The 72,089-nt window shown below is 41.9% G+C and overlaps 1 protein-coding gene across 1 annotated transcript; it reads right to left on the reverse strand.

Annotated features, from left to right (window-relative positions):
* Positions 1 to 9,439: 9,439 nt before the first annotated feature.
* LOC144827640 (C-C chemokine receptor type 8-like) lies at positions 9,440 to 52,705 on the reverse strand. Its single transcript, XM_078685886.1, has 2 exons — positions 52,600 to 52,705; positions 9,440 to 12,711 (listed from the first exon to the last, which is right to left on the reverse strand). The coding sequence occupies exons 1-2, from the start codon at positions 52,651 to 52,653 to the stop codon at positions 11,629 to 11,631; spliced, it is 1,137 nt and encodes a 378-aa protein (XP_078542012.1). The 5' UTR covers positions 52,654 to 52,705; the 3' UTR covers positions 9,440 to 11,628.
* Positions 52,706 to 72,089: the final 19,384 nt, after the last annotated feature.

A 72,089-nucleotide genomic window follows, 5' to 3' on the forward strand; every position in this document is an offset into this window, starting at 1 on the left:
CTTTTTACAGCAAAATGATGATGAGCAGACCCAAGGATCCTGGTGCCCAATTAAAGTGCCTTTATTGTGCCCAGCAAATCCGCCATAATGCGTTTCACTTCTTAACGAAGCTTGATCACATGACCAAGCCAGTAGATAGTTATAGTTAGGACCTAGTTTCCATAGGAAAAGCGTTTTTTGTTTTCCCAATAACTTTGACTCCGGTTGACGAATCTTCTCGAAATTTTCAAAACTTGTGACCCACTCCAGTCAGCTCCTATCCTGAAAGTGATTTGCCAAGCGGGCGCCAAGAAAAAAGGGGGGTCCCAAACGTGTGTTCTCCATGTTATTTCCATAGGAAACTTTAGACATGGCTACAGGCCGAACTGCTGAACGGAATTCCACCAAATTTGGCTAGAAGGTAGCCCTTGTTTCAGAAAGAACTCTTTTTGTTAAATGGTGTAAATCCGTTCAGTAGTTCCTGAGAAATTTAAAAAAACGAGATCGGAAAATCAATTTCCCTTAGGAAACTTTAGACACAGCTACAGCTCGAACTGCTGAACGGAAATTTTCCAAATTTGGCAAAAAGGTAGTGCTTGGTTCAAAAAGAACTCTTTCTGTTAAATGGTGTAAATCCGTTTGGTAGTTCCTGAGAAAATCGAAAAATAAAAGTTTCAATATCTATGGCTGTGGTGGATCCACGGGCCCTCCCGACCACAAGCTTCATTCTAATTGGCTGTCAACACTCCAAACCAGGAAGTGTTGGCAGCCATCTTGTGACTCGGTAGAATCGAGTCAGAAAAAAACAGGGAAACAAAGGTGAGAAAGAAGAAAACGGGGCAGGGTAGAAACATCCTGATCCCCTAGGTCTGCTCAGGGGGTCCCACATCCTGTAGATGCCATCTATATCAAAATGCAGATTGTTGTTGTATATGGACCCCATACTATGGTCTCTGAGATAAGCAGAAACAGCTTTATTTACATTTTTTCTAGCTTTCTCAATCTGTAGACAGAATTGATTGGACCATTTCCATTTCTGTCTTTGGCATATGTTAGAATACACAAAGGCAGTTTGGGGGGAAAAGCAACATCAATTCTGCAAAGGTGTCCTTCATTAGCATTTCCAGACCTACCCCAGTCAATGTGCCTAGGTCATTGCCACCGCAGTGCACAATCATGAGGCCAGGGGGTTGGAAATGCAAAAAGGTTTTAACCAAAGACATCAATTGGTGCCACTTTAATCCTCTCTGTCCAATCCATTTAATGTCTACATTTTGCAAAGCTAGGTCTTTGTCAATACCTCTACTTTCAGCATACCTTTTCCACCAGATATTTCTATAAAGTTTTAATAAGTATATCAGCAAAACTGTTCATTTTATTATCAAATTCAAACTTAGTATAGTCATTTTTTCAACTTTAAAAATACGCTGAAGCCGCGACTTCGTGGGATCTCGGCACGATTACGGTGCGACCCCGGAAATACATGCGGGAAGAGGTCACGCAAACTAAGCGACTACACCACGCATTTCGTAAGTTTACTTTCGTCTATATTATTTTGAAAATAATGGTTTAAAAATACCTTCATAATAAATTTAAAGAAACACTTAAAGGAAAGCTTTTATTTATGTGAAAATTGTAAAAGATTTTATAGTTTATAAATTATGCGGAAATCGCAACCCCCGTGCAACTTTTCAAAATGGCTACCGGAATGCGAGCAACCATCATTTAGGGTGCGCGAAGGGTGCGCAACGTCTTATCTAATGTTTTTTTTTTAAAAAAGAATAAATATAGTTTTCAAAAAGAAAATGTATTTACAACTTTTTAAAAATATTTATGTATATATATAGAAAATAAAAAAAGTATAGAATTGAACCCTTCTCCAGTTACCCATGCAGCACTGTAATCATTCTAGTTAGCAGTCATGTACTTATGGAATGGCCTAGCCAGTAACACTAGTACACCTACATTATTATGTGCACTATCCATGCACACCTTTAACCAGCTACATACTATTCATACACTCTTCTAAATACCCCGTTAGTACCCATGCAGTCTAGGAATCCTCCTGTCTGTCCCATGCAGTTCTCCTTTCACCCATCCACCACTATCTACTTATCTTATCACTCTGCCAATACCCAAGCACTTATATATTAGCATTTAAAAAACCTTTGAAATTCACTGAAAAAACCATAGGTTTCAGACACATGATAGTTAGAAATTAACATTTAAAAAATCTTAGAAATTCACAGAAAAAATCATAGGTTTCAGGGACGTTATAGTTAGTTGGACATTTCACTCGTATAAAGCCATAGAAATTCGGCCGTTATTGTTAGTAGACCGAACTATAACTTGCGCCCCCGCAATGCACTGCTGATGACGTCACATATTACATCACTCATAATCTAGTGGTCCTTCAAATAATCAGCGCTAAAGAAAGCACCCTCCGGCCAGGGACAGCCAGAGGGATGGCTAGACAAGAGGTGAAACCACACGCCAATTTGAGGCTTAAGCTTACTCCCCCATATCTTGCAGGTTACCTTCTTCCCCAATATCTGATTTATAGGATTGATGTTGAGACCCCTCTAGACTCCTTGCGTGTAAAAAATTGTAGCAACTGCTTTGGGTCTGTAAATATGGTGGATTTGCTGTCAATCAATATCCTCAGCCTAGTGTGGTAGAACAAGTTGTATGACATTTGCAGTTCCCACAGTTTCTGCTTGTCTGGGACAAATTGTTTTCTTGCTTCCTGCTTAATAAAACTGCATACAGGGTTAGTTTCGAACCCCCATACCAGATTTCTTTGAGTTCTTGTGCTTTGTGGAGTCCAGCATCCTGGCCCCTATAGCTAAGCAGCCTTCCAATGATAGGTCGAGGCCTAACCCTTGGGTTCGGGAGAGGCACATGAGTATGGTCCACGTGTTCCATGACAACAATGTCTGTGAAGGTCTCAAGCCCTAGCAAATCCAAGAGAAGTTCTGAGGTTATTCCTTCTAGAGCGTACTTCAAGGTCCTTTGCTTTTGATTGCAACGCAAGGAGGAGTTTGGTCATCCACTTTTGTGAGGCAGGACTGTGACTTGTTTTTCTTCAGCTTTTAAAACTCGCCACTCCACCATGGTCAAGCATTCTGCATGCTTGTCCATTCTTTCTGACATATGATCAATTCTAAAGGTTAGGTCGTCTTGCCATCAGTTTTCATGAGGCTGGGCTACAGAGCCACTAGGATTTGTTTCAGCTCGGTGTCTGTCTCTGTGCTAGGTTATTTTCGCTTACTTCTTCAGTCACAAGCTCTGTATTGGCGTTGACAATGCAGGTGCTTGCCCTTCACCAGCACAGGACCCTATAGGCCACTCCCCAAGCTAAGTAGGCTTCCACCGCTGGAAAGGCCTCCCGCCGCCACTGGTGGCACCAGGCTATACCCTTGCAAGTATGTCCCCACTGCGTGCAGTCCATCAAGATCTGGCAAGTGGCATCCACGGTGCTGTGGCTGCTCACCACGGTGCAGCAAAGTCCACGATGTGGGTCAGAGTAGGGGGGGTCAGAGTAGGGGGGGCTGTGATGTCTGTTTTTGTCTTGCAAACAGGGCCTGCGGGTGTCCCTTGGGGCCCTTTGTGCTGGGACCGAGGCAGTAGATGAGTAGCAGATGGGTACTGGGAGGTTGTTTCAGGCAGGTCAGCCCAGGGGTGGCAGCACTCTCTTGTGAAAGTTATACTCAGGCCTATTCACTCCCATTTGCTTGCTGCCGTTGATGTACCTCCCGCACACCTGTCAGTCTTATATCCTGGAGGGCCCCCTTCAATGCAGCTGTTTGTGCTGGGGTCAAGCTCACAAATGTACCCACCTCTGAACCAATTAAATACTGAGTGGTGTGGAGTAGGGCCGCCGCCCGCAATCTGTGAGCTCCTGTCCGCTCACGAAGAGCCTACCGGCAGGGTAATTTACCTGGGCACCTAGATGTTAACAGCTCCTGGTTAGACCCCAGGCCACTGCACTCCTCTGTGCATGGGAGCCAGGCCCCACACAGCAACAGATCAGCAGCAGTCCGCTAGCTCTGATGTGGGGGGGTCACCAGTTCACCCCTGCATTGGGCACTGCAGATACTCAGGGGAATTTGTTGTGTCGCTTTCTTATACAGCACCGAGGTCTCCGCACAGAGCGCCTAGTGACCCATTCATAATGTCGTCCCCGGGTCGGCTCTTCTGCCGCAAAGCAACGTTGAAGAAGCCGTTTAGCTACGGATTTGGTGGCTGCTAGTATTAGCGAGCAGTTGATCACAGCTGATGTTTAGGATCATAAAACGGCCGGCGGAGTGCTCCTTGCAAGAGACCATTTTCGAGCCCTACAAACTCCACCACCCAGAGGGAGGATATAGTTCACAGGTTTAGGCCCTGATTACAAGTGGGTCTGTCTTTTCTGACCTCTATTTACGTACGGATCAGGATTATGAGTTGGGTGGTGTTTACTGCATCCAGTAATTAATGGATGTGTTTAATATCTCACCTGTCAATACATTTTGGTAGGTCAAACCTGTTATACTTAACAGGGGAATTTTAGAATTGAGCATTTATGAGGTAGCGTTTCTCCAGACTTTTTTTGCTTTTTCCTCCCGGGTTTTGATTTTCTTGTGGTAACAAAACTGATAAGGGCACTATTCCATTGTAGGTGCAGTGGGAAAGTGCCTGCACGCACCATCCCCACCCCAATTAAGAAGTGGTGCTTTTCTGGTGTTTGTTGCACCCTTAGAACTTTTAATGCATGGCCAGCCTGCCATTGCAGACTGGTGTGCATGTGCACCACTGGTATTTTCCAGTACTCAATCAGCCTTCCATTTGTAGACTGGTGTGCATGTTGCACAGCTAGATTTCTCAAAGAAGTGGCTATTCTGCCATTGCAGACTGGTGTGCGTGTGCAATGCTGGTATTCCCAAATACGCGACCAGCCTGCCATTGCAGACTGGGGTGTGTGTTGCACCAAGGATGCACTTAAACCTGTGTCCAGCTTGTGGGCTGGTGGGCACACCGGTACCAAAGGCATTTAGTAATACATTTCCCGCATGCCATTGTAGAGTGGTACTGTGGCCTGTAATCATGGATTACAATGACGGAGCCTCATCTTGTTTCCTGTCATTTAATTTGAGGTGACAACCCCTTTCCAATGGTAAAGGTGGCTGGTTCCAGATTCGTGTGAAAATGCCACTACTAAAATGTGTGCCTTTGTGCTTGCCTCCAGTCCACACTGGAGGTTGGGGGAGCACATCTGGGCATTCCCCAGCTACAGCTATAACACACTGGGCATTCAACGGTAACAAAAGACCTCTGCCATTTGCAGGCCTAGATGGAGAGAATGGAGGGAGAGGTTTTGTCCCCAATAAAGATTGGAATCTGCATTCCATAGCCTCATGGCAGACAGGACTTAAATTTAGGGGAGACATCCGTGGTTCAAAGGGACACCATTTGAACCACCCCCAACTTCAAAAATACACTAATATACCTATGGGTGCCACACTACGGCAAGGAGTTAGATATGCTTTTAGGAATGTGGGACTGGAGAACCTGCTCTTTGGAGGTCTCAGGAGCATCCAATATCTCCTACGAGGGACCCACACCTTCTACCTGTGACACCTCCAGAGTGGTGCCCTCTCAAGTGTTCACATCTCCAGCTGAAATCCACCAGGGAGCACAGTCTGGGCATCAAACTAAGAGTTGTGCTTGGAGACCGGATCGCCTCATGCGTAAACCTGAAGTATTGCCGCATCGAGGGAGTGTGGCACCCGCATCATGGGGACCTCAGCACACATAAGCGTCTTGTTGGTAGTGAGCAGATTCACCTGTTGCATGATCCAAAGGGACCCGCTTCATCAATCGTGCTGCAGTTCTTTCGTGTGACACACATACTGCATGATTATTGGGTGATGATGTAGTTGTTGTGGTGCCTCATTCTACCTAATGGGGTATTACTAAACTTGAGCCTGTGCGTGTGTGACCCGAACTGCCTGGTGTGACCAATATCAATGTACACCGGATGTTGTGCTTAATTTCCAGGGAGGGATGGAATTGCAACTCTTTGAGTGTGTGACCGGAACGGCCTGGTGCAACTCATATCATTGTGCACCATATGTGGTGCCCGGATTGTCTGGTGTGAACGAGATCACCATGCACAGGACATTGTGCCTCATTTCCGTAGAGGCACTGACTTTGCAACTCTTCATTGTGCGTGACCCGAAAGGTCTGGTGTGACACGTATCATTGTGCACCAGCCATTGTGCCCAGATTGCCGTGGTGTTACTCTGATCAACGTGTACCTGCCGGGGTGTCTCTTCCATCCGAGATGCCCCCCTACTCTGTTTCATTCCTCATTCATCAATTGTTCTTTTCTGGCCATCAGTGTGGCAGACTAACTGCCCTCTCCTCTCTCAGCCTTCCCCGATGACACAGTGGTGCAAGAAGGTAGTTTTGCCCGGCTAGGGCCTGAGTGGTGAGAGTGATTGCCTTGGCTGGAGGAACGCTTCAGAGAATGATCAGAAGCGTGTCAAGTGGCTGCGTGACCCCCTCCTGTGCTGGCCCTTGAGGACCCCTTTGGTGTAACCGACTATTGCCCTCAGCACGTTCCTGCTCTGCATTCTGTGGGTGAACTTCTTGAGTGGCTGAAAAACAAGTTTTACGAGTCCCACATAATTGACCGTACCACCTACCCCCACCTGCTTCCCTGGGCCCCTGACTAAGAGTGACTCGGTTGCATGCAGCCTAGTGCCAGGGGGGAGAACGGGGTGCCTCCAATAAGTTGGGGTGTATGACAGTCAGGTGAATTGGAGGGTGGAGGAAGGCTTGGGGCCATTAGGTTTGCAACGTGTTACCAACAGACCTTCTGGGTATCAGTAGCACTGCATTAGGGTGCTGGTTGCGTATGTGTGCAAGCATGTGCTGTACGACCCTGCCTGATAGCCGTGGCACTGCGTAGCGGTGCGAAGTGAGTATGTGGGGTGTGACAGCATGTGAACTGCCTGCGATTCACGACACTGGCCGGCAGTTTGCCATATGCATGATTTCTTGCTACAAAAGCATTACCTTTGACATTGGTTTTGCCCTCACGCGCTCAACCTGGGGTGCTGCTAAAAAGTGGTTTCATTCAGTTTATGTACATATTTTTGTATATTGTTGTGACTCAGGGTGTACCTTATAACTGTGTGGTGTGGACGTATAATACATTTTGGGGTGTGCCTGGGGTGGACTACATATTGCAATGCATAAGGCTACTGGGGGTTGTCAGATCGTATCTTTCCCAAGTGCATATTGCTGACATCAATAGAAATCAGCTGGGCCTATGCTAGAAATAATTCCCAATGTGATTTATACCCAGAAGTATACAATATTAATTTTATCTTGATTATTAAGTGTGTGTTGAATGTAAACATTAGTTACATACATCATGTGTAAAGCCCATTTTGCGAGGTTCCAGGTACTTGTCGTGAGTGAGTGCAGTTCTAATGCTTTACACATTACCTCTGTGGTCAGCCTGACACCTCAGTGCCAAGCTACACAAGGGTGAGCACAGGTTATACTGTGTGTGTAATCACCTGCCCTTGATGGGAGAGGTAGGTTCTGCCTGGCGGATTGCTTAAGATAACCATAAAGCACTGGTTCAAACAGGGAAAGTGTACGGTATTAACCATACCATGTAGATTTTTGTTAAGGTAAGCACCAAAATCTGCACGCTATTCTCCAGTACTGTTTATTGCACCCAATAATATACCCAATGGTATAGTTATTTATCAAATGCAATAAAAAGCACCTGGATTTCAAGAAACTTAAAATCAGAGTCTTGGGCTTCTATAGCTCATAATCAGTCTAATTACTAGCTTTTACATTCCTCTGAGTTTGTAGTCCTTTTAGGTCCTTGAATATTAATTATCGGTGCTTGCTCACCATTGGTAAATGAAAGTGTTGTTCACAAAACAGTCATTTCAATTCTTCCTGTAAAAGGTCTTAAAAAGGGGTTGTCCCTTTTGCTGGATGGATAGATTACAAGATCTACTGTACATTTCCTGAGAAAGTGTATTTTAGCATGCTTGCTTTTCTGAAGAGAGGGATTTGCAGACAGAGAGATATCGGACATTAGAGCATTCTGAATCTTCTGGGGGTACGAGTCACTTGATTCTCCATAGGAAGAGCTGATAAAGGGCTCCTTTTGGTAAAGCAATAATGTGAGTGTGAACATTTGGTTGGTATGCGGATAAAGTCCTATAATATAGCATTCCTCAACCTGGAGGACTGACAGTTGAGAATATTTATTGCGTTCACCCAGGCTGGAACTGTGTTACAGCATTGGAAATTGGGTTACTGATTGAGGAGCGTGAAACCCTACTCAGGCAGCAACCACAATCTCTGTCAGGTTGAAATACAAGCAAACCCCAATTTAACCTGTGTTTAACCCTTTGGCAGCTAAGCACTAAAACAGTCATGCTTAACTTAGAGGCAATTGTAAAGTAATTATGCAGCACTTCAAACAGTAATGAAGTGAGAACACCACAGGTAAAATCCAACACCAATTTAGAAAAATAGAATACAAGGCAATAAATTATTTGAGACAAAAACAACAAAAGTCCAATTCGCAGAACCAGAGATATGCAATTTTAAAGATTTCAGGTAAGTAAAGCGCCAACAAGAACAAAGCGCCTTTCGCAGCCATCTGGTCATGTGTGATCAGGTGAAATTCACAAGCTCAGACTGAATGCAATTGAACATGGACCAGTAACATGGACAGAGAATGGAAGAGAGGGAGAGAATGGAACTTTCACTATTTCAGCTTGTATAAGTTTTGCAAAGTGTGAGGAAAACTGTTCTCAGAGACTAAAATTATCAGGTTTGCCTGCATAATCTCTTTGAAGGAAGCCCATCCCTTTATGGATGTGCGGGTGAAGGATTCTTGTGCAGAACCCATCTTAGTTATGGGGAGTGATAGCTTGATTTTGTCTAGAAATTAGAAGATTTCAGAAACTTCTCTTCAGATTTTGAGATAGCTAGTCTATCACATGTATGATTATTTTAATGTATAATTAACTTGTATGCCTTGAAATTATTCGAAAAGGTGAAATGTGTTGGAATATGCTTGGAATGTTGGGGATGTTGTCATACAATAGAATGCTCATGAGGGTGGATTTTGGAGTGTGCATTGGGTTAAGGTGTCGATGTGACCTCTGCTGGATTGCTATTCATAATCTTTTACCTGCCACTTACCCTATGTGGTCCTTTGTAATACTGTGCTAGGGCATCAGTGTGTAATATCCTTAATAGGTTATTTTATGTCAATGTACAGGTGGGATATGGAATCATTGTGTATAATCCAATCCCCAATAATATCTTTCCCCTTAATCTTTTCCGATCAATCAGTCTGCGAATCTTTATGAATAAATATAAATTACAATATGTGTATGGAATTAAAAAATCTTTATTCAAATCCGTGACATCATTGACTAAAAAACCTCAGAATATATTATTTGCAAGTTTTTAATAAACTGTTATGGCAGCATACGAAAAAGATAAAAATATATCAAGATACACCAGCTGAACATGGTGAATAATTAGTAAATGAATGTATTTAAATTAGATCAAATGATAGCTCTTTCTTGGCGTATCATAAAGAATATAAGCAAATACAATTAATAGGTCATGCAGTTACCACACAATGTTTCATGCTATCATCATAACACTTTTCTAAAATTCTCCATTGTAAAAATCTTTACAGCAAGGCACAAAAAAAACCTAAATTGAACCTGAAATATGAATTCTATTTAATTGTCTGATAATTGATAATAATTCAACCAGAGAAATCGAAATAATTGTTGCACAAACCCTTCTATCAGGTTTGGCTAAGTCTTTGTGGTTCAAGTAACATTTTCTTTCAATAATCTGTCCAAGGAACTACGCAAAACATAAGCATGCTAAATAATGGCAATCAGAGAGCATTAATAAATGAACCTTGCTGGCTGCTGCTTCAAAAAAACTCTTACTTCTTTAGATAAAGGGTTAAAAAAACGAAGGGAAGTTTGTTTGTTTTCAAACCCCTTGCATTACCAGTAACATGTTATATATTTCCATGCCGTCATTGTGTGTTTCTTGTGACACGTATAAACCACGTGGTGTAGGCTTTGTGGTTTATAGACGTCTCCAGAATCCCACGATTACAATACACTATATATTATACACTTACCCATCCTCTTGTCGAAACCTCCGAAATTCACTGGAAAAAACACAGTTAAAGTGACATTACAGTTCTAGTGCAAAACCAATAAATTCCTAAAATGTGCCTCATATTAAACTATGCAAAGCATAATTTGCACCCCCATGACGCACTGTTCATAGTGTACCATAACTGTTTCATTTGACCGATTAGGAAAAGTGTTGCATCACTGCGGCAAAACAGCGATGCAACACTTTTCACTTCACCCTCCTTGCGACACCATGGATGTGCCGTATTCACTGTATGGCTCTCCATGTCACAAAGGTTGACAGATGCACCAGGAATCCTGACGTATCAGTTGGCGTAAAACTCACACATTGCTGGAGTTGTGTCATGATGCAACTTCAGCAATGTATGCGGGAGGCCTATACCTATTACACTGTGTCACCCTTACGCCTGCTATGAGGCAGGAGTAAGGTTTTGATGCAGTGGCGTCCTATAAGTGGTGCAGTGAAATTTCACTGAACCACATTTACAAGGTTTTCTTGCGGGGGAACGCCTATCCTGTATTCATTATACCTGACGCAGGTATAATGTGGCGCAGGGGTTTAAAAAGCAACGCATCTGCCTAGATGTGTCACTTTGTAAATATGGCGCAACGTTGCGCATTATTTACGCCACTGCTGCATCACAAAAATGGACACAACGGCAGCACAAACGTGTCCACTTAGTTGTTGCAACGGAACCATAACATTACTTTAACTGTGTTATTTCACTGATTTCTGAGGCTTGTTTTACAAACAAATGTGAATGAGTGAAGAGCTGAGCTGTTTTAACCATAACTAATCTTTAACAAAGTTTGTCATTGAATTTCTGATGATTTACTGCACGCAGCCTCCAAGCTCATGTATTCCACAATGCGGTAAACCCATGACCGTGCAAGCACAAGGCCATGCCTACAGCAAGTCACTATGGTCAGCTTGGGGTGCTCTGCTGGGCCTGGCAAGTGGCGAGGCTTTATGCTGCTCATAGCCAGGCCTTGCTTCAAATTCTCATGGGTCTAAACTCCGGTTTGTAAGTCCAGCAAACCCCTGCTGCAGAAGGCATTTACCCAGAAACGTGACGTATCAGGTTAAGTCATACAAGCTGTCCACTGAATTTTACACTGATTCTTCAAACTGCAACAAAGGTATACATATATTTTACAAAATGCATTTTCAATAGAAACTGCGACATAACCACATCATTTACATATTTAAAAACACAACTTTGCACATCAGGCTTATAGTGCTTAAAATACGTACCATACATTAACTTGCATAAATCATAATACAATTACTATTTTAGTAAACGAATGTCTAGTTTCCATCTATGAAGCCTCATCCATGGTTATTTCTTAAACTGTCTCTTTTTTTTATAAATTACAAGCGGTGAGTAGGTGCAATCCATTTTTTTTGGTTTCAGATCAGTTTCCTTTAAATAATTGTGTCAGGAGTTGTTGAGTACAAGGATGTTGATCTTTCTGATGATAGTCTTGCCCGGGAAAGAACAGAAAAAGCAACACATTTCCTACAAATGCGCACATTAGCCAAGTATTTGCGACCCATGTTGGTAAGATATTTCTTGAACTTCTCACCTACGAAGGCATAAATCACTGGGTTAAGGCAGCAGTGGATGAGTGATGTGGTCACTGTCACCTGCAAGGCTTGGTCCAGCCCTTTCATGATGTTGCAATTGTCTAGGACCTGTAGGTCCTGTAGGCTGAGTAAAAATACAACCACATTGTACGGAGTCCAGAAGAGGAAGAAAAACAACACAACAAGGAGGATCAGCCGGCAGGCTTTCACCTTTTGTTTGTTTTTACTGCCTTGGAGGTTTCTGAGTATATGCCAGTTGCAGTAAATTAAAGCGGTGAGAGGAATCAGCCACCCCAAGATGTTGATTTCAAAATTAATGGCGAGCTTCCATTCTTTTTCGGATTCCTCTGGATAAATAGTAGCACAGACCAGGGAACCGTCCTCCCTCTCCACCTGGTAGAATACAAGCATTGGCAGGGAAGCTGAGATGCTGGCTGCCCAGACAATTGTGCTCATGATAAGGCCCCACGTGGCTGTTCTCACTCTCAGTGCAAACACTGCATGCACCACAGCCAAGTACCGGTCCAGACTGACCAGGGTTATGAAGAAGATGCTGCTGAAGAAGCCAATGTAATACACCCCAAACATGAGCTTGCACATCACATTTCCAAATATCCACTGGTCGATAGCATAGTGAGCATGAAAGGGAAGAAAAACAACAAAGAGCAGGTCCGAGATGGCGAGGTTCAGCAGGCACACGTCTGCCATGCTTTTCGTCTTCTTGCAGATGAGCAGGACCCAGACGACCACAGAGTTGCCCGTCAGGCCAAAGACAAATATAAGGATGTAGAGAGTAGGAAGGAAAACTGCTCCGAATGTCCTGACACTTTCTTTGTTGCATGCTGTTCCAAAAGAGAACGAGTAATCTGTCCAGTACTGGGAATCTGTTGGTTGGCCTGAAACGTCGATCCCTGTGAGTGCCTGTACAAACAAATGCAAAATTCATTTATTAAGATGTCCATATATGAAATGCAAAGCAATACAGGTGTGATTTAAGTTCTATGAAAAACACTCACACACTTCATGAACAGTTTGAATAACCATGTTTTAATGCTCTATATATAATCTCAGGGATGGTGTTTTTCCAGTGCTTATAAAGAAATTTGGTTTTGTTTTCTTCCTTCCCCTCGTTCATTCCTAATGTCAATGTTTCATACGTTTGTTCCTGCTCTTAAATGCCTTCTTCGTACCCTCTCATTGAATCTGCTACTTCAAGCCGCCTTTCATTATTCCTTTCAACTTCCTGCCTATCTATTTTATCAATACCCAAATCCCTCATTCCAGCAGCCCCACCCATGTCAAAGATGTGCACTGATAGAGATATGTTTGGACCCCTATTAAAATATGATTGTAGCATTTCAGAGGTTATGGGTGGGCTTTTAGCACACCTACCTTCCTGTTTCTTATCAGACAAAGGGCAACTTAGAACATGAGATATATATAATGGGCTGGGCAGATCTTAGTTACTGCAAGCAAACTGCCCCTCTGTCCCGTTCTTTTCTTGAGATACCAAGAAAGGACTGGGCTAATACATGTGTGTCACTGTCTGATATGAGCCTGTTGTTTCTAATAGGTAAGAAGCTTGGCTGAAAGTTAATATACATTCTGTTAGCTGTGAGGACTTTGGAGACAACACACGTTGCTGCTGTATGGAGAAGCTGTAAAGTCGTAAAGAAAGCTTCATCTCCTGCAGGATGCATTGGCTCATTTGCATGTACAGTTATCAAAAGGAATGAAGAATATTTTGCATTGTTGAGCTGTGTCTGTTGGATTTGGTGTTTATTTTAAAGCCAGCATTAGGAATTTGAAGCACTGATCTGTACCTAGCATGTGGGTAGGTCTTTGTTTTCTAAAGCAATGCAGGGATGGTGTTCCTACCAGGCATTTGTGACAGTTGCAAAAGAGAGCTTACTTTTGTATTCTGTTCAATGTGCACTGTAATAGTACATTTTCCACCTAGAGGGTGTCATGAGGTCTTCTGGGCTCACTTTGGTTCTCCATTTTAGTTTTACATTTCACACATTTTAGCAGACATTTTTTAAGTAATGTTATTTTTACATGTTTTGCTTGCACAATATTGTTCTGAGAAGAAGCTGCACATGTTGCTTGTTTTTAGAAAGCCTTTCTCATTCAAGGCTAGGGACACAGAACAAGATATCCTAGAGTCCATTCGGAGACAGCTTCTAACATCTAGACGTATCATTGCATCAGAGCTGTACCTCTAACACAGTGGCTTTTACTATATAAAACGGTATACTGGCCTTCAAAGGTCAGAGAAGAGCACTCCAGTCATGACTGTCCTAGAACGAATCCTGTGTTCGACATGCAGCTCTGCTGATGCTGTCTTCCATCCTGCAGAGAGGGATTGCCAATCCTATTCCAGGCCGATTACCTGGTCCAGTGATTGGGCAGAGGGTACACCCATTATGCTCTCTGAGTAGGGGTAGTGATAGGTAGAAATATATAGAAATCAGACTGCCATGGTTGGATTGTTTATTCTTTTTTCCATGTTCATGATGCTGGTTGCCTTGCTTTGTTTTATCTGCCTAATAATTGTAGCTCTTTCTTTATATGCAAGATTACGATTGTTTCAATAAATGTATTGAAAACGTTATTTGTATCCTTCTTGTGTTTACTGTGGGCATGCATGAGTAAATTACGTAAGGGGTAAGATCTGTTTCCACAATTCCCTTGGAGATAAGCGTGTCATGTTCCAGGTTGCAAAAATCACCTACCACCCCAAGAAGGTTAGGAGTTCAGGGGACGGCACTGAGAGCTCGCTAGGAATTGGGCCAACAGTCTCTGATGGTGTAGAAGGAATCAGTCCTGCATTCTGAAGGTCTGTCATCCTGATACGCAAACCTTTTCTAGAGAGAACCGTGTAACAAGGAAAAGAACAAGCACAGCTCAACATTGTAACAACTATCATCCTTAGTGTGGACTTTTACCATTCATTTAGCTTTTTTCTCAAATTTTTGCTAATTCATTTTGTTGGCCTTAGGATTCTGAGCACTTTACCACTGCTAACCAGTGCTAAAGTGCATTTGCTTCTCCGCTAAACATTATGATATTGGTGTATATCTGATTGGCATATTTGTTGTACTAGTAACTCCCTTGTAAGGTGGTATACCATATACAAAGGGCCTGTACTTCAAATGCTTCTAGTGGGCTGCAGCACTGATTGTGACACCCATAGAAGTAGCCTTTCAAACCTGTCTCAGGCCTGCCACTGATGTGCCTGTGTGTGCAGTTTACTGCCACTACGACACAACATTTAAACTTACTTGCCAAGCCTTAAACTCCCCGTTTATTACATATGTCACCTCTGAGGTAGGCCCTATGTAACCCTCAGGTCAGGGTACCATATAAGTAAAAGGTAGGACATGTTCATCCATGTTTTGCATGTCTTGGTAATGACAAACAGCCTACACTACTGGGAGGCCTACCCCTCTCATAGGCCAGCATTGGAAGTTTCTTAATACACTTTTGAGCTGTAATTACTGATCAGAAAGGAGTAGCTTTTTCATGTTTTATATGTTTGGAATGATAACTGATATTATCTGTTTTGATATTAATACTTTCTATAATATGTGTTGTCAGAAGGCAAAGAACCACCAATACCAATGATTGAATATCATTGGTATGAAATGTGGTATCGAATTTATATCACATTCAATTTTATAGCATAGAACGGAGGAAGCAGTATATACAATATCAAGGAATGAACCAAAATTAAATAAACCACTATATAAACCACTATATGTAGTGTCCCAGTGAAAACAGTAACCTCAAATATTAGTGCTAAATTGTGATAGTATTTTTTACAAGGTTTCCATAATTCTTTAAAAGTCGACCATTACGTCTGTACAGAATGTGCAGCAGCTATATACAATAATATGCATTTGTTAATGGTTCGCAACGACATCGACTCAGCGGTGACTTTGCGTTATTCGGAATGGACACATCACCTTCAACTCCACAGGAGTGCAACAACAGCAATTCTACAGCTGGTGCGACTCGACGCCGAAGGACAGGGTGGCTCGACATCGACGCAGCACCTGCATCGCAAAGGAGTTCAACACCAAAGCTTCAATCAACGACTCAGATTGTCGCTGATACTCGCCTCCATCCACAGATCAAAGATGACGTAGCGCCTCCTCAACTACATTCCTCAAGTATCGACCTTAACACTTTGCTTCATCCAAGGTATTCATTGAGTTACTTTGTGTGCATGTGTTACAAATACTTTACATATTGCATCTTTTGATAAGCCTAACTGTACAGGTTATATTTTAGAGTTTATTTAGCTTATCACAGGATAACAATTGGTTGCCTTATTGCTTTTAATAAGTGATAACGATTGGGAGCAGGTGGGAAAGTCATGTTTGGTTTCTGAGGAATTGTCATTTAAAACCCTCTTTAATTGTAAAGTCACAATTCTGAAAATGTCACTTTTAGAAAGATGACATTTCATTTTCTTGCCTTAACGATTTAGTGACTGTAGCCTCTTGCTGGCTCACATGACTAGATTTGATTGACAGTTAGCCTTCGTGTATTCCTCCTAAATAGCCATACAATAGAGAATCTGGGTTTTGGCAGGATGGGCCATTGCCTGGCAGGAGGAGGGGGTGGAGCTGGCACCTTCCACACTTGCAATTAGACTTCACACAAGTCTATTTTGCCCTCAGACAGAATGAGACTGGGGCAGGGAGGCGGACAATTCCAGACACCTGAAGTTTCTCCACTTCAAAGTGGGAATTACAAATAAATAAAAAGGGGACCCTCAGACCCCCTCCCCAGTGCATTCCTGGACCTGTGGAACCTATATAATAAGTATGTCCTGCTGCATTGCTGCTTGGGGCCTGATCTGATTGCTGAGAAGGAAGACGGAAACTCCACCCTTCATCCCAGGCTGAAGTGACTCTAGGGGTTAGCTGATTAACCTCCTACCAGGACACAACAGGCTCCAGAGGTCTCTAGCTGACCTGCTGTGTGGACCTGCAACTAGAACAGCTGAGTCCTGTTGACCTCTGCTGGAGTGAGTTCCTGATCGCTAAGATGTGTTCCTCAAGTGCTAGACCCTTGGTGTGGCATCAGTGGAGCCCCTTCCTGAAGAAATAAAGAAAACTTGGCGTTTTGGGCTCTTCGTGGCCACCAAAGGGCCCATTCATGGCAAGATCTTGCCACCAACACTGACTGCCAGAGCAATGCTCCACTGAACTTAACTCTTCAGGCTACAGCGACCGCCAGGCACTGTTATGCTGGTGTCCCATCAGGTAGTATTCCCTAGTTCTAAGATAGTGGGATGCATACACTCTGGGCAATGAGGGAGAGGCCAGTGGGCCACTACTTCTCCTTTCCTGTAAACATACTTCTCAGTGGCAGGCCTACAGGTATAATTTCCTGTGAGCCAATTCCTCTCCTGCAGGGTGGAAGGAGAGGATGGTTGAGAGACTAAAGTCAGCATCTCCATATTCTCCCTAGATCTACTTCTTCCCAGAATCCTCTAGTGAGGAGTCTTAGGTTATTAAATTCCCCAATACAAGATGGCGCCTCCACCTGCCTTGAGTATACCTTCACAATCCATCATTGTGTTTGTACCTTCCAGTGAGGCACTTCCTGTTCCAAAAGGCTGTGTGTTTTGCTTCTGCTGCCTTCAGTGGTTCCTGTAGAGCATTTCTGAATTTTTTGTTTATGTGTCTCCTGTTACCTTCTGCCTTGTGGGATTCACTTTGTGGTTATCATCTGTTTGTGGCATTTCTCTACCATTAGAAGGTTTCTGCCTTCTGACTTGTTCATTTTCTTGGAGTCCTTCTGAAATGCACAATTTGACTAGGTGCCCACAAGTGTCTGTGGCAACGTGGCTACAGAAGCAGTCACCCATATCTCAGGCAAACCAAGACTGTTAAAACCTGGGTGTCCAGGGCAACTCATAGTTTTAAGTTGCTTACTGACCGTATGTCTTGAAAAAGGCCTGACAATGACCCGCAATGTGAGATCTGCAATTTGCACTATAGAGTACACAGTCCACTGTGAATGCAATGCGAAGCTCCAGCAATGTCCATCCGTGAGTTCCACTAGGATCTTCGTGCTACAGTGACGACTGTCCATGGCTGTCCGTGACATGGCCAGCTCTTTGTGCTACAATGATGACCATCAGTGATGCTCTCAATAAACGCCACAGGTTAATTTACACGTGGATAAACCTACACATGTAACTTTACTCTTACACTTTGTGGCATTATTTTTATCTACTCACCATTTCCTAGTGTAAATTTGCTGTAAGTGTAGATGAACATATCTATACCCTTTGAAATGGGGTGGAGACAAACTTTGAGTGTAAAGTTGCAACCATTAACATTTTACACATAGACAAAGGTCTCCACCACTGGGGCAGAAATCTCCATAATGTAAAGTTTAGGGAAAAGTAAAAAAATGTATTGACCTTTCAAAAAAAATAGCACAAATATTTTTATGTTAAATATTGATGTGAAATAATATTATATAATCATTTTAAATGTGAAGAAAATAGGAAGTCTAAAGCACTTTAGCTTAATTTTAATCTGCATATCTAATTAATTTCAATATATATTGAAATAAATCACATTTTCCAACCTAAAGTAAAATGCTTATAAGTATTTATTATGAAATAATAGTTAATACAAATTAGTAATTAATTTACATATTTTTTTTAAATTACGTTTATTTTTTTTATTTTTTTTTATTTATTTACTTATTTATTTATTGGTCCTCATTTCCACCATGGTTTCAAGTGTAACCACCGACGGGATACGACAAAACTGTCACAGTTATAGAACTGGCAGGGATAAGGTGAGACAGACAACCAACATCCCTCAGATATGACGTTTCCACAGGGATTAACACCAATGAAACCAGGAAGATCAAAAAATAAAGGTTACGTACGAGTGGGAAGTACAGCCATTCGTTTCCGAATCTCCAGCCGGAAAAGGGCTTTACGGGTTGGGTAAACCACAGATGTGTAATCATCGGACCGGGGGAAAAAAAAAAAAAACCCGGACCAATTCAATAGTCCCGAACCAACAAATGCCAGAATGCTCTTTTATCTAGATTGCCAGATCTTGCTAGGTCGAGTTTGGTGACTTGTAAAACTGAGATCTGCCAGTCAATGAAAGATGGTGGTAAAGAGTCTTTCCATTTTTTACAAATCTCCCTTCTAGCAAGTAAGATGGAATAAAATAGTAGATTTTTTGCCTGACCCTGAACCCCATCCAAAATCCCAAAGATCACCTGAGGGAGATCTAAGACTACTTGCACGCCAAGTGCTACAGACAGTGTGTTTTTTATGGGATCCCAAAAGGAAGCCAAGCAGGGACATTCAAAGAACATATGTACATCAGATGCGGCAACTAGCCCACACTTAGCACAAGCCACTGAGCTCCCTTGAGAGAACTTTGCGAGTCTAAGGGGAGAATAATAAGCTCTGTGGAGCGTAAAAAGATGGTTCCTACGCAACCAAGCTGTCTTTACGATGTCCCACAAGGTTCTAAACGAGGTAGTCCAGAGATCCTGTACATTGCGATCAGCACACGTATAACCCCAAAGTTCTTCCGGTAACAGAAATTCACCATCAACTTCTTCCAGGATCATGTTATACCAAAGGGATATCTCCTTCTTTGCAGGGGGTTTGTCTAGTAGCAGAGCTACTAACTGGCTATGACCTCCGATAGGGAACCTATTTAGTCTAGTGGGCAGGGAGACATACGAATGGGCCCAACTAGCAATTTGCACATATTTGAACCTTGAAAGATTGGGACCGATCCTATTCCTTAAACATTCCCATGAAAGTAAGTCCCCTTCAATGAATAGGTCCCCCCAAACTTCCAACCCTGCTTCTTTTAATGAGGCAGCTAGGCTATCACCCAACCAAACAGGACGCTCAGGAAGACCCCATAGAGGTTCTACTGCCGAAGTAAACCAATTTTATTACCATCGTTAACTTGGCCCAAATTTTTGCCATGCCCTGCAAAATCTTCAATTTGATCTTCTTAAAAAAATTTGGGGTTACCAAATTTGAACAAAAAGCCTGACTCGCTAACTCCTTCCACTTTAAGCAAGGCAGAGAATAAAGAACCAACTCCGAGATCTACAGGCATCTTTAAGAGCATGAGACAGCTGGAAAGCCCATGCATACATCTGCAGGTCCGGGACTACCAACCCATCCTTCTCTCTACACCTCCTAAGTTTCTTCCACGCTATTCTAGGGAGACGCTTATCCCAAATAAAAGAAGTAATTTCTGCCTGTAGTTTCGTTAACAGTGAAGAATCAAAATGCAAAGGAATAGTATTAAATAAAAAAGAAACTTTAGGTAGGATAGTCATTTTGATCAAATTGACTCTTCCTATCAGTGATAGAGGAAGTTGTGCCCATGGTCGGATAAGTTTGCGGCAGACCTTTGCAACAGCTGAGAAGTTAGTTGTAACTATTTGATTAATATCCTTCACAATGTTGAGGCCCAGATAACGCATGATAGACCCAGGATGAATGCTAATATTACAGTCGTCATCGTTCCAGACAATTATCTCAGTTTTCGAGGCATTAACCTCGTATCCGGAAACTTCCCCAAATTCCAGAGCAGCGTTAAGTACAGCAGGAAGTGCAGTATGAGCCTCAGAAGTGAAGATATGCATATCATTGGCGTACAGGGCCACTTTCCTCTCCCAACCCCTATAGATAAAAGGTTTAATATTATTATCATCCCTCAAGCGTTGAGCGAAGGGCTCTATATATAAATCAAATAGGAGAGGGGAGAGCGGGCAACCCTGTCGCGTCCCCCTTTTGATGTTAAAGGGGTCTGATAGTGCACCGTTAACCAGAACACAAGCTGTAGGGCTCTGGTACAGTAGGCTGACCGCACGCCGAAAACCTTCTCCGATGTTGAACTTGGCCAAGGCCTCCAACAGGTATAACCAATTTACCCTGTCCAAGGCCTTGGTGGCATCCAACGTTAGTGCTGCTAAGGGAAGAGATTCCGCTGAAGCCATATCAATGGCACCTATTAGGTCATACGTCAGTTCATACAGGTGGCGTCCCTTTACAAACCCCTTCTGATCGTAATGTAGGAGGTCGGGGGCCAGTCAGTCTCCTTGCAAGTACTGTAGCGAAGATTTTATAATCTACATTTAAGATTGAGATAGGTCTATATGAACCACAACTGGAGGCTGGCTTTCTGGGTTTCAAAATGAGGGTAATTGATGCACTGTCCCATGAAAGAGGGGGGTCGGTGGCCATCCAGTAGGATATGATTAAATAAAATGGTAAGTGGGGTACTTAGTTCTTGTTCTAAAGCTTTAAACATTTCTGCTGGAAGCACATTGGGCCCTGCTGCCTTCCCTTTCTTACCATTTCGGATGGCCATCCTAACCTCTTCTTCTGAGATATCACTATCAAGAAATGTGCGTTGCTCTGCAGAAAGGGCCGGGAGGCAAATTCCACTCAACCAGCACTTAATGTGCTCAGGATTGATCTTATTATCGTTGTGGTATATTTCTTGAAAGAACTCTCTAAAGAGTCGCCTAATATCCTCATCGGAGGAAAATATAGTGTTACTGACATTAATTGACTCAATGATGTTATGGGCTTTGTCTGTTTTAGCCTTCCAGGCCAGTAGCTTCCCTGCCCCCTCGCCATACTGAAAATGGGCTATTTTACTAGCTTCCCATTTTTGGTGAACCCTCTTATCCAAAACTGCGCTCAAATTTCCCTTCAAAACTAGTTTATTATGAAGAGATTCTGAGGTCGAGTCAGTGGAGGCAGCATTAGTATCAAAATTTAGCTGCGCTTTAGTAATATCTGCTTCAATGGAGGCAACATACTGTTTCAGCCGGTAAGAAGCCTTACCAGTTATAAGACCCCTTAAAAAGGCCTTAAAAGAGTCCCACACAACCCCAGGTGTCGCCGAACCAATCTTTATGCTCATAAAACTTTGAACTTCAGTTTTGAGAAAAGAGATATCATCAGGGTGTGTGAGTAGAGAGCGGTCGAAAGACCAACTTCTAAGGGAAACGTTAGAAAACCCCACCAGAACCATAAACACCGCAGAGTGATCAGAGAGATGTAGTGGAAGATACATTGTACTCTTAACAGAGTCCACCAGTCTATGACTAATTAATACAAAATCAATTCTGGACTGGTGGTGGTATTTCTAATTCCGAAAGGAGATGCCCTGTTGGGATCCTGACCTTACTCTCCAGATGTCAACATATCCATATTGTTTCATGGAGTTCAACAAAAAGGCTCTAGATTTGGAGCAGGTAAGGGGGCGACTATTAGGAGTTTTATCTAATAGCGGATTTAATACTAGATTGAAGTCCCCCGCCCAAATTATCGGTTCAGGGAAGGAGAGTGGGTGAAGAGATATAGTCTCTAAGATAGAGGGGTCATCTAAGTTAGGCCCATAATAACCCAAAATTGTGAGTTGTACACCGGCTATAATGACAGTGGTAATGACCCATCTGCCACCTGGATCAACCAACTGAACAACTAATCTAGCTTTTAATTGTTTCTTAAAGATGATAGACACACCTCTAATATTCACAGCTTGGGATGTGGATACCGCAAAATCAATCCACCTATACCTCTTAACTAAGGCCAGTGATTCAGACTGGGTCAAGTGGGTCTCCTGGAGTATAATGACCTGCGCATCTGAGTCCCGCAAGTACTGCATGATTTTTTTAGCTCTTGACTTAGTGCGCAGGCCATTAACATTCCAGGAGCTGATTTTAAGACTACCCATATAAACTGACCCAGACCTCACCTAGACATCTATACGCAACAAGGTTACCAACTTCCCCTACTAGCTGAAAAAAGAACTTGATTAAGTTTGCCTGCTTCAATCGATACCCGACAATGAACACTTGAAAAATGAGGACATTTTTAGGTTCCCACTTGCTTGGTAGGAGACACACTTTTGTGGCTTCTCTAGAAAATGCTGATCACACTATTTTGTTAAGGGTTAAAAATGTGATTCATTGGAAAACATTTTCAAAGGAGCTAGAATCAGTGTGGCTGAAAGTGGCATGAGAGGAAGACCCCTCATGGAATAATTTACTCCAGCACTAAAGGCATTACGGGTATTGTTTAGGGAATATTTATAGTAGAGGTAGAATGCAGTGCCCAAAATAAATAAATACAAAAACCGTAGAATGTGTTTTGGATCACATCACTACAGGAAACGTTAATTGAGAATTTCTTTCAGCCCTACATTCTGCCTCTCTACCTCTACAAAGCTGTTTAATTCAGTGGTTCTTGGGTGTAGCCACTTGAAGGGTATGTGCCACTCACCAACTTGGGTCCTGACCGTATTTGTTACAGGAATTCCAGACAATATCCACCCTAAAACTAGGGAATATTTATAGTAGTTCTTAACTTTAAAAGAGATAATTGGGGGAATTAATCACCTGATTTAATCTTTCAAATCAAAAGGAATGCTCTCATTGAGTGGCTTCAAGGTCTTCCAGAATCTTGGTTATAGCACGTGCCACTGCCTACAGCGGATTGGCCTCAGACTCCATTACGTTTGATCTAGCAACCTGGCATAACCTCTGAGCTCTGCTGAGGGGGTATCAAGGCTAATTTGTCATTCTAAGCCTCAGTGCTTCACGTATCCCTCTATTAAGGTAATAGATGTCTTTAATAAGGACCCTTGCTTAATAGGAATTTGGGTAAGGAGAGAGAAGTGTTTGGCTCCTGCATGGCTCATGCAATATCCAGACTTACACACAGCATAAGGCCTTGAATCATAAATGAGATCTGACAAGGCATCCATCTATGGTTGAGGAAACACACATCACTGAAGGGGCCATGCCAGAGGGAAACAGAAAACATACACTGAGGGTATCTATATGGACCTACCTGGTACAAGCAGCAATTAAGTTGTAACTAGTCCCTGGGCATACCAGGAGGACTGCTCAGGTATGAAACAAGGATGGAATGTCACTGCAGCACAGGTAAAGATGGAACCTGGTAGAGGAAATATAACTGACATCTAAAAGTCACAATGGAGTCAAAGATTAAAGAAACACAAAGAACCCAAGAAAACCAAATAAGGAAAAAATAAAGACGGGGGTGCTGAATAGCTGGATGCAAATAATAGTGAGTGTCAAGAGAGTAAAAACAGCTGATGTTGCCAGACAACTAGCCCCATTTCTTATAAGTGCCTACATGCTGTCTGCCACTAACAACCTGGAAGTGCACCCATGGGAAACATCCCACCTCAGGATGGGGATCCATGTATGACTCTGGGAGTTGTAATTCTGGTGATGGGATTCCCTATTATTCATTGTCCCATTCCCACTTTATCCATGTATCCTGTCTTCTTTTCCTCTTATGCCCTACTCTATCTGGTGACATAACAAAACATTTACTTTGCCTCTTTTCCAATTGCAAGGTCTTAGATATGTCCACTTTAGAGATTATGGCTAGATACTTCACTTCACTTCAGCAGGCATACCTAAACTCTCTCATCTGTCATTTAATACCCCAGCTTTTCCGTTGAAAACCCAACCATTTGTGCTGTCCAATGCTTTCAGAGTTATGGGAAGAGATCTCCTAGAACCTCCTCTATGTTGTTGATCTCATTCAGAAACCTGTTTTGAGTGGTTCAAGGATCAACCCAGGCCTGTGAAGGCACTCAGTCATTCAAACTTCTGATGTCGTTTTAGGTGAGTTCAGAGCACACACCACCTACATTGCTAAAGCTTCTAAAGCCTTTATGTTGGATGGCAGCTTACAAGACACCCTCAAGGCACTTTTAAAATATTCATTTTAGACCTATCGAGAGCACTACTGTGTATGTTCTTGTTACCTGTTTAATTTGAAGAAGCTTAATCTCTGTGCCTTAAAGTGAAATGTAGACTTCACCCATTTTGTGTAGAAAATCATAATGTTAATGACGACATGGATAACTCCCTATTTAAAAAAAAAAACGAAATATACCTTGTCCCTCCTTGCTCTCCTTCACAGATGCTGTGCTTGAAATTCTGCTTATATGTTCTTTTGATCATATATGATTTTTTAATGCATATTTTTTGTTTATGAATTTTATTTCCCAAAGAATAACTCAGATGTATCTTTATTTTCAGTAGTTGAGCTAACACCATTAATGCTTCAGATTTTCAATATTTGTAAAAGCCTGGGGTATTAAAAATATCAGTAACGGCCAACATATTGGGATGTTTAGTATGCCTTTTTAACAATGGCAATTATTCTTTTAACGTTTCTCATTAATGTTCATCGAACATGTCTATATTATTTGCCCTTGTCTAAAAGAAACTTGATATTTAGCAAAAAGGTGGCTTACATCCTTGTGTTACATACAGAGGCCCCAGTAAAACATGTCATCATTTTATTATGCCACCTTTAAAAATTTCTAATGAAGAGCCTAACATTTAGCAATTATCTTTTACTGATATAAGGAATTTGCATATACTGATGATTTGAGCAATTTTTTAATCATATTGATTGGAAGAATCTCTCAAAGTAACCCTTCTTTGACTACAGGTATGCTGAAAACTGCTAAATGGTTTTCGCTTTGTAAAAAACGAACCACTCCATTGTCACTGTAAACATCTATAATAATTGCAAATTGAAGTTTCAAGCTATATGTGACAGTCAGGCCTCAGTGATGATCTTCTCTCTGTCGTAGCAATGTGCAGAGGTCACTAGGAACCTGCACAAAGGTGAAGGGAGGGGCCATCCACCGGATACCACTTCCGCTCAGGGAAGGGGGATGGGGCAGTAAGAGGAGATGGGGCAAGGAGCATGACGTGCCTGCGAGCACAGCAATGAATAAAGTAAATAAATGAATCAATGAACCCTATCTGTGTCCTGTTGTACTCACTGGGGTCCGGGGTAGACACAAGACACGACATCTGGTGACACGAAGGTGGGTTTAGCAAATCCCCACCAGGCGCGTGTGCCTGGTGGGGACAGAAGAACGAAACAGTGCCAGGAGCCCACCATGGTCCGCTCACTTGAAAAAAGTACGTTGGGAGCCCACCTCGGTTGCAGGAAGAATTACAGATTCAGGAGCCCACCCTGGTTCTCCTGCCCTGAAAGAGGAAGAGAAAGGATACGTTGGGAGCCCACCCCGGTCCCACAACATGAAGAAGGCGGTAAGAACAACCATGCAACCACCCACCAACAAGCGGTGCATGCTGTTGTGACCTCAACTACCGGCCATATAAGCAGAAAGACCCGAGACTACCACTAACATGTCAAGCTGAAATCTCGTGAGACCTTGGTAGCCATCTTGGAGTCAGGTGTGTCAGCCAACAGCAAGGGCAGAAGCACAGGTGGACATCTTGGAGTCAGGCAAAATAGGAAACAGTGAATCTCGCTCTTGAGAGACCTCGGTGGCCATCTTGAAGTCAGGCAATAGAGTGGGAAGCACAAAAAGGCCATAAAAAAGAAGAAAAAAAGAGATAGATAGAAGTACAAAGTGAACAAATAAACATAGACAAGCATAATACGGAGAGGCAGACCAGCACAACTACCACCATGATGGAGGCGGGAAATGAAAGCACCACCGCAAATGCAATCTTCCACAGGCCACATCCCTTTTACCTCTCGGACTCCTAGGTGAAAGGCATTCGCTGGGAGAGATGAATGAGGCAATTTGAATGCTACATGCGTGCCTTGTGCAAAGAAAACACAGACCAACAAACATAGACCTGCTTTTAAACCTCGTGGGAGCGATGAGGGTAAAGACCTACTTGTAACATTCTGTCCGGAACAAATATCAACATGTAAATGCCTGAAAAAGTGTCTCACTTACTAATTTGACCCTCAAAGAAATGTAGACTTCGAGAGATATATATTCAACACAACATGCCAACTGCCAGAGGAGTCCCATGACAAATTCACCACCAGACTACGAAAATTGGGAGCATACTGCGAATTTAATAGATTCGACAACTACCAAGCAATGCTATTGCACATCATCGGAGGCTATCAGTCAGTCGACTTTTGCGCCTGAATACTAAAATAACTTTATACACTGGGGAAAATGCTGCCACTAGCCCATGCAGAGGCCAGAGCAACAGCACATGACAGACAAATGGAAAACTGGAGAGTGCGGACAGTGAAACAAGCTAATTACATGGCTGGGAATGCCAGGAGACGTGACAAAACACAGCCAGGTCAGAAATTCCCACATGTTGGTGCCTGCCCTGCCATGGGTCACAAGAGCTGGAAATACAACAGGGAAAATCACTTTGCGAGTGCCTGCATGAGCGGGCAATTCAAACCAGAGCAAAGAAGACCAGCAAAACAACAAACAACGACAAGCAGATACACACGGCACATTGACACACATTTCTGCAGTCCGTCAGCTGACTTGGATGGAGCAAATGCACAAAAGGTCACAGAATGACTGTATCTGATGTCATAAACCAATTATTGTCCCACAGGTTTTGCCATTAGATTTTGTTGTTTTTTTTAAAAAAGCGAAATCAGAGTACCAAGTTGAAGGACGTCTAGCAATACCAATCACACAAATTGTATATGATGCAGGAAGCTGCGTTACAGAACATAGATCAAATGATATAATTGACAATCCACCTGAGATTTACAGTTTTAAACCATTATGACACATATATTTCAAATAGAGATCTAAAGGAGAGCCAAAAAAGTGGTTGTATATAAAAATATATATGCTTTATGCATTTATTCAAATAATAACATTTTGTACACAATAATGATAAATCGTTTAAAAAATATACATAAAGTACATTAAGCATTACATTAAAAACATTGAGAGTCACATAAAGAAAACATCAATTAAAAAGTTCAAAACGAACAAGGGTCGACGCGGCGTTTCGGTTACAGGCTAATAATAGGCAACCTTCTTCAGGACCAAGTTCTAAAAAGAAACAGAAAATTACTTTTTTGCCTTCACAATTTTAAAAAACAGAACGCTTTACTAGAACACCACTTTAGCATTGACTAGAATTGTATGGTGAATTTTACTGCACACATAGGTGGACCATCAGCATTATTGGTATTGCTAGAGAGAGATAACATCTTGACACTAATATCATTCTGGCACTAGTACCAAGCCACCAGTCAAATCTGACTGGGCTCATTCTTCAAAGGCAAGACATTTAGTCTAAAATGTCTGAGGGTGAAGTTACCTGTGTTATTAAAGACTGAGGGAATTCCAGATGTATCTTGGAATACCGGGGGCCGGTTATAGAATCCGGTCGGGAGATGTTGTCAATTTATTCAATTGTGACAATCACTGTAGCAATATCTGTGGATGATGATAGAATGGCGATCAATAATGTATGTGCTCTGTTAGCATCAAGTATTAGGTATAGCCAATTATTATAGCACAACCCTACCTTATATTGTTCTCAAAATAGGGATCGCTCTGGTAGTAGGAGCCACCGATATGTATCTTCAATTATACTGCAAATAAATACACCTCTTTTACTGTATTGTAATCAAAGGAGTGATTGTCAATTGTCTCATCACACTGTAATTACTTATGCTTACCCAGTTTATAATATCTGGAAGTTAAATGATAACACGAGCTTTTCAATGGGCTTCTGTGTCAGGTTAGGCATTCATTCCTTGGTGGGGATCATCCTGCCTATGTATAATTCAAAAAATGGGATATTTTCTTTTAAATAAACCACTGTTACTTTCGTATTGCAAAATTAATACTAACAGCCTCTCTGTTTCTTTAATATATATTCATATGTTACAGAATTTCTAGTGGTATTAGCGTATTTTTATAAAATTGTTGCCTATGTTACAGGTTACTGATATTAAAGCGGCCTATGTTTTATTACCCGTGTTGTTCAAAATAGGCATTTTTGGCATTGGGGTCTATTAGTTTTATGAACACATCACTAGCATTTTATGTTGATTAGGCTACACTTCCGCTCTGTTTAACTTTTACCGCCCTCGAGGATGCTGGTGCTAAAACCAGAGCTCCGGTAAATCCTGTTCATTTAACATGAACGGGTACGTGTCTATTCATTTACCAATACCCCCTCAATCTAGTTAGATACGCTATTACAGCAGGTCGTGCATCGAGCTGGTTTAAAGGAGCGCAAACCTGGCGTGCATCATAGTAGGTTAAAAGCGGCAAGCCGACACTGCCATATGGAGCGTACTATTGTACGAAGGCTGGTCCGGCAGGAAAAATTATCTATCATGCTTTGCTTACCTTCGGCGTTGAATTCGGCCTCCCTGCTCCTACTACGTCAGCGCGTCCTCGGGTCTCATCAGGAATAGAGATAACGAGCGACCACTGTTTTACCTGTTTATATAGTACGAGGCCATTCATTGGACGATTAGTCTAGTCAGTTGCTATTGGCTGACGCGTTGTCATGTGACTACCCGTTTTGTACACAGACAAAACGCGGGTAGAGGATGATAATTATTCCATCGCGATGTATCCATCTCGGTCTATTATATATTGGCTAGAGATTGGTTTATTTGAAGACAGAATGTCTATATAACCGATGACAATACCGCCCACGTTTTCTAAGTCGTGTCATTTGCTATTAGTTTACACGCGATCACGTGACTACTCGTCTTGTGAGCATACCTGCATCTGTAAGAATTAATGCCTAGCAATATAGGCAGCTTACTTTGTGTTGTCTCCTTTTAAAGGACATATTATAAACACCCTCAATATATAGCTGATATCAATCCAGTTTGCAGGTGCTAAGTGATATAATGTTTTTACATTTAGTGCGCCCCGAAAATAATTTCGGTGAGCAGGCTGTCACGTGATCTCTCGTGTTGATTGCCAGCAAAAGCGGCCAAAATAAAATACTACACAATTCAAGCCGATTCATTTTCTATCTGTCAGCTGGAGACCAAAAGCTTGTGAAGGGCAGTTGAAAAAGGAAAAAACTGATGTCCTTCTCACTCACCATTTCCAGACCATATGATGTTTTTGTGTTATATCATCCCGGAAAGCCGTTGTTATTATACGGCAAAACTATTAAGCATCTGAGTTGAAGTTTTGTAATGGAATTAAAAATAAAAATAAAAATAAGAACCGGTTACCATTATGAGAAAAGTTTTTGTTTAACTCAGCTATAGTATCACATGATACCGGTGTTGTATGGTCATTATTTTAGATTATCCTTTCCCAATCTTCTCTACTGTTAAGGCCTGTACGGACACTATTGCATTTAGACAAATAAAATTGCTCACGTCTTTTTCTTTTTTGGGTTAAGTTACCACCTCTTGTGCCCAAAGTAACATGCTCCAGGCAGCACCAACGTAGATCATTGATATCGTGTTTGGCCGCCTTCCAGTGTTCCGTGAGGGGGGCCCCTACTCTGTTCGTTCGGAGCGCAGATCTGTGCTCATTTAGTCTTATTCGAACTTCTCTTGAGGTTTCTCCTATATATATTAGTTTACAGGGACAACTAATAAGATAAATTACACTACATGTTCTGCAATTCATGAAGCTCGTTGGTTTTAGAACAATGTCTTTGATAGTAATAGGGTTACCTCGAATGATGTTTTTACAGTTCGTGCAACCTGAACAGGGAAAGGTTCCTGTAGGCATTGGTGCATTGTCAATACATGGTTGAATAGCTCGGTTAGTTTCCCTGTATGTGTGAACCAGGTTATTTCTGATGGTTCTATTTCTTCTAAAAGAAAACATAGGTTTAGGTAATCTATTTTAGTTTTTGTCGGTAACTAGGTGCCAATTTCTATTTATAATGTTTTTAAGTTTATTGCTAATTGGATTGTAGTTAGTGACAAAAATTATAGGCTGTTTAGTGGATTCTCCTTTTTCTTTTGGTTGAAATAGACTCTCACGATTAAAATATTTGGCACGCTTATATGAGTGTCTGATCAATCTTTTCGGGTACCCGCGCTCTAGGAATTTCGTTTTAAGAACGTTGGCATGTTTCTCAAAATCTTGGGGTGTTGTACAATTTCTTTTCAGTCTCAAAAATTGACCAAATGGTATATTATTGACTTGACTCGGTGGATGGTTACTTTTATGGTGGAGCATGGTATTTCTATCGGTGGGTTTTGTGAAGAGTTCTACGTTAAGTATGCCCTTAGTGTTTTTAATGACCAAGTCCAGGAATTCACAGCTATTGTTATCTATATGGGACGTGAACTTCAAGTTGTTATCACCCAAATTGAGCCATGCAATGAACTCTTCAAGTGTCTCAATGGGGCCCGTCCAGATGAAAAAGACATCGTCTATGTAACGGGCCCACATTGAGACATTTTCATAGAATGGTGAAATTGGATTGAAAATATGCTGATCTTCAAAGTTTGAAACATACAAACATGCCAGACTTGGGGCACAGGTAGCCCCCATGCTGGTCCCCTTTGTCTGTCTATATAGTTGTTTATTGAATAAAAATAGATTGTTCTTCAGTACCACAGAAATGCAGTCTATAATGAACTGTTCGTGGGCTGTAAGATCCCTATCTTGGGGATTTAGCATGGACGTAATTACTTCTATTGTTGCATTTTGAGGGATATTAGTATAAAGAGATTCAATATCTAGTGTAACTAGAAATTGAGAGTGGGGATCAAAGGCTAAACCTTCTACTTTCTGGATGATGTCAGTAGTATCCTTAGTATACGCTTTTTGAGTGGTGACTAACGGTTGCAAAAAAACATCTGCGTACTTGCTAAGCGGTTCCGTAAGGGACCCGATACTGGAGACGATAGGCCTCATCGGAGGGTTCTTAATGTCTTTATGGACTTTCGGAAGTCCATAAAGAGCTGGGATAATCGGATCTTCATTTAGGAGGAAGGTAAGTTCCTCATCACATATAACATCATCATCTCTGGCTTGCTTTAGTAAATTAGATATAGATAGCTTCAATGACGCCCATTCATCCATATGTGCCGGTTTATAATGTTTTTCGTTAGCCAGCAATGTCAGCATTCTGATGTTATAATCGGGGGTGTCCATTACCACGATGCCACCCCCCTTGTCTGCCGGTTTAATGGTCAGTTCAAGGTTGTTTTGTAAGGACTGTAATGCCAACGTCTCATCTTTACTGAGATTATGGCTGATCCAATGTCTATGTTTCAATAGATCATCCACACTTTTGTCAATGCTACGCTCAAAGGCTTCGCAATTTGTGTGATTGGTATTGCTAGACGTCCTTCAACTTGGTACTCTGATTTCGCTTTTTAAAAAAAAAAAAAAAAATCTAATGGCAAAACCTGTGGGACAATAATTGGTTTACAACATATCTCCCCTGTCCCTAAGTTGACAGATTAGGGGGCCTCCTTTTTATTTTTTCATGTATCTGATGTCAGACACACCACCACAGGGTTGCACTCCTGAGCACATCCAACTAGTAGACAAACAACAGAGAAAGAAAACAGCAACGGTGGACATTGAGGTAGGCACCCACACCACAAGCATCATACCCCATTCCTTGAGCTGTTCAGCGCCAGTAATGCCTGCCAGGCGATAGTGCGCTTTATAAGTTCCATAAATAATAATAATAATATAATACTAGACAGAGGGGCCAAATGCAACATCATGTGAATGTCAGAATGTGAAAAGATGAGACCCAAGCCACTGCTATCACCATCCATTCTTGATGTCTTCACATGGGGTTCAAGGAAACCGGTGGTAAACATGGGGAAGTTCGTAGAGACATTAACATACAAAGAAAGCATGATAAAAGAAGAAGTGCATGCCCTACGCAAAGACATTCCAGCACTGTGGCTACTACGCAACATCACCGCACAGGTGATGGCTCTCCTAGCCATGACATATCACATGTCAGAGCAACACAACATTCTGAGAGAGGGCCCGGCAATACTGCAAGGACTGGAGAAACTGAAAGACAAACAAATAACACTGCACATCAACAAAGCGTCAAGCCAGTGGGTCAGCATCCCAGAAGAGTGCCCGTACACCTCCAACCACAAGTGGAAGAAGAGATAAAGAGCTTACTGGTGCAACACATCATAGAGCTGGCAGATGGACCAACTCCAGTCCTACCTCCAATAGTAACAGTACCTAGAAAGAACACATTAAGAATTTGCATCTGAGTCGCCATGTGCATCCCAAACACACAAATTGAGAGGGAAAGGCACCAAGGGCCTCATTTAAATGACATGATCAGCGTCTAACTGGAGCATGTAGATTCTCAAAGCCAGACCTCCGCACAGGGTACCATCAACTGGATCACTGTAACAGCCAATCAGTGGCCACTAGTAAACTTTGAAAGTGGTGGAATTTAAAACAAAACAATCAATTTTTCATTAGCGAGCGAGCACGGCTGTCATGAGGACGACTGTCATGAGGAGTGTTCTCCGAGGAGAAAAAACCTTCTTTTTTAAAAAGTGGGGTAAATAACAGCATTTATCACATGAATTTCCAATGGAAACTCATGAAATATTTGAGAAAATTCTTGGTTTTCCCAGCAAGTCTTGCTTCCCTAGGGATATTAGACAAGAGGACTTGGGTTGGGGAACTCTCTCCCCAGTGAAAGGCCTATATCACTATTGCTGGTTCGTTTTCATCACTGCTTTCCCCCTCTTCCCATGTTTTCCTTTCTTTCTCATCCTCCGTTCTTCTTTTTCTCCCTTGAGTGCCAATAACTGTGCGCCACTTACCACCACATTCACCAAGATTTAGCAAATTCTTTTCATATTTTGTACAAATTCTGAGCTAGGCTAAAAGTCCTCTCCCAAGACAAACCTTTTCTAATTAAAGTCCAGTTGCAGCTCCTTATAGCTCCCTAAATATGGCTATTAGCCTTCTAAACCAAACGCTGCTCTCTATTAAGATAAAAATGTTAGTCATGCCCAAGGAAGTAAGGAGCCATGCAAAAACATGTTCAGAGTGGGATAATGTGATACATGCATGTGCAGGCTGCACCCTTTGTAAAGAGAGAGATTAGGCCTAGTAGGAAGGCATGCTATCGTTTGACTGGTTAGGACTGGTTTGGTAATAACGGCACAGTTTAATCATTTGTTTTAATAAACAGAGAGAAGACGCATGGAGCTGTGTGTGCTTTTTGTGACATTTTTTAGTGGTCTGTCAACACGTCCCTCTTGAAAGAAGAACAGAATAAAAACATATATTATGAGCAGCCTTTAACTCGAAATCATTCTAAAAGGGAACATTATTGGGCATTTATTGTGTGACCTGTTTTATCCTATGCCGTAAGTCCTTTAAACTTGCATATTGATCTGGGACCATGTACATGCCAATATGGTTTGCAAGCTCGCTTCTCTTGTAGAATAATAGCTGCACTTCTATTTCTAGGTCTCACCTAGTGACGCAGCACGAGCTGCTCGCTTGGCGAGATCTATTGTCGTTGATTTTTCGTCGGCAGGGGGACAGGAGATGTGCACGCGTATGGACAGGAGATATGCATGCGTACAGCTCATTTCAGCACAACACGTGCATGGCGAGCTTTCACTTTCCCTCCCTCCCTGTCACATGCACAGCGAAAGGGCATGTTTGTTTACTTTTTCAACGAACTCCACTCCACTGAGCTATCGAACTGCTGTGTTCCAATAACAAAGCTAATCATGAGGATGACAAAAGTAGCTTTTGAACTTTGCACAGGTTTCTTTGTATGCCGGGCCAGAGGGGGTTTGTCTCATTCATAGCCCTAGAGGGCTAGGCATGCTTCCTCTGAAGAACGCTGCTTGTCGATACCTTGGTTTCAAGCAAGTGCTCGGACAATGAATTATTGTAAATTAAGTTTACATTTGTTAAAAACAGATATCTCTCAAAAATGGCAAGCCATCACAGCCCATGGGGGTTTAATCTGTGGGCGTGGCTGACATGCTTCAGGTTGTAGATTCTTGAAAGATGACAAATAGAACATTAAATTGTGCGCTTTGCTGAATTAAAAATAAAACACCTTCTGAGGTGGAGCGTGGCTCCTGATTATTACCCCGGCAAAACAGTTCCATCTGAACTTTCCATTTAAAAATTGTGTTGTGTGCATGGCCCATTGGTCTGCCAGCACGCAGCCAAAACTGCACCTGCCAGAATGCACTTGGTTGTTAAATGAAAGCCCACTACTGGAAACGAAGAGTTCTAGTTACAGGCGTCATCGGGTAAAAACAAAACCTCACTGCCCTGTGCAAGGTGCCTGTGGTGTCCCCCGCAGACACTGCAAATACACAGCCCCCCCCTTCTGCGTCCCCGACAGAGGGCAGGAAAGCAATCTGTAAGCCAGCGACTGCACAGGCGCACACCGCTGTTTGCGGTCACGGCCGAGAAACGGGAGCTCCGGTGTGTTTTACACTATCTGGTGAAATGTTGTAAGGCATTTCATGTTTGGAGAGGAGGTGGGCTGGGAGCAACATTACCAACTTTGGTACCTGAATTCGAATGAACTAAAAAAATGTTGACTGGAAAATTCCCTTAATTTCCCTTTGCTTAAAAGATATCAAATGTAATAAAATGAAAAATATGAAATGTAATTATATAGTTCAAAACGTGGAAATGGCAAGTAACAGCATAGCAGCTGTGCTTTTAGGACAACTTTAAACAAGAAGTGGCAAAGCCAAGAGGTCTGGCCATGGCAAGTGTACAGTACTGTGGGGCATATTATCAAGGGGCTTTATCTCCGCTTTTTTGGCTTTAAAAGCCAAGAAAGCGGAGATAAAATTATCTCCCTATTACCAAGCTGTCGCTAACACCAGTTAGCAACAGCTAATAGGAGATAGTGACCATCTTGGGCCCCGCTTTGCATGTCAGTGATATTTATCACTAATGACATGCAAAGTGGGTGTGCCAAGATGTTAGCGACTGGAAACAGTCGCTAACATCGCTATCTCCTATTACCAACTTTTGGAGATATTCGCGCTAAGCGCGAATATCTCCAAAAGCTAACACCTACCCAGGAGCAGTTCTTAGCCATGTTATCAAATGGGAGGTGGATAACATGGCTAAGAGCATTTGCTCGATAATGCATGAATATCGCTGACTTTTCAGCGATATTCATGCATTGCGGCCGTTTTTTATTGCATTTGTGATAAACCTTGCTAATAGCAAGGTTTATCTGCGATAAAAATCGCCAATTTGCGGCGATAATTTTTGTCTCTAAACAAGTTAGAGACAAAAATTATCTCTATTGGTTGGTAATATGCCCCTGTGTTTTTTAATTTTTATTTATGCAAACATATGCAGTATACAATAAATATTAAAAACACTGGAAAACATTGGAAAAGTCAAAAGGAGTCCCAAAGCAGCCCAAACACACCAGCCTAGTACCGAAGTGCACTGCTTTCCATGTCTCTGGACTTGATGAGGAACAATGCATTAAATATATTTTCTCAACCGTAGACAAACATCTCTCAGAGATGTTCAATAATCATGGCCACGTTCTTCCCTGTTTGGGACTCGTCACGGTATACAGGTGACCTACTTTCAGCCTCATCACGCTCTTCAGCTCTCGCATGACTCACTAGAAAAAGCATTTGCAATTCGATAGGTCTCGCATTTACGCGAGTTTAAGTTATTGGCATTGTAAATGACAATGCCTTTTATTTATGTTTTAAAAGCAAAAACAAAAATAAAAGGCATTGTTATTTGCAATGTCAATAGCTCAAACTCGCGTAAATGCAAGACCTATTGCATTACAAATGCCTGTTTTTATATATGGGCTCTTGTTCACTCAATTTCCATTGCAGGAACGCAGGCCAGTGAGCTCAGATGCCTTGCTGAGATCTGTAGTGTGCTCTGCTATAAAGCGTTTGCCATTCTAGAGCAATGCAATGCTTTAAGTGCAGTGCAGGGAGCTGAGAACAGGAAGTTGCACAGTGTGTTCTCAAAATTGATAACTGCACAGACTCAACGCCCAGCATGACACCTGCAGTTTCTAACATCACCCTTTCACAATTTGTGACAGCATGAGGTGGGGTCAGAGAGGCTATCTGAACCCAACTTACCCTGTAATTAGTTGTGAAAAGCTGCAGTGGCGTGCCTTCAGTCCCTGACTGATTTATAGCCTCTGGTGCAGAAGTGTGACAACTAGAAGTGACCAGGGGATAACATTGCAGCCATACCATCAGGAGGAGGAGCTTATGCAAGGGGGAAAGAACTTCAGAACTGTGAGCTTGTCAGCCTGGCAAACAGTGATTGATGTAAGCTTCAGAGATGTGACTGAGGGTAAGTACTGTTAAGCGCTGTCCTCAAAATATGTTTGTTTTAAAAAGCTTGTTTTAAAAAAAAAAAAGAATTGCTGAGTGTTAGAAATGGGGTCCCTAGATGGCAGTGGTTGGCACCCATCTAAGTAGGGTCCTTCACTCTAGTCAGGGTAAGGGAGTCACACAGCTAAGATAATCCCGGCACAGCCCCTTGGTAGCCTGGCATGAGGCAATGTGTAAAGCACTTGAACATACACAAACAGTATCACAGTGAAAACACTACAAAATCAGTCCACAACAGTTTAGAAAAATTGCCAATGTTTATCCGAATAATACAAGATCAAACAACAAAAATCTAACATACAGAGGTCAATATACCACTTTTCAAAGATTAGTGAATTTCAGTCCATAGAAATCTATAGATGAGCTTCTTTTACCACAAGGTACATTGGATACGTCAAAATACAAAGACAAAACAGGCGCAGGGGAGGTGAGGCGGCAGAAAAGCAAAGCGATGTGTTTGTTCCTTACTCCCGGGAGAGGTGATGTGTTGGTTCCCTACTGCCAGGGGAGGTAATGTGTTGGTTCCCTACTGCTACACAGGGGAGGTGTCGCTTCTTTAGCTGCACAGCGGTAATGCATCAATTTGTCAGCCACACGGTGGCATTGCATTAGCAAAACAGCTGCTGAGAGTTGATGTGTGGATTTTCTTCTTAGATCACCAGATTCTACTTCCAAGGGCCCAGGAACTGGATTTGGCACCAATTGGCAAGTCAGGGCTCTCAGGAGAAGAACTAAGGCACTGGAAGGTGTAGGCTTTGACGGCTCTGAGACTTCTTAACATGAGGCAATCACGCACAAGCTCTTGAAGAACCTTGGAAGCAGGATATTGAAAGCAATGTCTATTCCTTTCACTCCCAGGACAGAAGCAGGAGACTAGCACAATTAAAACAGCAGACAGAGTGACAGTCCCTTCTGCAGCATCCAGCATCCAGCCCTTTTTTCTGGCAAAATGTCCTTTAGTCTGTAAGTGTTCTGATTTTGGGGTGTCAGTGATCCAATACTTATATCCCTTTCTGCCTTTGAAGTAGGCAAACTTCAAAGGAAAGTCTTTGTAGCACACAAGACCCTGCCTATCCCTGACCTGGCTACAGATACGCTACATGGGGGTGGAGACAGCTTTGTGTGAGGACAGGCACAGCCCTATTCCAGTGTCAGTGACAACTCCTCCCGCCACTCTGGCTCAGGAAGCCCCATCAGCCTGGTGATGACACATCAGGATATGCAAGGCACACCTCAGCTGCCTTTGTGTTATGGTCTAGAGTGAATGCACAAGAGCACAACTGTCAGCCAGTCCAGACATGGATTCTACAGACAAGCAGAGGCACAGAGTGGTTAAGCAAGAAACTAACCCCTTACTAAAAGTGGCATTTTCAAACACACAATTTAAAAACCAACTTTTCCAAAAGATGCATTTTTAAATTATGAGATCTGAGACCCTAAACTCTAAATATCTATCTGCTCCCAATGGGAGATTACACTTTGAAAAATATTTCAGGGCAATTACCATGTTCCCCTATGAGAGAGATAGTCTTTGCAATAGTGAAAAACAAAAGTACCAGTGTTTCACTATTAGGACATGTAAAACACAACAGCACATATCCTACCTTTTAAATACACTGCACCCTGTCCATGGAACTACCTTGGGCCTACTTTAGGTGTGACTTACATGTAGTAAAAGTGAAGGTTCGGGCCAGGCAAGTGGGTGCACTTGCAAGGTCAAAATGGCAGTTTAAAACTGCACACACGGAAACTGCAGCGGCAGGTCAGAGACAAGTTTGCAGGGCTATTCTTGTGGTTGGCACAATCAGTGCTGCAGGATCATTAGTAGCATTTAGTTTACAGGTCCTGGGCACACCTAGTACGCTTTACTAGGGACTTAAAGTCTCAGAAGTCCAGCAGAAGGAAACCCCTTTTTTTAACAACGTAGTAATGGGAGTTGCCAGGGCTGCAAAATTATCAATAAAGTGCCTATAAAAGTTGGCAAAGCCCAGGAAGCTCTGTACTCCTTTTACAGTAGTAGGGGAAGGCCAACGCATGACGGGATTTATCTTTTGTGGTTCAATTATTACCCTTTCAGAAACTAGTACAAAACCCAAAAAGGACAGTTTTGATAGCTAGAACTCACAATTATCCAACTTCACATACAGGTGATTCTCTCTCTAGCGTTCCAACACAGCCCTTACTAAATGATATGCTCCCTCTAAATCCAAAAGTGGCAGAGGGTACCTTTATGGTTATGTTATTTAGAGCACAGTAATTAATGCAACACCTGAGAAAGTGTTGTTCTGCCCACAATGAGGATAGCATACATTCTCCATAGCATCTCTCTCCTGCTGACTCTGCAGTCCGCAACAGCAAAAACTTGGTTGAGGATCTGGCTTGTGTGAACAGCCACTACAGCAATTGTTTCTTGGGCCTGATATCATATACAATCAGTGGTGTATCATGTACAGTCTTTGTGGTCACCAACGTCAAGGGATTATGAGTTCCTAATCCCAGTGACTCCGGAGATCACACTGAACTTGGGTTGGGGGTTGTTGGAAAATAACCCATCTCTTTAGGTTCCCCTTCAGTACACTGTTCCATTCATTGTGACTACTGTTGCCAGTCTTCTTTTAAGCTGGGGTGCCACTCTGGAGGAGATGGAGGCAAGTGGTCTATGGTCGTGGGAGGAGATTCTACATTGCTTCAAATGGAGGGAGCTTTCAGCAGTTTGAAGGCTCCACTTCCATTTTCCTCTCGCCTAGAAGGGAAAAATGTCCTGGTGAGGATGGACAATTTTTTCACAAGATATTATCTAAATTGCCAGGGCAGTGTTGAGATCAGAATCAAGTGGCAGAGTTAATTTTTACATGATCAGATTGCCATTTTCTGGACATGCGAGCTGTTTACATTCAGGGTCAATCACATTTTTAGGCAAAACAACTGAGCCAAGATCTTCCTTCTACAGTGTCTTACCATCTGTCAGGTCTGGAGTTCAGTTGGATACATAGGCTCTTTGGAGATCCATGATAGCTATGCTCGCATCTCCCCTCAAAGCAATTCTGCCAATGTTCTGATCAGAGCTCCCATGTCCTCAGACCTGGGAAATAGATGCTCTTTAGGTTCCTTGGCCCCAGGGTGTCCTGTTTACCTTCCTTCCAATTTCTCTCCTCCCTAAGGTGATTTTGAAGATACAGGAGGAGAGAAGCACACTGATTCTGATTGCACCTTTTTGGCCTTGGAGGCCTTGGCATTCTTATAAGCATAGTCAGAGGGAGGTTTCTACAGCTTTTGATTCACCCGCCTCAGCTTTAATCCTCTCAACTTTCAGTGTTGCAGATCATGTGCCTGAAGTTGATGGCTTGGTTCTTGAATGATTAGATCTGTAGGGGATGAGCTGTTCAGATGCAGTGACTTTAGACTTCCAATCTCCTAGAGGACCTTCTACTTTGCAAACCTATAGGAAACATTGGTCTTCTTGCTATAAAGAGTGTGTTTCTAAAGGATTTATTGCAGGCTTCTGTAGATTCTGGACTGAAGGATTCCTGAAAGGTCTTTCTCCTGCGACTTTAGTTGCTCAGTGGGTGGCTCTTCTCTCGTAGAAATCCAGCATAAGGAACCCCCTTTTTTTAACAACTTAGTAATGGGAGTCGTCAGGGATGCAAAATTATCAATAAAGTGTCTATAAACTTTGGCAATGCCCAGGAAGCTCTGGACTCCTTTTACAGTAGTAGGGGTAGGCCAACGCATAATGGGCTTTATCTTTTGTGGATCCATTATTACCCCCTCAGAAGATAGCTCAAAATCCAAAAAGGTCACTTTTGATGGGTGGAACTCACACTTATCCAACTTCACATTTAGGTGATTGTCTCTCAAGCGTTCCAACACAGTCCTCACTAAATGATATACTCCCTCTAAATCCAATGTAGTAAACAACTTGGCCTTTTTAACCTGATCAAGTAATGACTGGATAAGTGGCAGAGGGTACCTTTATGGTTATGTAATTTAGAGCACAGTAATCAATCCAACACCTGAGACCTCCCTTCTGTTTTGGAATAAAGAAGAGAGAAGAAGAAGCTGTGGAACGTGAAGGACAGAAAAACCCTACCCTGAGCATCTAATCCAGAATTTTTCTCCCATTATAGATCTTTTCTTTTTCAGTTATGGCATAAATTCAACAACACGGAATTTGTGCTCCAGTAACCAGTTCAATACAACAGTCATAAGGTCGGTGTGGCGGTAATACAGAAGCTTTTTCCTTTTCAAACACTTCAGCCAAATCTTGATAACAGGTAGACAAATCAGGTACATTGGATTCCACAAGGACAGCTATATATTTTTTGTGTTACTGGTTCCTTATAGCAATGGATCTTGCAAAACTCAGAAGAGAAAGACAAAGTATGGGTTCTCCAATCAATGTTCGGATTATGTTGTGTTACCCAAGGAATGCCTAAAATCGCTTGGAATTGGGGTGAGTAAATGAGATTGATCAAACTGAACTGTTTCTCTATAATGGGCAAGTAAAATGAGTTCCAGTTCAGAGATAGCATGAGTAGCAGGACTCGATTTTATGTTACTCTCGTCAATAGTTTTTACTTTTTCTACCCAGTTTTAGGTAGGAAAGGGAGATCCATGTATTTGACCTGTTATATGTCAATAAAATGTCCTACATTGCCAGAGTCAATCATAATCTGCATGTCTATGGACTGATCTCCCCATAACAATTGGGCTTTTACCAGGGAATGATGGGGATAGGACAAAGCATGATTCTGAACCAGGAGTTGGGAGACTATTAATCCTGATCTATTCAAAGAGTTTGTCTCCATAGACTTCGGGCTCTGCAGTTTCCTGAAATGTTATGCCTTTTAGGGCAATCACATAAGAAGTGTCCTTGTTTCCCACACAACGTCTTATCCCTGAGATGCTGTCTCTCTTCATCACTCAGAGGGCTCCTAGCACTACCTATTTGTATAGGCTCAAGTTCTTCTGTAAATTTTTCAGATTCTGCCCTCTTGTCTATATACATAACAAATTTGGGCTCAAGAAGATCTTTCTCTCATCTCCTCTCATGTTACCGATGATCTAATTGGACTACTAGATCAATCAAGGCATTACACGAATCTGGGGGATCCACTACTTGCGCCAATACTTATTTCATTTCATTTTTGAGCTCTTTATAAAAAAGAGCACTCCATTTAGCCTCTGACAACTCTGCCTCAGCCATTAACCTATTAAAGTTGGAGGTGTAAGGCATTAAATCTTTAGAACCTTATTTTAAATGTAAGAGTTCGCTGCCTACGGATTGCATAAATGAATGCCTGTCGAACAATCTACAGAATTTTTCTTTGAATTCTGCACAGTTGTGTAGTAATCGTAAATTTTGCAGAACCAATGGGATAGACCAAGTGGCAGCCGTTACCCCTAGATAGGACAACACAATCACTATTTTTGCTTGTTCAGTGGGGAAGCATAGGGCCTTACACATGCAATGCAATTGACACTGATTTATAAAAGTAACCATATTGGGAAGGTCTCCCAAAAATTCCTCAGGAGGAACTCGGGGTACACTGGAAGGAGTGGTTATGTGAAACACTGGATGAACCTCACTTGAAAAGGAGGGAACAGAAGAGAACAGATTACCAGAGGCCCTGTATTAGTGTCAGCGGAGGCAGCAGGAAGGGAGCCTTGTTGTAAGGCATCTACCCTAAGGGTAAGAGCTTGGATTCCTTTCTGCAGATTCCCTATCGTGAGAGCCACATCCACTAATGTGATCTGGCGTTCTTCCAGCTCTCCCAGGTGTAGTGTAAATGTGGGCTTCGCGTCCTGTAATTCTCACTTGTCATTTGCGCAGGAGGGAGATGCAAAATCTAGAGCAAGGTTCCAACTTCCCACACCCAACAGTGCAAGCCCAACAGCGTCAAATCCAACACAGTGGAAATTGGGGAAGAGGGGAAACAGAACAAAGAAAGAAAAAGAGAGACACTTCACCAATGCACTTCAGGTATGGATATTCTCATTGAGTGGTCTTTATGTGGTTCCTGTAGTGAAGATAAAGTTATTAGTAATACCATGTGCATGTATTTTGATGATAATGCTACAAACAATTAGCGTGATTCCACTAGATATAACCACCTGTGTAAGGTCCCTCTTCAGGTTTAAGTATATAAGATATCAAAGAGCAGAATCAATTGTATCATCTATGCAGAAGATTAAATCATTAGGTATGTTCTACTTAGTACAACAGTTCGGTATAGTTATGGATGTATGTGGTAAAACTAATCTAAGAATTGAAATCACGTGAAATCCAATTAAAGCCCAACTTATTGTAATCCCTGGCTGACCTCGGGATTGGTTTATGGCCGTGGAACCAAGACCTATGACCTATGATACAACAGTAAAGCACCAACAGACCGTATAGTAGGTATAAGGCTTTAATGAATAAACAATAAAGCTCCAGTGAAAGCAATCCAAAGTTGTGAACTAAAGAAAACGCGTTCCTAGTCACCCAATACAACAAACACGGACTCACACTATCCTCCGCATGAATGCCGGTCCTGGCACTCCCCAACGGAGGGCACCGTGCTAAGTAATGGCCGACAATGCCACTCGAGCTTTGTCTGGCGGCTATCAATGGTAACCGGTGAACACTTGGACTAACCGTCCCCCGCAAGAATGTCGGTCCCGACACTCGCCAATGAGGGGTACAGTGATACACAGTGGCCGACAATGCCACTCGAGTAATATGCTCCTAACTCCTGAGATGGAGCAAGTGTCCTCAACTCCCCAACAAAGTCTATCCGTAAGGACCAGTGAAGTCTCTTGGTCACAGGACAGACAGGAAAGCAAAATGGGGCTTCCTCTTTTCCTTGGCTGTCCAGGTTAGATAAACACCAAAGCCCCCAGGTTCCGGTTCACACACGCAACAAACGGGATGCGCAGGAGCAGCCGCTCGACTCGCACACTTCTCCCGTTATGCCCGGCAATAGTTTCCTTACTGCCCCCGCTAGACGTTCACCATGGCCCCAGGGTTACTCACGTACCAGTCGGGACGCGTAGGAGCAGCTGCTCGACTTTCGCTCTTCTCCCGATACAACCAGCACGCACGGAATGGATTGTGACTGAGACGCTGCTTCTTACCTCGCGGTACTGCAAAGAATCGTCGGCTCGGGCTCTGAATATCCGACGCTGTTTGTGGAGGCCGCCATAGTTTTATACATGTTTGGACCTGCGCATGCGCCGCGCACGGCATCCCGGGAATTGTAGTTCGTTCATGGCCGTCCATGGGAGTTGTAGTTTGTTTCGTCCGCTATCGCGGCTGCGTGTTGTTTTTCCTGCCACTTATGCTCCGTGCCCCCACAAACCATGACACTTATTCAGATCCATTTTAAAACCGGGCAAAACCCAAAATACATATTCTCCCGAAAATGGATATGGTTAAATAAAAATAAATATACCCCAAAAGGTGCAGGGCTAAGATACAATGAAAAATTCAGCCCCTTAAATACTCAGGAGACTAATTTATATTTATATTGTTCTTACAGCCATCAAGCAGTGTAGCAAGGAAGCAGAATCTCCATACAACAAGGAGACATACATCAGGTAAGTTCATCATATATTATTATTCAAGTCACTTTAAATGTTACTGCATTAAGTGCGTAGATTCTTTGTGAAATGTTTGTCTGTTTCTATTCTTATCTTTCAGGAGTCATTATGATAGCCCCTGCTACGTCAATTGAGAAGCTGATATTCAGAGCGTGAATCCCAGCGAGGGAACGCCGAAAAGCCTCACTAGAGTAGCGTGAAGGGCCCCGCAGCACCGGAGGAGCAACAGGGAATCAGGAAGCTGAGCCCAACATGGAACACTGGGAATCCTGCCTGGATCAGAGTGAAGGACCCTGCGACACCAGACGAGTAACAGAGAAGCCAGGAGTGGAGATCGACGAGGGAATGCAGAGAGCACCCGACCAACCCGAAAAGAAATCAGGTAAATGAATGGATGGGCACGATGGACGACCCACAAAAGTCGACTAGAACGCAAAGCGCTCTTCTGTCTTGCTCAGACTCCTATATTCCTGCCTTGCTCCCTCCCGCACACACATGTGATCAGGAGCGGAACTGGCCTGACACCCTGTCCACTTCCATTAGAGATGTAGGAAAATTGCAGGTCGAGCGTAGTGGGGGAGTATGTATAGAGGGGGTAGTAAACATAGAAAATAGACTATCCTAAGCCTTCCACAAGTGATAATTTAAAAAACGTCCTTACATAAGCAGGATTGCCTCATACCGTTAGGATTGGGAGGAGGAGGACTACATATCGGGGTAATGAAGATTATCGGTAAATAAATAAACCATTAACATGAGGAGTGCACCGTTTGTAACATGGGTAAAATTAAGAAAAAATTGGACAACTGATGCAAGAAAGGCACCTAATAGACGGGAGGTACTTCTTAGGAAAGGAATGGGCAATTAACAGGAGAATTGTGGTTATTGATCTATGAGACCCTCATTACCATCTGCAATGTTTATGTGAAAGAGGAGCCAGACAATTACTGCGAAGTTTAGATGCAGATAATTAACTAGAAGGGATATGACAATGACTTATGGAGCACATCAGGCAATAAGAGCAGCAGAGCACATAAAAAACAAGTAGCAACTCATTGAAAGGTCTGATCATAAATCAACGGAAGCCAACACAAGTCAAAGGGTGCAAAAAGAGGTAGCACAATATGAAAAAAAGAGGAACAGGGCACAACCTAATGTATGATATGAAGCACAGAACAAAGGCAAGTAAATATTTAACTCCCTATATTAGGACTACTGGTCACTCAGCGCTCTAATTACTTAATTTCAGCTCATTAAAGGTCTCATCTTATTCTTTTATCAAATGCTACACATGAAACATGAGACACCTATATCACTGCTTTAGCCTACTATTTATAATTAGCAAGTATGTGAACACCTTTTTCTACTATAGTGAACACATCCCACGCCAAAGAACTTAAGACCCTTCTCCTTTATATTTCCATTTCTTTGCCCATACAATTAGTGATAGTCTTAATCCTACTAATTTGAAGGCAGTTTAAGGACTAAACGGAGACCTATCCATTGATGCTACAGCTATGAAATATGTGAGGCCTGCTCCAATGTTGTATCATCAGAAACAGTTCATCTTCAGATGCTTACCTAAATACCAAAATATGCTACTAAGAAAATCTTAAAGAGATGAGTGTAGTACACCAACAAAGATTAAACAGTGGAACAAGAGAAGAATGAAATTATAAACAGGGTGGTAACATCGACCAAACCTCCATAAAGATTCTATCTTGGAACATCGCCGGAGCAAAAGACTTCTTAAGAGACAAAGGAAAAATGGAGTCCTGGGACACGTAAGTATTACAGGAAACATGGCTAACAGCCCTAGTCGATGTCCCAGGTAGAATAGGCCATCAGGTTAGTGGTACTGGAACTCAGCACTATGGACGAGCTAAGGGGGGGTCTGTCTGTTTATATTTCTACGGCACTGAAAATCAAGTCTTCCCAATTATCCGCGACTACCGCTGACATACAAATAATAAAATTGGAAATGAGTCAACTCGTTAGTACAGGAGTTATCATACTCATCAACATATATGCTCATCCGAAAACTAAGACTAAACAAGAGCTTTTAAAAAAAGTCAGCGAAGTAATAGCAGAATTACGTCTTGATCAGCCAAACTGAGAGATAATTCTCACCGGAGATTTTAATGGCAACTCATTACACCCCCATGAAGACGAAGATAACATCATCACTGCTAACGAATTATGGGCTTTAGAAATGCAGGTGATCCCATTGGCGAAAAGAATGGACAAAGTGGGTCGGCAAATGATGTGGGATCTTGAACAGCTCGGTATGGGCGTGTTAAACGGGAGAATAAAACAGGACAGACCCGCAAATTGCACCTACATTGGTCCTAGCTCAGGCTCAATTTTGGACTACACTATAGTCTTCCTTCCCCTCTTAGGGCTAATCAAGAAGTTTCAAATTATATGCTCTCCTGATAGTGATCACTCGGCACAGCACATTGAAATTAAAATAATTCCTCCCAAACATTTAGAGGCCCCAATGTTAGCAGGGGAAATGTCAACAATAAATCTGAAACGTTTAAGGTTGACTAGTGTCACACTACCACAAATAGCGCTCGATGCAAAAAATCTAATGCAAACGCTTGTCCCAGAAAACCAACTGCCCGTTGAAATATGGACCACCTTCTTGAACTAATTACCAAAGGTAGGAGTCAATGTCAAAATGAGGCATAATGGAAATAAGAACAGCCACCTCAGCCAGACATCAGGTGCTTTGAGAAGGCGTTTGAGACAGTCATTGAGGAGAGTACAAGGACATAGTTCCCAATCCAAAGTATGGCAGGATGTTCGTTTTCTAAAGAAATTATACAAGAAACAAATTTGGAATGTGAAAAAAAATGAGGACATCAATTTTTAGACAAAAGTATTGTACAATGCTAAAAAATCAGACTCCAGAGCATTCTGGTCGCAGGTAAATTCATTGAACAGAACCACAAATACTATAAGTACGACCTGCGTCTCGGAAATGGCATGGGTACAGTATTTAATCGATACATTTTCAATAAACCCCATAACGCAGCCATCATCAACAGTAATCTCTGTATGTAAAAGTTCAAACGCAGAGATTCAGTGCACCACGGTGTTTGATCTGGTAAATATCCCGTATAAGAAGCAGGCAGGCTTAGGCCAAACATCTCGAGTATACACAGAAGTAGAAATACTGCAAATAATAAAGAAAAGTAGGCAAGATAGCGCACCAGGACCGAACGGCATCCCCCAGGCAATTTACAAGCAAGATCTCCATTATTGGGCCAGTAGCTTTAGCAATCTGTTCCGGACGATCAATGTCACCAGTCGGATTCCGGAAAGCTGGAGAGGCGCGATCATCAATCCAATATACAAGGGCGGGGACCGAAAAAATCCAGCAAATTACCGCCTGATCTCGCTGATCGATGCAGAGGCTAAATGTTATGCGTCACTGGTGTTAATCGACCTTGCAAAATGGTCTGACGATAACAACAAATTCCCAGTAAATCAATCAGGGTTTCGCCGTGGCATAGGCACCATGGCAAACGCCATAGCAATAAGCCTGATAGCCGCAAAAAGCCTACAAGAGCGTCAAGCATTACATCTATGTTCAAACTAAAGCAGCAGTGTCTGCCGGATACAATCTTAAACCCAATAATGGACCTTTACACCAACACCTGGATGCAGGTTAAGGTCAACAATGGCCGAAGGCTAACACGGAAGATCACAACCAGTGAAGGACTAAAACAAGGCTGCGTCTTGGCGCCCCATTTGTTTAATTTATTCATGGCTGATTTGACACCAAGGCTAGATGGGATCAATGCACATCCTCCACGTCTAGGAACTTTGCCACTCATGCATCTATCCTACGCAGACGATGTTGTCTTCCTCAGTCAAACTAAAATAGGACTACAACGTCTCATGCATGAACTGGCTGAATGTACCAAACAGAATCTAATGGAAATAAACAGTAAAAAAACTAAGGTCATGATAATAACGCATCGTCGTACAAAACAGCTGAGTTTCACAATTGATAACAAGAATCAGAAAGTAGTGGATAGCTACAAATACCTGGGGATATATCTGGATAGACGGTTCACCTTCTCCACGCACTTTGACGCTATCGAAAAGAAAGGTAAAGCCTTACTGTATCCATTTTGCATCTTGTCCAAGCAGCTAAAAGGCCCTCTGTTTACACCCCTACTTACAGTTATTAAAGCCAAACTTCTCCCAACGATAGCTTATGGCAGTGTGGTACATGGTGGAAGAAGTGCACCGCTACTAGATAAAATCCAAACAAGAGTGTACAAACATGTATTCAGCTTACCATGTGATGCTTCACCAGCACAGGTACGCCTCGAATTTGGATTACAGTCCCAAATATTACATAAAAAATATGAGACAATCAACTTTTGGTATAACATCTGGTCCAATCGCAAAATAGAAATTAACTCTGCTAATTGGGAAGCTCTGCAAAGCAACTCCAAATCCCAGTATGCAAAGAACCTAAACTCCTCCCTGAAAATTACCGAGATGGCGTCAATATGGAAAAGGAAGTTACCAGTAACATCTTTTAAGCAGACCGTAAAAAAGGCAGTCAACAGGCACTCGTTGATCGAAGACAAAACAACTCTTAAACACCGAGCACATGCTTGGATGATAATACAATCCTACAAAAGGCCGGTACCAGCTCCCTATCTAGGCCTTGCTTTTCCATCGCATTTAAAACTAAAGTATCTAAAGCTACGCATGGGAAAACTGCCAACAAACTCTGACCAACCCGGCTGGAGGACATCGGGCCCGAAGGACTGTACTCTATGTGGTGCGGCAGTACAAAACATCATCCACTTAATCTGCATTTGTCCAGTAATGGATCCTGATCGCCGGAATCTACTTAGGGTGAAGTTCAACGAAAAAGGAATTCGCACATGCCGCTCAGCGACATTACATGCGTTGGACTCAGCGGATCCACAATTCATTTGTCGAATAATCAAATATGTAATTAATTTTGAAAAAAAAACTGAAAAGCCAACACAAGCCTGAACTTTTTGAACTTTGAATTTGCCCTGGCTAATTCAGAATAGGTCTCCGAAACTACTAGGATTCCAAGAATACCTGTGTTTTTAGCATTTTAATTAACGGTTGTTTTAAAATTTGTATTCTACTGTATAGCAGCTCACATAGGAAAGTATTTTTTACTTATTACCATATTATAACGGTTTTTATTAACTATACAATAAAGAATTATTATTATTATTTATTAAAGAGTGTAGTACAGATGGTTTTTGCCAGTAGTCAAATATTCTAGGATCAGAAGATTGCTGCTTTATTCAGTTGCATGTTCTGTTTCCCAAGTACTTGTCGATTTATAACTGAAATCAATGCCACCTTGCTCCAAATGCACCTTGCAGCGATACTGCAGCCTGCAATCCACCATACTCTTGCCTACATTGAAAGACCACTTAATCATATAATTAAACACTTGTCTACTAGAGGGACTTTATAAAACTACCCATAACCAAGTTAAACTCAAAAACTTCCCACAAAACATATTTACTTGAGGCTCTTGGAAACTGAAAAATAGTTTGCTATTACTAGAATGCACATGCCACATAGTTCACATACACACCATCCAATCAGTACATTTTAAACAGGTCAAATCTATAAAGAAAAATCCATTATCTCATAAATGGCTTTCATTTCATATTAAAATTTCCACCTAGCATCAACACTACACTCCATTGTTCCAGTCACACTTATATCTGGTGTTACTCAGAGAGTCTAGGTAGCCAGTAACGTGCTATCAACTCAGTACCACCATCCTTCACCTCGCCAACAAACATCTTATAACCACTCTGATAAAAACAAACACATAAATACCACACAGTCACTTCCACAACAATGCATCATAGCTACCTTCTTCGGTTGTCATGCCAATTGAGAAATCAAATAATTGACAGCAGACCACTAAACTCAAAAGAAACCAGCATTGAGAAAGCCAACAGGGATGGCATTGACAAGCTGTTGTGCTATTTTTTTGTTCGAAGAGTATGCCAGAAAAATAAGAGAAAACAAACCTGCAACCAACTAAATGTGGCTGTCATATGCTTGCAATAGAAGCATTCACATTTTAAACATTAACTGATGTGGCTGTTTTATAACGGTGTGTTTTAAATTGTTTTAAATAACAAGCACTGAACTGTACCATGTATTGTACTATTATTTGTGAAGGTGAGAGGAATTATTCCCTGCCTAACCAAGCACTCAAACTGCGGAGAGCTAAAGTCTCACTTTATAACAACTGTAACAAGCATTGGCAAAGGCAATAGCTCTGACCTTCACTAGTGGTAAGAATTTTTTTTTATGGTAGCATGTCACAAAATAAAATGAAAAAAAATACTGTAGCCACCTAAAAGTGGCTGCCATTTGCTTGTAATAAACATTTCCAAATTAAATAACATTCACTTAAGCGACCAATTTGCTAGTGATGTATATTAAATAAGAAGTCTTTCAGTTTCACAATGCATTTTATTATTATTTATCAAGGAGACAAGCGTAAATCACCACCAAACCAAGCCCTTCACTTGCAGGCAGCTACAACTTTACAGTATCCATGAAACACTTTCATACATCATCTTTAAAAAAGATCCTGAAAATAAATCACCATCTAACGCGGCATTCAAGTACAGGCAAAATAAATAGACAGTATTTAAAGTTATTATAAAAAAATGCATAAAATGAAAAAGCACACTTTGAACCACCTTTGATACTGAAGAGAAAGGAACTATTATTAGGTGGAAGCTAACAATGTGCACAGTCACTCAGTGGAAGGAGCTAAGGAATAAAGTGTACTGGCCCATTGCTCCATTTTGTCTGAAGTTGTGTGTGGAAGTAAAATGTGAATGATAAACAGACCAATAAATGGAGCCAGCTTACCAAAACTCCTTCTGTGTTTGTATATTTAGGGCCAGATTTATCAAGGTTTTGTGTCACCTTTTGTGCTCCCTTTGTGCCATGAAAGGACGTTCAAGGGCAACGCAAAACCTAACAGCTTGGCTTGATAAATTGCTGCCTTGCGTTACTTTGCCACAAGGAGGCGTTCCCTTGTTGGAGATCGGGTGTGTGCACACATCCATTCATGGATTTTGACGCATTCCTAGATTTACCATTAGTGGTCAGAATGCTACACCTCTCAAGGTGAGACATAACAGTGAGAAATATCTTTATTTCTCCTTGTTTTTTCCCCTTTCTACGTGTGCTGCATTCTGCAGCATACGCAGAAAGAGGAAAATGCCTATGGCACCCTTGCACACTGAAGCAATGGTGCCTCCCTTAGTGCTGGCAGCCAAAAATGCGCCCGTGCTGGGACAGGACAGGAATGCTCCTTATACTGTTAAATGTGGTGCATTCCAGCCATTTTCCTTTCACGTAGCGCAGCACAGAAAAGTGGCTTGTTGCGTTCCTCTGCGAGAAAAAATGAGAAATATGGGCCTTTGATTATATTTTGGGAGAAAAAAAACATTAGTATGGCTCAAAGTCCAGAACTGAATCTGAAAGGTCCTTCAGCATACTCCATGCATCCAACATACTAGTAAGATATTCACCTAACTCATTTTACTTTCACATAACATACTTAAACCACTTGTAAACTAAACAATCGATAACTCTAGTAACAAAATATACAAAAAAAATAAGACCAAACAACATACAAACCTGAGAGAAGAAATTCGACGAAACGTACGAAAGGGCCTCCATTTTAAGAAAGCCTTAAGGTGAAAATGTTTCTTACATTATAACATAAACAAGGATGCACGAAATAGCTAAAATAATGAGATGAAAGTATATTACTTCTCTGGGTGAAGCCAGGCCCAATCTATGAATATTTTAAAGAATTGCTACAAAATATCAGGATGCAGCTGCCACAAGCCACACGTAAACAAAACCTCTTGACTGTGTTGGCAGGCGCTGCTCTGAAGTAACAATTCTTCATTAAATAATAAATTAGCAGCAGTCTCAGAAAAAGGTTACAAATATTTTCCACACATACTCACATGTTTCAAACCAGAAGAAACATCTGGCTCAGCTATGCTTTCTTCAGTCTGCATTTTTCTCCCGCAGAGAAGGACTAGGATTGAAATATACAGACGCCCCTCAAGCTCCTTCTCTACATTGCCTCAGCCTTAAGGATGTACAAAAATAAAGGTGCGAAAATATATAGGTGGAGCGTCGCTTTCTGAGAAGAAAAAAGATGTGGTCACGCCACAAGCGCGAAAGCATCTTGTGCCACTTACAGTGTAAATTAAAGGCACAAATGGTCTTCACGGTGGAAGTGTAGCCCTGCACTCACACAGCTATAGTTTCTTAAAGAACCCTTATTACAAGTAGGGCTTATTTATACATTTAATGCATTTTTTTTATTGCAGCAAGTTATCATCTCAAAATCAAGTCATATCAAATATTCTACAAAGGTGCTCCTATCTGGCGATAGAGCAGTGAAAAGTGAGAAGGTGAATAAATGGAGTGCTGGTGCTATATACAATACTATGTACATGTGACTGATAGGGATAGTATGATGTTATGAAAGACACTCACTTTACGAGTGTCACAATCAACATTCAAATAAAAAACAGTTCACATTAGAAAGTTGAAGTTTCAACCTGAAATGCTAAATGAATCAGAAAAGGATCATCATCAGTACAGAACATTTGAAGGAGACACCAGCAGAATTGTGGTAGTAGTCCTATAATCCTATTGAGTTTTTAACTAAAAAAATACATCAATCCTTTGGCTAGTACTAACATTAACAAGCCAGGAGGTAAGTGTCTGAATGAGCTGGAAGAGGAATTATAGATGAATCCAATATTAGGAGAGGCATCTGTAAACATTCAAGACAACCAGAAATCGGACAAATAACATCAGGAAGATCAGGATCATTCAGCAGGGTAACGTGCTTTGCCAGAGTGAAACTGGAGCTTACAGTGTAGACCTCAGGAAATGTTTTGCTGGAGGTGGGCTTACAGCAAGTTTTAAAACGATCTTCATGATCTTCATCTGATGAATAGAGCACAAAAACCCAGAAGTGCCGGAAGCAGGTGACAAGAGGGGTATGGAGACTATGGGCATATTTTCCAACCTTTCACGCAATACTGTGTAGCAAGGCAGCTTGCTGTGCTGCGTTGCGTGAAAGGGAGAGAGTAGAAATGCTCCATATCTGGATCACTTCAGACAGCCTAGCACCTTTGCAGGCACCCTTGCACCAAGGTGTAAGTGCACCTGCTTTACAATGAAAATTGTTACTGTGCAGGAAGGCATACCTTCCAGCACGAAAGCAATCTCTTGATGCATTTTGCTCTTTCTATATGTGTTGCAGATTGCAACACACATTGAAAGAGGAAATGACAAGGAGCAAACACATTTTTAGGTCTCGACCTCTGCCAATGCGCTTGCGCATTGCAGATGTCGAGATTATAGAGTTGAAACCAGGAAAGCTAAACCAGGTGGATTGCTCAGAGTGCATATGCCCATGCTTGCTGTTTGCTGCCACAGCAATGCCGGGAGCTCCACACTTCAAAGGAATGCTCTCCCCCGGCCCCGTCTGTGCAATGCCTCTTCTCTCACCCTTTCGCTATCTCCCCCGCCCTCCCACCTTCAGCCTCTTCCTTTGCAGCGCACTCTCTACCCCCTCCCTCCTCCTCACCCCAAAATTTGTCTCTCACACCACAGGCTGCTGCTATGTACGTTGGCCCAACCCGAAATCGATTATTGGCTCAATGAATCAGTACTCACAGTTGATCATTTTTGTGACTGAATAGGTGTTTCAAGTTAATCACCACTTGTAGATTTTATCAAACAACTTAGAAATGCATCCACCTTGAAAAATTAATTTATTCAAAAAATGAATTTATTCAAAAATGAGGAGTTTTAATGAATTACTCCAACACAGCGAGGAAATTTCATATATACATTAATAAAAATTTTTGAACAACGAACGGTAACAAAGAGAGCAGCGTGCTTCTATAAAAGTGCCGGAAAAATAGAGAGAAATAGTGATTTTGATAGAAAGGGTGTAAGCCTCAACAGAATAGTGACATAGGGTTGTTTATAAAATTGAAAAAAACACAGTGCTGTACAAAGGACAGCAGAGATATGTACAAAGGCCACTAATTGCTTATTTCTCTTTTAACATTTATACATTCTTTTACTGGCATGTATAATGTTTGAAAACGGTAGTGGTCCTATTTTAGGGGAGTTTCGCGTCGACGTTTCGACCCGTCTGGTGGTACTAGGGTAGCTGGGGACCTCGACCTGCGGGTCTTCCTCAGGACGTATGTGGCACAAAAGAACTCCGTACCGTGGTTAATAAAGCTGTGGGCCTACAATGAATTACAAAAGGCAATATTTAGGTGGGTGCATAAGATAGATGTTAACGAAGAGGTGACCTCGACCTCAAGTTACTTCCTTACCCAAAATTTCTTTGTTGGGATGATCAAAAAACCTCCTACACCTGGATGGTTATGGACGACTGAAGGGTCACAGTCTCGCTCCTTCAGTACCTAGGGAGGGGTATTATGTGTCAATCCTTCATATAATTAGGAATCCATTAAATTAATACCTCAAGTATCATTAACAAGGGCTTACCAATTAGTAGTCGTGGGCCTTCCACCAAGGTTATTCAGTTGTAGATGTCAACAGTAACATATACGAATTAATCCGTTACTGTAAGGGAACATATGAATGCAAGTATTTAGAAGGGGGTTCAATCAGTGTATTCGTCTGTTTTAATTGAGAATAGCGGGGTGGTTCATACCTTTTGGTGTCCGTGTGCTGGCATCTTAGTGAGTCTAGGTGGAATTCAATGAAAGCGCCAGAGTTCCTGCAGAAAACATGCAGAAGACGAATGCGACCTTGTGTTATATTGTTTTAAGAGGGTACAGCGTATTAGTAAATAAATGGTGGTTTTTAACCCATTATTTACCTTACGGGATGGCGGCTTCCACTTAAGGGTCGTTTACAAAAGACGATCTCAACCGGCAATAAATGACGCTGTATGGGGACATGAAAAAGAAAGGTCATGTCAGAACCGGGTGCGGTGATCTCGCAACCTAACGGTCATTAATTAAGTTTGGAAATAGGTCTACGGGGGAAAGAAAGTCTTACCGGGAGTGTGGCTTTCCTGGCGGCGACTGCTCAAGTCAGGGGGCCTCGTAGCGCGGTGACGTCATACGGACGTTTTAAGGCATTTGCAAAGACGTCGACATAGAGAGCAGACTCAGTGAAACTCTCAGTTGGATTTTAGAGGAGAAAAGTTGCTTGGCACAGAGAAAGGACTCAGTGTAGTCATGGCAACGGTGTTTACCGTAAAGTGGCCAGACAAGGGTAAAAATAAATTCAATAATTTGAACGATATCGGGGCCATGGTAGTTTTATTTACTATTGTTGGTTACATTTTAAAGGGTATGGTTTGAGAATAAATAGACATCGAGCAAGGGCTTCTCGGTGGACAGTTGTAAGAGTTTATACAATGCACCAAGAAAGCTCAGGGTGATGCACAGTGCGAGGGTAATGTAGTATCCTAAACAATAGTCAGTTGGGGTGCATCATCTGTTGTTTAGAACTGCTACCTGTTTGCTGATTTCTTCGTATTCGTTAAGCCCCCGCTTTATAGTGTCGAATAGATGGATAAAACGGCACTCACGAAGGCTCAATACATGACTGAAGTCTCCTCCTCTAGGATTAGGTGTTACCTTTTCCAGGACACACCATTTAAGACTATCTGGTGTATGTTCAAATTTTGTAAAATGTTCCACAAGTGGTGCCCCCTGGGTCTTACATTTGATACGACTTACATGTTGCAATATGCGACACTTTACTTTTTGTATAGTTTGCCCAATGTAAACAAACCCGCATGGGCATGTGATCGCATAAATAACCCCACTTGAATTACAGTTGCTGTGTTCTTTTAACACGTGTGTGTGGTTATTATGTTTGAAACATTTAATTTCTTCAGACAATGGGCATGCTTTACAATTCCCACACTTCACATGGCCCTTTACTGGTGGAATCCCCCATAGGACAGTTTGACTTGGTGGATTTTTGCTGGGCAGGAGAGCTTTCACTACATAATCTCTTATATTTTTCGCCTTCTTAAAAGCATGTAGTGGCAATGGAGCATTGTCTATTTCATCAGCAATCATATGCCAGTGCTGATTAATTATTTTTTTGATCTTATTACTCTTCGTCGAGTATGTGGTAACACATACTATTCGGTCTTCTTTTCGTTTCTGATTATTTCTCACTTCCAAAAGGTGTTCTCTATGATTGTACCAGGCACGCTTGCGTGCCTGTTTTAGAAGTCTAATCGGGTAGCCTCTGTCTACCAACCGGGATAGGAGGTAGTGAACTCTGAGCTAGCTGGCAAAACCAAAAACTTTAAGTCTAATATCGTCAGTAGAAGACCTAGTTAACCTCTGCCCTAGGTCTATACTATTGAAGATATTATTCCAATGCGCAGAGCCTATTGGGATAATAGGAACTACACTACATGGCGCCCAAACGTTTGGATAGGCGATAAAACTAACGCAAGACATTAGAGTAACTCAGTCGTGCTTTTTCACACAGAACCCCTTTTTTCCCATAATACTCCAAAGACGTCTGGAGTGGGTGAAAGGTCATATCCGCCAAACCTCGCAGGAGGAGACTCCTATGTATGGTTCTTGGTTTAGTCAACGTTGAAGGATACACTGTTCCAAAATATTGTGCATCTAATCTTTGTTTCCATAGAAACCTGATCTGCAAACAAACAGAATAACCTTCCTGTCGGTAAAATGGTAGACAGTGATGATGAAAGGGAGACAGCTAGACTAGCAGCTGAACTCCTAGCAGCTGATAATACTCTGCTACAAAATGACCCGGATATAAAACTCATCCCGGTCAACATAAGAAAATCTATAACTTTAAAACTTATAGAAAATGGACTGACATCGAGAGGTGGTACAGTCATATTCGTAATTGAGGCACACGAATATCGGCAGACAGAGGTATTCTATTCATGGATGAACTTTCCAGCAGCGAATGCTGTAACAAAAGAGTTCCACTATTATAAAATAGAGGAACCACCGGATACCTACACTCCTTTCGAGGAGGTAGAAGTACCACTCAAATTCCAAGAGCACATGCTCTTGTTTGATGGCGCCCTAAAACATAATAATCACATCACCAGGCTCGGTCCACTAGGTAGACCAGGAGCAACATGGCCGGTCCTAGCCGGATATACACCACATCCAGACATTGAAGAAATGTCTGCAGCAGAGCTTCTAATACAGCTAAAACAACTAATCAAAATACATAGACAATTAGTCCAATATGTAATGCGGACTTCAACAATCCAACCAGCAAGTAAAATTCCACAGCTGACCCCTCATCAGGGTAACACAAATAAAATTACACCACAGAACATACAGTCCTGTCTAGGTAAAGTACCCTCAAAACGGGAACAAATACCTTTCTGGCTAGCACAAAAAATCACTCAAATAGAGGCGGTGTTTCCAGACACCACCCTTGTAGATAAACACAGGATTCTGACTATCTGTCTTCCAATGGGAATCGCACCACACGTGGAGGACTGTGACACTTGGGGTACAGTCTTTGCTTCCATATACACGAAAACACATGGTGTACCATCCATGTCAGTAATACCAGATGTGCTAAAACAAATTCAAGATGAATATGGTCCAGAACCCGCTTTAACTCTTGGTATGAAATTACTGAAAGATTTCAAGCAGGTCTCGGCTATATTATTAGCCAACATAAAGGGAGAAGCAGCAAACGTGGCGATCCGCCAAAGGTTAAAAGAGACAGACATAGCGGACCAACCAACTGAAATTGCCAGAATCATAGAGAAATCCTATGAAGAACTAGGAAGGGATAGTCTGGGTGGAATACCGGTAAAACCTCAACTGATTGAAAGTCCTGAAAAGATATTTATTAAAAATAATGTAAACACTCAAAAAAAGAGCTGGGATGGAAACAAACAATCCAATCCTAAAGAAAAAAGATTCCAGTCCAGAGGAAGGTCTCCTCGGCGGAGAGAAAGATCTCCGAACCAAGGACGCAGGTCTCCCCAAAGTGAGCCCTCTGGGAAAAAATACAACCTTAGAAATAGGGATAATATAAAGAAACCTGATAGATATCAAGATAATGATACACGTCCCTCTCAATCTTTTCAGACTTCCTCGCAGAAATCGGAAAGAAGAGGACGATCAGAACACAGGGAAGAGCACGTCAAGTCCAAAGACAAGGAACCTGCTCATCCAAATAAAAAGTTACAATTTCCAAAAAAGAAGGTAGCCAGTATTAAAGTAGTCAAAGATGCCGAGAATACTGAGGACACAGCTGAAAAAAGGAGAATGGGCTCAGACAATGCTAGACAGCGCAGCAGAAGTGAGCATAGCTCGCAAAGTCCTTATGAATCATCTGGAGACAGTGGACACGAATGAATATATTCAAGTGGAAACTGCAGACACCAGAGTTAGCAAACCTCACAAAATATATGAAATAACATTACGTATAGAGGGGGATAAGACTAGAAAAATAAGGGGTCTCTTTTGGGATAATCTCTCCCAGGGCTATGACATCCTTCTAGCTGAACGAGACTGGCCACCCGAGTTTGTCAGAGAGTGCCCTCATGGCGAAGAAATAATTATGCCTGCCTTCTCAAATCATATTCCAATTCATAAAAAATATACACTTGCTAGAAAGTGGGCAGTAGCTCAAGCTCCTGCTTTATATAAAAATCATGTAGGATGGGATGAGGACTCTCCTCCTCACAAAATCCAGTTAAAATCACAACCTACTGCACAGAGGCAGTACCCAATTAAGCAAGAAGCTAAAAAACAGGTAAAAGAGATCCTAGATCAACTTGAATACCAGGGGGTGATTGAAACTTGCACCTCACAAATGAACAATCCTTTGTTTCCTGTCTCCAAACCAGATAACTCATATCGTCTAGTTTTGGATTACAGACACCTTAACTCATGTTGCAAAACCTTTGCAGTACAAAACTCACATAGTGCTGCACTAATGAATAACATAGTACGCAAAAAATACAAAACAACATTAGACATCTCTAATGGCTTCTTTTGTCAAAATATAGCACAAGAGAGCAGATATTTGACTGCATTCTCGGTAAATGGCTCGCAAAAAAGTTTCTGCCGTTTACCCCAGGGGCACAAGAATAGCCCAGGATTATTCTCAAAGAGAGTAACAGAATTACTACAAACATACGATGACGAGGCATTATTTATTTATTTATTTATTTATAGTGTTTTATATAGCGCGAACAAGACCCATGGGTATCAGAGCGCTTAACATATAAAATTACGGATTGACATTATAGTAGCAATTTTAGCAGCAAAACAGATATGGAGGTAGAAGGCGGTATGCTATCTAGGGTGATTAGATAGAAGATTACAGATTAACATAGAAGATTACAGATTGACATTATAGTAGCAATTATAGCAGCCAAACAGATATGGAGGTAGAAGGCGATATGCTATCTAGGGTGATTAGATAAATATATTCCTAACGCCTGTCCAATTAGCATTAAGAGGTGCATATGGTTTAGCTTGTGTCATAGTCATACAGTCAAGTTCGATGAGGTAGGGTTACATATTATTATCAGTCCAATTATCAGAGTAATTAGCAATAAGAGTTGAATGGATATAGCTAGTAGCAACGATCATAAATATTAACAAGTTAAGGTAGAGGTAATATCTTTTGGGTGTGAGACATAGTGCAGAGATCACCTAAATATGAGGTAGCAATAAAGTGTAAAGCCGAGGCTTGAGCGGTAATCAGTCATTTGTCTTATTGGTCTTCCGAATTATTCATGATGATTCCAATCCTCTTTGGCGTAACTGTTCATACCAATGGTCTGTGGGCATCTCTATGTAGGGTATTTACTCATCATGTGGCTTTTCAGTTCCCTTTTAAATGCTGCAATATTTTGAATCTTCCTGATGTAAGGAGGGAGTGAATTCCAGACTCTGGGGGCGGCTCCCGAAAAAGCTCGGTCATAGGTCTTTTTTTTCCGGAAGAAGGCCGGCCGCAGTAGCAACTCTTTAGCGCTTCTAGTTGATCTGTTACCTCCCGATAGCTTAATTTTCTTGGCTAGATATCTCGGCGTGTTGTAGTGGACCGCTTTGTGTGTGATACAGGCCATCTTCATTTTAATTCTAGCATCGTAGGGTAACCAGTTTAGTGCCTTCAGGTGAGGAGATATGTGATCGAATTTCCTCGTTCCCGTGATGAGTCTTGCCGCTGCGTTGAGACAGGCTTTTAGTGGTGCAGTGGATGTTTTCGGTAGGCCAGCTAACGTGGTGCAGCCATATTCGATCCTCGAGATAACTAGCGATTGGATAGCAAGTTTTAGATCTGCTTCTGAGATAAAGGGTTTCAGTTTTCTTAGATAGTTCAAGTGGAAACGGGCGCTCTTGGCCATTGAGTTGATGTGTTCTTTCATGTCGAGGTTCTCGTCTAATGTAATTCCTAGTGATTTGGCTGAATTAACTAGGGTCGGAGTGCAGTTAAGCGCAGTCACCAATTTCGCCCATTCATTTGCCTCTGTGTGACTCCTTGTCGGTGAGATTAACAGGAATTCTGTTTTATTGGCATTAAGTTTCAGGTGATTGGCTGTTAGCCATTGCAACGCTCTCTTTAGAGTTTCATTCATAAGGTCAATGTCATCACTGCAGGCAATCTTCATATATATTTGCGTGTCGTCTGCGTACATGTGGTAGGAGATCTGTGATTTTCGAAGAATCTCCGTGAGAGGTTCTACATACAAGTTGAATAGATCTGGGGATAGCGTTGAACCTTGAGGGACCCCTATTGCATTAGGGCACGGAGAAGAGATTGCTTGGTTGACCAGGAATAGCTGAGTCCTGTTCTGCAGGAAGGAGTTAAACCAATTCAGTACGTTTCCAGATAAACCCATCCTGTCTTGTAGTCTGGTCATCAGTATCTCATGATTTACCGTGTCAAATGCTGATGACAAGTCTAGGAGGATCAGTAGGCACGCATGATTTTGGTCAAGGGCTTGTAAGGCGTCATCAACAATATGTAAGATCGCAGTTTCAGTGCTGTGCCCTGTTCTGAAACCTGATTGGCAGTCATCTAGTAATGAGAACTTAGCGATGTGTTGACTCAGTTGGCCTTGCACGCATTTCTCAATAAGTTTGGCCAGTAAAGGGATGTTGGTCACTGGTCGATAGTTATTCAGGTCTGTTGCATCCGCTGTCGGTTTTTTGATGATGGGAACTACCTGCCCCGTTTTTAGGCAGTCAGGGAGGGTCCCTTGTGCAAGTGAGGCATTTATTATCTCAGTCCAGATCGGAACTAGAGTGTGGCTGATTTCTCTTACACATTTTGCCGGTAGCGGGTCTTGGTAGTGGTTGTTAGGTCTAAGTTCCGCTAGCGTTTTGGCGATCTTTCCCTGGTTATATAGTTCAAATGTGTCCCAATTTGCCTTATTTTTTGTTAGAAGATCTTCCGTTGTCGCATTCGCCTCATTTTTAGATGAGGGAAGGGTCGTGAGGTTAGCCGCTGCACTTGTGAGCTCAACTACTAGCAGTTTATTTTTTACCGTGAAAAATGAGGAGAATTCCTCGCAACTTATGGGATTTTTTGGGTTCTCTTGAGCCGTTTTGGTTAGTTTATTTGACTGTTGTTTTAGGATCTCGAAGAGTTTTCGAGGTCTGTTTATGGCATTGTCCAGTTCAGCCCTTATAAATTCTTTTTTGGCGTTGGTTATCTTTAAGTTATATTGTTTTCTGGTTTTTCTGAGGGCCTTCAGTTCGGGGGAGGAGGGATGTTGTCTCCATTTCCTTTCAGCCATTCTCAGTTTTTGCCTGTCCTCGTTCAGTGCCTCATTAAACCAAGGATTTTTAGGCTTTTCCGAGACTCTTTTCAATTTTTGAGGCAAGGTGTCATTGACTATATTACCGATCGAGGTTATGTAGTGATCAGTCAGCTCATTGACATTCTGCCTGTTGTTACGAGGCTTCAGGTCTTTCTCACATCTTTCAACCAATAGTTCAATATTAGCTTCTTTTGTATCTCGTATCAGTTTTTTGACCTTGCGGGGTTGCATGTTCCTGCCCTTTTTCATTGTAGGTATCGCGAATGTTATAGCGTGATGGTCAGACCAATCACACGGGTCTATAGCGATGATTGAAGTCTCTTTGTTTCTAGAAATTATCCAGTCTAAAGTCGCTCCTTTGAGTGAGTGGGCTGGGTGCATACTTGAGTGAGGTTTAGCTCATTGAGGAAGTCTTTAATCGATTTAACCATTTTGTCATTGCCGTCGTCCCAGTGGAGGTTAAAGTCACCTAGGAATATGTTGTTGGCATCCGGGTTAGAGTTGGCAGTTATGATCTCTATAAGATGCTCTGTGAACTTTGCGTTATCTCCAGGTGGGTGGTAGAACGCATGTAGGTTGTAGCTTTGATTATTTGGTGATCTTATGTTAAGACCAAGGTATTCACAGGATTCTATAGGGTCAGATTGGAATTGGTTGACCTCGATCTCTGAGCGGTGAATGCACGCTATACCTCCTCCCACTTTCCTTGGTCTGTCTAACCTGACAATGTAATATTGTGGTGGTACTAGAAGATCCATGGTAGGAGAGGATGATTCATTGAGCCATGTTTCCGTGAGGATGGCCAGGTCGATTTCCTTGTTGATGATTAGGGCGGCTATGTCTGATGCATGTTTATTTGCCGAACGACAGTTAAGTAGTAGGCAGTTCAGTGTTTTCTGTGAGTTGATGCTGTTTCCATTTTCGGTTTCGGTTGCATTTACCTGGATATGTTGTAAGTTGTGGTGGATTGCTTTCCTATCATTCTTTCTGGACGTTCTATTAGGGTCAATAGGCACAATTTCGATAATCTCTTCCTTTCTCGGAGCCGGTTGTTCATAAGATCGAAGTAGGGCAAGAGCTTCTTCGTTTGGTATGGGATTGGTCCTGTTTGGTCGGTTGGGTCGGAGTACTAGATTCTGGATGTGTGTGACCTTAGAGTTCGTATTTATCGTCATCTCCCAGATTTTCCCAATTGTCTGTGAAACTTTCATCGAGTCTTGTGCCATGTTGCTGATTAGTTTCTTGAGCTCCTTGATTTCTTTCTGTGTTCTGGATGATTTCTTATGTGAGATAGATCTGGCAGTTTGCGTTCTGCATTTTGCTCTCCTCCGTGAATGGTCTGTTCTCATTGCCACACATCTTATCGTTGTATCCTTAATTTGGTTGTGATTCCTGACTCTATTAAGGGTGTCACCAATGTTTCCTATATTGTTAGGTGTAGGGGGTGTTTTTGTGGGTAAAGATCTGTGAGACTCTAGACTCGTATACGAAGGAGGTTGGGGAAGGTGGATAGCCTCTACCTTGTCCCTTTCGTAGTTCTCTTCATAGGGGGGCTCACTCTGAGCTGAGCTATCCTCTTCAATTGGAGTGGCCACGTGTGATGGCGGCAACGGATCTTCCATTACGGTCTGGTTCTTCTCTTCGTTTCCAATGTTATTATACACCGCTATCCTTTCAGTCTCATTCTCCGTTATTGCAATCGCCGTTTCAGATAAATCTCCGGAGTTAGAGATTTGATTGTTCCGGCGGTCAGTTAGATTGACATCTTTAGATTGACATCTCTAGTGACAGGGTAGTTGTTGCCAGGTGTGATATCTGGTGGGGTCATGTTTTGTTGGTGATTTGGTCTTACTATATTTTGTTGGTGATTTGGTCCTACAATGGATTCCTTTAAAGTTTGGAAAGTTATCTCAAATTTCTCGAGTTCTTTGTTAGTTGCTTGTATCAGCACTATTCCTGTTTTATACATAGTAATGCATACTTCTGTATTACATCTTTTAGTTATTGAGGTCGTTATTTTTGTGCCATGTGGTATGTTTTTTACAGTTTTTGTGAACAGCATTTTTGTAATGGCATTACGCCATTTAGCTGTTTTGTCTGTGTAGAATATCAGGTCATTCATCATGATACCTTTAACTCTATCAAAATATGGGTCAGCGAACAGAGTGTCCGGATTTTTTCTCAAGGTAGTATGTTTGAATTTTTTGGCAGCATTTTTGGATAGAGTGGAAGGATATTCTATATTCTTTGCATGAGACCCGGACGACCCTCGGTATCTTCCCTCCATTTCCGCTTCGCCTTCACGTTGTGGGTCTTCAGAAGCCTTTTGACTATTTTGTATTGTGTAGTTCCCTGCTGGTGTTTATACTGTGTAGTTCCCTGCTGGTATATCGTGAAGGATATAGGAATCTGGGTAACACCAGTACTACTGTTTCATGGTGGTAGATATAGTTTCTTTGTAGTTTGGTTAGTTCTTATTATACCTTAGTAATCATGTAAGATATAGAAGTTGGAGTTACTTCCGAGCTACAGTTTCGTAAAAAGTAAGTTTAGTTTCTCTGTAATGGGTATCCTCTGGTTCTTCCTTTGTAATTTATTTATTTATTATTATTTTATTATCCTTATTTTAATCCATACTTTGTAATTATGGTGCCATCTCCAGTAGTTAATTAATCCATTGACTATCCCTATTTGTGAAAGAGATTTGTCTAAGGAGACTCTAATTAATCCTTTGTAGTTGATCCTTTGTAGTTGTGTTAACTTCTTCTGATCGATCCTTTGTAATTATAGTCCCATCCACAGTAATTGAATTCGTTAATTGACTATCCCTATTTATGAGAAGGGTTGTCTGGTGATAAGATAGACAATGCAGGATGTTAGCTGAATCTGCATATTATTTCCTGAAGGGAAAAGGACTTTCTCTCTTTCACTCTTGAAGTTGTTTGGTCCCTTATCACTTTCTTCGTCCCTTCTCTCTATTCAGTCCAAGTTGGTTGGTCCTTTCTCTCTTTTCAGACCAAATTGGTTGGTCCCTTGTCGCTGTTCTTTGTCTGTTAGGGGGGGGTCGGGTGTCTTACTTCCTTTCTTCAGGTCGCCGGTCCTCTTTCCCACGTCTATGTCTCTGAGTTGCTGATCAGCCGATTCGTTTCTCATTCAGATACATCAGATGTCTTACGCGGTCGCCATTTTAGGGTCAGGCGCGCCGCTTCTCATTCCCCTTCGCTTCAAAATCCCGCATTTTCCCTTTTTCTTGTTCTAGGCGAGTTGAGCGCTGGAGGTGCTGCGCAGGGGGAGAGGATGACCATACCTTTCCCGATGTCCCCAAAGACTCTCAGCTTCGCCTCCGCCTTCCGTGATGGTCAGTTTGTGTCTACCGGCACCGGCGCTGCTGCCAGAGACTCCTCCGAGATCCCGGGGTGATAATCGGTGGCTCCTTCCTTTACTTAAGGTCCGCTATGGTTCCTCCCCGCCCGCTCCACGACAGGCGGTTCGCATCACGCGATGTCCATCGTCCGAGGAGAGGAGGCAGCCTTGAACATTGAGCAGGTATCTTATTCTTTCCAGCGTCTTGCTATTCAAGTGTTCCTTTGGCTTTCTTACACTCCGAAACATGCAGCAGTGGTTCCGCTTCGTCCAGCGTTGTATTGGGGGTTGTTCTGGGGTTATACAGGGATTTAGTCCGAATTTGGAGATCCCTAGCCCCAGCGCTCCTCACTAAAGCTCCCCTTCAGCAGCCATCTTGCGTCATATGTCGACGACATTTACCTAACAGATGATGACTTGGATACTCACTTGAAGAGAGTGAACACCATAATACTTGGGTTCGCAGCAGAGGGTTACAAATTCAACTTTAAAAAATCAAGAATTGCCCATCTAACAGTCCTGTTTTTAGGATATGAATTATCAAGTGAAGGCAAAAGCCTGGCTGACAATTTCCTAGAGAAATGTGCTGTACTCCAAGCTCCTAGAACACTAAAAAACTTACAATCAATTCTAGGCTTCCTAAATTTCGGAAGAACATACATTGCAAATTACGCAGAAATGATCAAACACCTTTATGATCTAATAAAACCAGATTTTAAAAGAATTAATTGGACTCAAAAACACACAGAAATTTTGAGATCTTTACAAACAGACATGCTAATTAAAACAAAATTAGAAACACGTGATAACACACGTAATCTTGTGATTCGAGTCATCCCAGGAAGATGCGGATTCACATACCTGACCTCTAATGAGGGAGAAAAGGTACCAATTGCATACAAATCACACTTGTACACAGAAGCTGAAAAGAAGTTCAGTATTAAAGAAAACATTGTTCATGCAGTTCAAACGGCTATAGCAAGAGAAAAAGACAACGCTGACGGTAGACGTATCACAGTCAGAACAGCAGAGTCAGCCTTTTAGGCATTAACAACCCCATGTAATTTACCAACAACAGCGTTGAATCCAGAATGGATACAATGGGTGAATTCGATTACAACGGACAGAGTAAAATACTACTTTGATCCAGAATTAAAGGAATTAAAATATCTAGAATATGAAATAATATACCCTCTGCCAATCGACATTCTGCCTTTACGACAATACGCCTGTGTAATACATACAGACGGGCATGCTCAACCCTCAGTTTGGGGAGAGCTGGCTTACAAGGCAACATGCGAAATTGTAAAGGAAGTGTGGCGCGGAGGTAAATTAAGACCTCTACTTACATACGAAAACACACTCAGTGGAAAATAATTCAGAACAACAAACTGAAATTATAGCGTTAGAAATGGCTCTAGATAATGCCGATCGCGAATTCCCGACACTTATAGTGTGCGATTCGTATTACTGCGTCAAATCATACAATAATGATTTACAGAAATGGATTCAAAACGGTTACAAAGATGACACAGGTGCAACAATAAAGCAAAAAGTGCTTTGGGAACAAGTAGCTCTTTTACAGAAAGAACTACCAAAAACTCACGTGATACATTTAGTGAGTCATCAGCGTGATGGCGTTCACGTTGCAGGGAATTCATTGGCTGAGAAAGCCACAACGGCAGCAACTAAATCGGCTTCCGTAGTCAAGAAAAAGCGTACAGTAAAACACATTGACGGTGAAACTATGCTGGCGGTGAAAACGTCATCAAAAGGCGACTGCTCAGCACTACCGATCAATTATCCACTCAATTATACATACATAATCGATGCAAACTCCGTTCCTTTTGCTCGAATCCCTGGAGTGGGGGATAGAGTGATTCCAAACACGGACAGGAGAGGCTTGTTAATAGCTGACGCACATATGGGTGAGGGTCTCAGACACCTTAAACAAAAAGATTCTCTGGAAGAATTACAATCAGTGTACTGGTGGCCAGGCATGAGCCTGCATCATCAGATTTATGTAAAAAACTGCCCAGACTGCAATAGAGATCGCAGTGGCGAGCGAGGAGGACTATTACCATGGCACTTCGCTCCAGAAACACAACAAGAATAAAAGTACCCATCACAAAAAAAGCGTTATATTAACACATAAAGGTTAATTTACACTCATGATGTAGGACCCCAGCGCTCGGCTGACGTCTGGACTGTTATAAAAAGATTTGCGAGTCTATAATGGCATATACGCTAGGAGCATGCTACGTTTTGACTAATGTATTCCCTTTAGCCTTCAAGCTTATGGGGAAGCAAGGCCAGATGAGCATAGCATAGCGGGACTCTTCTCACTTCCTTCCTGAGGGATACGGGATGGTGTAAAGAAAAAACCAAGGGCATAAAGCAATCTATAACGGCGAAGGTATTAGGTTCGGGTGCTGGGTGGGTCAAACATCTAATAAGTGTCCAACGTAGTCTAAATAACCTGCCAAGAAATTCTCTGAGGGGATTCAGTCCGTACGAACTATTGTTTGGAACTTGAATGATGGTCTTAGATCTTGACAGTCAGACTTCAGTGGTTAAAGAAAAAAGCTTTGATATCAAAGATCGTTTGGCTATTTTACAGGAAAACAAAACAAGGAAAGACCTGAGCAACATAAAGTTGAAACAACAGCAAACGACCACTGAAGAAAAACCACCTGTCCCAGCAAGACCTGTCTGGATTCCAAAAGTCGGGGATCTAGTCAGAGAAAAGATCGCGGTAAAGAAGGAATTTGGGCCTTCTTACAGAAAAGCAGTTCCTGTCTTGTCTATCAACGGGACAAGATCAGTAGTACTACCGCCCCTTGCTGGTAAAAAGGAGAATAGGGTTGTATCAATCGACCTGATAAAACCACAATCATGTGGCCGATAACAAACAGTAGGCCAAGTGGACTCCCTATAAGTAGCAGAACACCAAGGTTTGCTACAAACACAGAGGTTCAATCTAAGAGGCTACTCACATTTGAAATGCCAAAAGAACAACAACAAGGACTGTGCAACAATGCTATGGAACTTAAACCTCTAAAAACCCAAATAAAAACATTTAGCAGAGACACACCAATCTACAATGAAGTAATAAATGAGTATGCTGCTGCAACAAAACACACTGATAAAGCAAATATCAATCCTGAAGCAATTGGAACAATAGACAGAACGGCATCCGGTTACTTCATCAACTTCAGCGATTCATCTGAAAACCTGAGTGAATCAAAGGAACAAAAATCAACAAAAACCTTTAAAAATAAAGCTAAGGAACTTTTTCAACATCTGAAAGAAACCTATCTGATTTCTCCATGGATTGAATTCTGGGTGGCCTTAGGTGCACTTATCCTCATACTTTGGCTCATCATGGTACTATGTTTGGGACACTTCATTGAGGGAAAATATGCTAAAATGGACACAGCAAGCCAGAAAATCAACTTGGTCCTCAAACCACACACGTCTTCACACATCGAGAAAAGGGAACTTTCTTCAGTCAACTTCACAGCCAATCCTATACCCGGTGGGGTAGCATGGGACAATACTGATTATGAAATCTATGGTCCGGTTGAAATCCTGAAGTATCCACATCAAATCAAGATCTCATTGAGTGACTTTGTAAAACCAAGCTCAGTTGCTGATGATTGGGACGTTGAAAGCATTAATATTATGATGTCTGACCTAGTGATGTCTGCTAAATTTACAAAACATGATTATTTGCAGGGTTCGTCTAATTATGATAAAATGTTCTGCTATAATCACTATAGTAATCATTATCTGCATAAATCTGCACAACCTAGAAATGTTTTAAATTACAATCAATGGGAACACTGTGCAACCCCTCCAAAAGGTAGCTCAAGAACTTTTTATGACAAATATTCATATTTTTCAGGGTTCAACACAAATAATGCAGAAACATTTTATTTCAAATTATTAAATAAGACAGGTACGAAGACCATGCTTACAAACACTAAATTGATATATTCAGACTCGTTTTTTGAACAAATGAGTGCATTTAGTTTTGATTACTGGGACAAAAATGTTGAAGTAAAAAGTGTTTGGGGTACAAAGGAATGGCAAGTACAAGGTATAGAATCATTGTTTAGAGCCTGCATGATCCCAGAACAAATTATATTTTAGAATGACACTATTCAACAAACTACCTGTCTTGGCCTAGCCAAAATCAAAGATTTAAACAAACCGTCTATTCCAAAGCCAACAATGAACAGTAATAGCTCTACAGATGAGGAGATAGACGTAAACCATATATTAAGCCAAAACAGAACACATCGATTGGAAAAAGTGGTTGATCTGGCCCACAGATACTAATAACTGTCAAGACAGATTCCTGAACAAAATCCAGGGGTTCAAATTGACCAGGCCAGACCCTAGATATTCCCAAAGACAACACCCAGGGATAATTACCACGTACAGTGTGGGCAAACTCTGCCTTCAATGGCTACAAACATCCACACTGTCTGAAATTAAGCAACACCTAACTTTACTTACTGATGGTGCTGACTTGCGTGATTTCATTATGGGACCACGCAAACAGCGTCAAAAACGCTTCATAGCAGCCTCTGTATATGCAGCTTATAACGAAGCCTGGAAAATAACTCAAATTGAAACATCAGAGAGAATACGGGAAATTACCCGTATTAATTTGGAAAAATCACTTTCTGTGGTGGACAATGGGTTAATGACTCTGTCCTCCAGAATATACTCTTTGGACAGCATTGTGTCTTCAGCAATCGACATATTATCGCAAGACTTACTGTTATTACAACACGGTCAGTCCCAATTGCGTTCTATTGTACAACTTGGCTGGACGTTACAAAATCTGCGTTCAGGCTATGTTTAATCAACACAACGTCACTGTTCAATATCTTTAACCTTACTGATAAACAAATCAGTATGGCACAGAAGGGTGCTGATTATACAATCCTGAGCATTGAGAAACTCGAGAGATTACCATTGACAATGTCAGAACGACCTGTCAGTGAGTGGATAATACATGGAATAATTAATATTCCAATATCTACTTTCAGGTTTCAATACTGCCAAAAATATACAGGCTGGCATGTACGAAAAATTGGGTAAAGGGTACATTAAGTCAACATGGAACTTGCCCTATTCACATGCATGTGTCAGTAATAAAGGCCGGAAAGTGTTTCTTAGTGGCGATAATTGTGCCATGTCACTAAGCGGTACACTTCTGTGTAATGGTATTAGTTTACACGGAGCCTGTGAAGGGTCCTCAAATAACCTTTCATGTCACCAGCTAGGCACACCTGCGACACAAATAGAACCATTCTTTAGGAGACTATCGAACGGGAGTTACATTATAATTGTAGACCGCAGATGTTGTAGCTTGGTGCCCGGAATAGCTTATCTCATAACTACGACTGCGAAGGTCATGTGCTGTGAACGAGTATTGTTCCCCAGCGCAATGCCAGACAGGGAGGCAAGGTTATGGCCGAATGTGAAAATTTCTTCCATTAGAGTTGATACTTTAAGCAGAATGAAAACTGTGCTCCTTCAGACGCCGACCAGGCTCACGTCATCAAAAGAGACGTATGATCTCCAAGTTGCAAGGACAACGGCAGAGATTCATTCATTGTTATCAACTAATTCCCCCATACATTTTGCAGAAATCCTGAACGAAATATTAAATATTTCTGATACCAGTGGAGTCTCAAATGTATTTAAGACAGTGTTTTCAGGGGCTCTAACACCATTTAAAGCCATTCTGGGTATTTTTCCAGACTTTGTCCATACCGTCTTTGGTGGACTTCCTCTCCTTTTGGGACTAGTGGCAGGAATCCTATTTTTGATCCTGTTATTTCGCTATGGCAAACCGTGTCACAGACAAAACACCTGCGACAAGGGAAGAAACAATCCTAGCCATTGGATACCGGGACCGGATATCTAAAATCCTTGGACTGTCCCGGCTTAGAGACCTGAACATGACTTGGTTTCTTTCATTTAGACCAATGTGGCAAAGCTGTGTTTTACCTGTATTAAGGTGCTTGCTATGCGGAGAAGAATGCGTGTTGGACACCTGTCTGACGCTACAATCGGATGCGCCAATGGATGCAGAAACTTTGTTGGGTCCGGTTACGGCTCATGCATTGTGCTGTCCCCAGCGGCTACCAATCCTGATGACGGCATTCGTGGAGACTTCACCACTACGATTAAGGGGTAGTGAGGTTCAAGATGAAAGCAGCATCGATCAGGTACGACCTT

This window comes from Lissotriton helveticus, chromosome 4_1 (genome assembly GCF_964261635.1).
Source record: "Lissotriton helveticus chromosome 4_1, aLisHel1.1, whole genome shotgun sequence".
NCBI lineage: Eukaryota > Metazoa > Chordata > Amphibia > Caudata > Salamandridae > Lissotriton > Lissotriton helveticus.

Bases quoted from the DNA above. Each gene is read 5' to 3' on its own strand.
- LOC144827640 (XM_078685886.1), bottom strand. From the start codon at position 52,653: ATGCAGACTGAAGAAAGCATAGCTGAGCCAGATGTTTCTTCTGGTTTG. The intron at 12,712-52,599 runs GTGAGTATGTGT...TTGTTTGTACAG, and splicing joins TTTCTTCTGGTTTGAAACAT to GCACTCACAGGGATCGACGT.